This window comes from Eleutherodactylus coqui, chromosome 4 (assembly GCF_035609145.1).
Source record: "Eleutherodactylus coqui strain aEleCoq1 chromosome 4, aEleCoq1.hap1, whole genome shotgun sequence".
Taxonomy (NCBI): Eukaryota; Metazoa; Chordata; class Amphibia; order Anura; family Eleutherodactylidae; genus Eleutherodactylus; species Eleutherodactylus coqui.
Genome location: NC_089840.1, coordinates 174,476,936 through 174,549,024, shown reverse-complemented (window position 1 = coordinate 174,549,024; position 72,089 = coordinate 174,476,936). Strand labels below are relative to the sequence as shown.

Genomic DNA, 72,089 nt, shown 5'->3' with positions numbered 1-72,089 from the left:
CGCTCTCTAGTGACACAGAACTTGGAGACGGCTCCAGAAAACCTAAAAACAAACAGCCCTTTTATATTGGCAGATATTCTATCAGGAACCAGCGTCATTTTTTCAAGTCAATTGGTGCTTGTTCAGCTCCATTTGCATGGAGCAATCAGCAGTACTGTATGTGCCTGAATGATTGTTAGTGCAGATACAGTAGATACAGGCAGATACAGTTCTATTATTATCGGCAGCACCTCTCATTTTATATTGGATGATGTGCCGCTGACAGCTGATAATTGTTGGCACCCAACAGTTTGCTTGTGTGTTGACTCATTGCCAGTACCTTCAACATGCAGTGATCAGATGAATGAACATTCAGATAAACGCTTGTTCCCAATTGTCAGTCCATGTAAAAGGGTCTTAACAAAAAAATGTGTCAAAAGTAGAGTGCAGCATAGTTTCTTAATGGACAAGATATAAAGAGATATACAGAAAAAAGCACTAAAAACATCATTCTCAGCATTACTTGTATGTAAGTAAATGTTCTAAGTCAAAGTTTCTATCTCTTCTAACTGAAACACAATATGTGCAGTCATTTACCTGGGGGTCCGATAGCCCCCTGCTCTCCCTTTATCCCTTGTACACCTGGTGCTCCTGCTGGTCCATTAAGTCCATCTCTACCGGGTGGTCCCGGTTGTCCTCCTGGTGGACCCATTGGCCCTGCAATAGAATAGCCGATTCTTTAGTATTTCCTTCTAAAAGGTTTCTAAAAATATATGGTAAGATGACCTGCAGCTTCTACAATGTATTCATGAGGTGTCTGAGAATGTACTGTAAAGGCCAGAAGGTTTATTCTGGGCAGCATTTTAAAGTTTACATAAGGAACTAATCAACATAAAAAGTTGAGTGCCTTTGTAAATGCATTACTTTTTGTACTGTAGGGAATTATCCTGACGTACAGTCTGCATTGCATGAATTACACACAAGATCATCAATGGGAAGGGGTTTAAAAAGAAATTCATTATGAAACTCTGTCCTCGGAGTACAATCTGCTGTACGGTACAGCCTGCACTGCCTGTTCTTGCGCCTCTGTACTGGGAAAGAACACTTGGCAGCAAACCATATGTAGTAAGACAGCAGCACTTTACACTTCCCCAACTTCAATGATAGGGAAGTTGGTGGGGGAAACACTTGCTTAGGGCTTAAATGCACACTCCCAATAGGATGTGGACTCTTCATCCATGTAACAACAGACCAACCTTTCAAGATGGAGCAGCATAAGGGGTGCAAACAGAAGTCCTTAAGGCATTTTCTTTACTAGCACATATCTCTTTATTTCCATCCATATATGAGACAACGTTTTGACCATTGTCAGCGGTTGAAACGTTGTGTCATATATGGATTGAAATAAAGAAATATGTGCTGGTAAAGAAAATGCCTTAAGGACTTCTGTTTGCACCCAGTATTATGCTCCATCTTGAAACAGAAAGAACACTTAGAGCTCTTTTACACAGACGAGAAACTGGTCAGATTCCTGCATTCACCGTAAATCTGAATTGTTGAACTGAGCAACAGATGATACATCCGTTCTTCATGCAGTTTCTGCATGTATAAAAACTGAATGACAGAACAGGGTCAGCAGAATTATCTCACCCTTATAAGGGAAAGTGGGTACAATGACCTGACATATTTATTAGGATGTTATAGGATAGCACTAAACGACAAGGTAAGGCTTTTTATTTATACTGCCCCTCCACTACACTCTTGTCCCTTAGAGGAGGGCTGTCCTCATTCGAGCAAGCACTTTGCAGATGAGTCAACGAGACATGCTGGGAGACTTTAGCGTCAAGGCTTGTATACAGTAATTAGTGGTCTATGACCAATTCAGGTAGGATAAAATGGAGGAAATAGGCAGCCAGGCCAATGACTAACACAGGGCAGCAGTGTCAATGTAGTGATTTGATTTAAAGGGGTTCTGACATAAAAAAATTTTTTATGCTTTAACAGCCGTTGTTCCCTGGTCTGCCTAATGGACACAGGGAACCCACGATTTTTGGCTGTTAAAACATAAAAACCTCATACTTACCTAATACTTACCTTGTGTTCTGTTGTTGTTGTCATCAGGGAGGTCATCTCCCAGCAGGCACTCTTCTTCCTGCACCAAGGTCCTGCAAAAATGCTGCCATGCTAGCACTGTAACATGGCAGCATTACAATGGGATAGTGTAATACAACTAAGTGATGTAAGGCTTTCCGTGAGGTCCCCCGCTCACAGATGCCGCCCGAACTCTCAGCTCCCTGTTGGCCGCTGCCCCGCTCAGCTCCGCGCTTGTGCTCCTCCGCCGGCACTGTCAGATTCCTGGCGGCTGGTCCTCCAGTCAGAGCTTGACTGCGCTTCTCCTCCGCCGCCGGGAAATTCGGCAGAGGTGGAGGGGGGAAGGCCGCCGGCGTGTTCTTCTGCACTCTGCGGCCGGCCCATAACAGTGTCTGTCACCCCAGCCCCTCTGTCTATAATACTGGGATTGCGCGCATGCGCAGTGGAGAGGTGCCCTCTGACAGGAGTCAAGACGGGCCGAGTCACCAGTGCGCACGCGCGGAATCTCCGAGTTCAGCCAGGACGGACGGGCCGCCCTCAGCAAGCACTGCTTGTGACGTGCTTGCTGTGGGCAGCCCGTCCGTTCACCTCGGAAGTGGCTGACGGACGGAGCAGAGACGGAAGCGGTCATTTTGACTGCTCCTGCTCTGCTTCTACAAGCCGCAGATGAAGATGCCAGATGGAGGGGACATGCCTGGCGATCGGTCCTGGCCAGGCAAGGTGAGTAAATTTTTTTTTTTCATGTCAGAACCCCTTTAAAGATCAGTTTGGCTATTGCATTTAGGATGAATTGAAGAGAATTTAGTGAGAGGAAAAATAGGTAGTAACAATTAAAAGATTCAATATTTCTTCAAAGTACATGCATAGGTTACACCCAGACAACACCAAGTAACTGATATAAACACTACTAAACCATACAACCGTACAACTGGATGAAAATAATAATGCTAATCCTTCTTACCAGGTATTCCTGTATCTCCTTTCATGCCATCCCTGCCATCTCTTCCTGGAAGACCGTTCTCTCCCGGTGTACCTGGGATCCCTGGTGCTCCGGAACAAATATCAGATGACTGAGCATGGCGTGTCACTAGGATAACTGTGACAAGTAGTGAGAGCGATGACTGGAGACACATTTTCCTGGGCAACCTGCAATAGGAATATCAATTTCAGTTGGATTTCTGCATTGATTACTAATAACATATGGTCTGATCTAAGTCACAATCATAGACAAACATAATGTAACGAAACGTATGACTAAAACTAATAACACACAGACAGTTCTGTTTATGTCTTTCATTTATCACATTGAGTAAATATTCACAATGCAGGCAGAAAAAGTAAGTGAACCCTTGAATATGATAACCTGTAGACCCCCCTCTAGCAGGAATCGCCTCCACTAAATGTTTCCTACACAACTTTGAGGAGGAATTCTGGACGATTCCTACCTGCAAATATGTTTAATTCCATTAACATTTATGGGATGCCATGCACACAGCATTCTTCAGGTCAGCCGCAGTATGTCAGTAGCGTTAAGGTCAGGACTTATATCATATATACACACACATACTATTTATAATATTTTTATTATTTATTTTTCTAAACATTAATGCTTTAAAAATATTTACATAAAGAATGCAAATAATTACTTTGTATAGAAGGAAAACAGTGTATTAAATTTGTCCTAATTCAAAATGTGTAAATATCCTCTAATATAAGCCCTTAGTAATCGGCCTATTCGTTGCCATAAGGACCAAGCAATTTTTATTGTTGCATTGCAAGAGCCATAACTCGCTGACATAGCCATTTGAAGGCTGTCATTTAAGTGGGACCAGTTGTATATTTTAATGGCCGCACTCTGGGGTACATATAATGTGTTGTAGAATTTTTATTACATTTTTTTTTTTTGGAAGGAGATGGAAAAACATCCAGAAATTCCACCACAGTTTTTAGTTTTTTTTCTGTAGCAGCATTATTATTGCGACACCAAGTTTATACAGATTTATTTTATTTTTAACTGCTTTTGCATAATAAAAACACATTTTTAAAGTAAAACAATTGAGTTAACATTGCTGCATTCTAAAACCCCTAATTACCGTATATACTCGTGTAAGTATATAAGCTGACCTTTTCAGCACGGGACAAGTGTTAGGTTGCTTGACAGCCAGGTGGTGCCCCAAGTGCCCGATTCGCTGCACTCACCCCTCCGCTGCTGTGCCTTGTGCTGGGCTGCTGTAAATTGTCCCTGGCAGCTGCGGTGAGTGACCCAGCCGGTGTGGCTTGTCCCTGGGTCCTGCTCTCTCTTCCCTCGCGCGTGCAGTCATGTTCAGCCTCTGGCCCTCCCGTCAGTAACACTGTATCATTTGGCCTCCCAAGTGCTGCCACTCACCCCCCCCTGTTTCCATTCTTTGCTCACGGCTCATGCGCTGTCAGTCTGCACGGTCATAGTGCCATGGGCAGAGTGATTAGTGCTGCCGTCGTCCTCCAGCACTGCTTAAGGCATACCTGCTCCTCTCCTCCTCCTGCGTCGCTGAAGCGTGTTGTCCATGCCATACTGTGCAAGAACCTGCCCGCTTCTGTGTGCCGGTACCTGGGGTGCACTGCAGCGTTGTCACCCTAGGCTTATACTTGAGTCAATAAGTTTTCCCAGTTTTTTTGTGGTAAAATTATGTGCTTCGGCTTATATTCGGGTCGGCTTATATTTGAGTATATACGGTATTTAATTTTTCCAGTAGCGGAGCTCTGTGGGCTCTTGTTTTTTGCAGAAAGAGTTATAGCTTTTATCGGTACCAATTGGAGGTTTATGTAACTTTTCAATTGGTTTTAATTGCGTTTTTTTTGGAGGTGAACAAAAGAAAAATAACAATTCTAGTGTTAGGTCCAATGATCACGGGTGAGTTTGATTTGCGGAATCCACAAATCAAGCTGCCCATAAGGATATATGGGTGTCCACAACGAAATTAAGAATGTGGATTTGATTTGCGGACCTTTTGGTCTGGAAAAAAAGTCGCAGCATGCTCCATTTTAGTGCGGATCTCACATAGACGGCTTCCATTAAAGTCAATGGAAGTCGTCCGGTCCTCCGATCTGCGGTCCATTCTGCGTGAAAGCACCTTAAAAAAAAACCTCCACTGCGCATGTGTGGTGCGACTTAATGCCTATGTATAAATATATGAGGGGTCAGAACAGAGATCTCTCCCATCATCTGTTTATACCCAGGACTGTAACAAGGGGGTACTCTAATAACTATGTATAATATATGAGGGGACAGTACAGAGATCTCTCACATCATCTATTTATACCCAGGACTGTAACAAGGGGGCGCTCCAATAACTATGTATAGATATATCAGGGGACAATACAAGATCTCTCACATCATCTATTATACCCAGAACTGTGACAAAGGGGCGCTCCAATAACTATGTATAGATATATCAGGGGACAGTACAGAGATCTCTCCCATCATCTATTATACCCAGGACTGTAACAAGGGAGCGCTTTAATAACTATGTATAGATATATCAGGGGACAGTACAGAGATCTCTCACATCATCTATTATACCTAGGACTGTAACAAGGGGGCGCTCCAATAACTATGTATAGATATATCAGGGGACAGTACAGAAATCTCTCACATCATCTGTTTATACCTAGGACTATAACAAGGAGGCGCTGTAATAACCATGTATAGATATATCAGGGGACAGTACAGAGATCTCTCCCATCATCTATTTATACCCAGGACTGTAACAAAGGGGCGATGTAATAATTATGTATAGATAGTATACATGCATAGGTAAAGAATTTGTTTCCCTTAAATGAGAAAAATTGGCTTCTACCTCACTGGGGTTTTTGCCTTCCTCTGGATCAACATTCGGGGCTAATAGGCTGAACTGGATGGACCTATGTCTTTTTTCAGCCTGATATACTATTTTACTTTGTTACTATATTTTATCCATTTAAAAAGTGTGTTTGTGGGGAAAAATTTGTATTTTGTTTTAAACTTGATTTTCTTTAAATGTAAACTTTTTTGCACTTTTTTGTCACTATTTTATAGCCCCTTAAGAGGACTTGAAGATGCGATAGTTTGATAGCTAAGATGGTACACTGCATTACTTATGTAGTGCATTAAGCATTACTAAGCCTATGAATGCAACCTATTAGACTCGAATAGGCTGTTACATAGCAAACATAGAGGCCTTTATCAGGCTTTTGGCTGCCATGGGAACTCATTGGTACCTTTCAGTCACACTGCAAGGTGCCAGTGGGTGCCTCCTTCTCCTGTCATTTGCTAACATGCTGCAATTACTATTAATTGTGGCATGTAAAAGGTAAAACTGCCAGGATTTCAGGTTTCTCTGTTCCTGGCAGGTAGAGCAGGAACCTGGCTGTTAGTAGTCAGCCAAGCTACTGCCTTAAAAAGACATATGTGCAGGTTTAAAGCCTATTAGTGGGGTCAGTAAAAAGGTATATTGGCCATTACTAAGGGGATATGAAACATTTGTACAGCATTTTATAAATTACATGGAATAAAGGAAGTACCATACCTTGTTAGAATGAAGGATGAATAAGATGGTAATGGCTGTCACCTTGAATGATGAATAGCATGGAGAAGACTGTCCGTTTTATATAGGGAATAAGTGCCTCATTGTGGACAAGTGGACACTCTACCGCTGCGTTATCAGTGAATTCCATGGTTACACTCAGATATGAGTGTCTCGTGTATTATGGAATAGTTTACATAAGGAGGGCTTACTGACATACAGGGGTGAGTGGAATTCAGTGTTATTCACTCATATTATAATAATCTTTATATTTCACAGCACTTTATAGGAGAGATGAACAGACAAAATCAGACATTATGTACAACAGTAAAGTAATAAACAACTTGAACATTAGGGATGCAGACCCTGACCGCCAGGGCTGGCAATCCACAGGAAATAGGGGTGACATGAAAGGCAAAAAGTCTTGTTTTCTACAATGGTCCAGCAATTTTAAAAGGGTTTTCTGGTTACACAAAGTTGCTGTCATATGAATGCTAATCAAATGTTAAAGTTTGCAGTGCGGTTGTGCTCTGGATTTTGTATCTGTAGCTCTATAAACCATTCCCTTCTTCTGCACTTCAGAAGTGTTTACCCACAGGTTGCCGTGGATACGTCCTGTAGACATTCCAGCACTACAGTTCAGGCTTGTCTGGTAGGAGCAACCAGGAATAGGTTTTTTTCTCTTCACCTCTTGGGATCAAATTGCTGAACAATAGCAAAATGAGAGAGAGGATTGTGAGAAATTATAGTTTCAAGGTGCACATTGGCAGGGATGCGGTGGCTATCTTGAATAATAGTGATGTGGGGAAACATCAGAAACAGGGGACACGATAAGATGCTAATGACTGCACAATTTATACTCATAGCCAGCTGTGCAAAAACACCTTTCATATCTGGAATTTTTGAAAATTTGCTGCACAATGGAATACCCCTTTAAGTAAACAGGAGAATACCCATAAAACTGCATGAGCCAGTCACCAGCCAGTACATGTATAAGAAGGCCCTTTCACACAGGCCAATGATCAGGGTGGAAGGTATTTTTTCTCGAACATCTGCCTATATAAATATAGACACGATCACTTGGTGAATGAGCAAACACTTGTTTATTGAAAGCGCTGCGGAATAAGTTGGTGCTATGCAAATAAAGATTATTCTTATTCTTATTATTATTGGCTCATTGGTGCTTGTGTACTATTTAAAATACAACAGTTTTCTGTTTCAAGTTACGCCAGAAAACTGTCTTACATACTTTACACCACATACACTACGTGTTTTTAGACAGTTTAGAACAATTTTTCCAAACTGTCCAAAATGGGACCTGGCCTAAATTGTGCCACTAATAGGTGGTCTAAACTTAAAACTAGACAGTCTTAAAATTTGCTGATATGTTATTCAGCAGAAAATAAGCCCCACTGTGTCTTTTGTGCGGGCGTGTAAACTGGGTGATGTAGTAACAATCATTTATATATGAATTAGTGATGTTCTGACCGTGTATACATTATTAATGAGTATCAACCAACATGCTTGTGCTCACTCGGCACTCATTAACACAAGCAGACTGTCTGCTTGTGTAAAACCATCCTTAATGATGGACAAAAGGGGCAGGTTCTGAGGGACAATCCAGAAGAGTTAGAATAACAAATATGATAATTTTGCCCAAAAATGTGTTTGTAGGACACACTTGAAAGGGTTTTTTTCGGGAGACAAAAAAAAGTTATAAGAACTTAAATTGGAGAAAAAATTAATACTCACCTACCCCTGTGGCTCCCTGACGAGTGCTCCAGCCTTGGGTTCCACTGCATGGAACCCTGAAGAAGCGTTAGGCAGTCATGCACCGTTCGTTGTGCACGTGACCAGTCAGCTACTCACAGTCTTGAGTAGTGATTCTTGAACACTGAGCACTTGGCTCTAGTACCCTGCTGAGATGCCTCTATCTTGGAAGCAAGATATCATATGGATAGGCATGGAGACATGCAGGTTCTGTATGGTATCCTGCAGCATATCGGTCCACATTTGCTCTAACTGAACCACTAGATCGTGCACACTCATAGTCTGTCAGATGGTTCCATACATGTTCTATTGGCGATTAATCTGGCGACTGGGTAGGCCATGGAAGTGTGGCAATGTTGTGTAGGCATTCCTGTGACATCCTTGCTGTGTGTGACTGAGTATAATCCTGCTGAAAAATTCCCTTGGAAGCCCTGCCAAGAGAGGCTATAAGATTTGGCTCTACGATGTCCTGAGCATGTTGCTGAGCGGTCATTGTCCCTCGTACCACTGCTAAGTGTGAGCGACTGTCAAATGTGATGGCCACCCAGACCATAACAACAGCAATTGGGGAAGTATATCACTCCACAGCAAAGGCAGGAGTGAGGCACTCACCCCGAGGTCTCCAGACACAAACACAGCTGTCATCAGTGTCCAAGCTAAACTTAGATTCGTTACTGAAGACAACTCAGTTCCACTCTGTAGTAGTCCAATTTTGTTGTTCACAACACCCCTGCAAACAAAGGAAATGATGAGAGGGTGTCAAATGGACATCGTGAGACCAAATGTCCTTCAGTCAGGAGGCTGAAAATGGTTTAGACAGACACATTGGCTTGTAACAATGATGCCCACTGTTTCTGAATGGCGGACAACAAAACAGTTGAAGTTGCTCATGCTTGTCGGATGATCAGATGATCATCTCTACTGGTGGTCTCACCAGGGCGTCCTGAAGCCAGTCGCCTTGTGTGCATGCTCTCATGCATCCACTGGTACCAACACCTCCTAACATTCTGATCAGAACGGCCCAGGTGGCCAGCAATTCTTGATATGGCCATCCAGCTTCTCTCAATCCAATAATGCGCCCCCTTACTGGGTGAGATCTCTTCACAGGCATAACTAATAACATAGTAACATAGTAACATAGTATGTAAGGCCGAATGAAGACATTGTCCATCTAGTCCAGCCTGTCTATCCTACTGTGTTGATCCAGAGGAAGGCAAAAAACCCCAAGGCCAGAAGCCAATTAGCCCTTTTGGGGGAAAAATTCCTTCCCGACTCCCTAATGGCAATCAGACTGTTCCCTGGATCAACCCCTAATAGTTCCTACCTGCCTGTATACCAGGATTGCCACTTAACCTAATATTTATATCCTGTAATATCCTTCTCCAGAAAGACATCAAGTCCCCTTTTAAACTCCTCTATCGATTTTGCCATCACCACTTCCTCCGGTAGAGAGTTCCACAGTCTAACTGCTCTTACAGTAAAGAACCCCTTTCTGTGTTGGTGATGAAACCTACTTTCCTCTAATCGTAGCGGATGTCCTCTTGTTACCTTTGTGGTCCTGGGTGTAAACAGATCACGGGAGAGATCCATGTGTTGTCCCCTCATGTACTTATACATGGTTATTTGGTCGCCTCTTAACCTTCTTTTTTCTAGAGTAAATAGTCCCAATTTGGATAGCCTCTCCGGGTATTCCAGTCCCGTCATTCCATGTATTAGTTTAGTTGCCCTTCTTTGAACCCCTTCAAGCACTGTGACATCTTTCCTGAGCACCGGTGTCCAGAATTGTACGCAGTATTCCATGTGAGGCCTGACAAGTGCCTTATATAGTGGAAGGATAATGTTCTCGTCCTTCGCCCCTATACCTCTTTTAATGCACCCCAAGACTTTATTTGCCTTTGCAGCAGCTGACTGGCATTGGTTACTCCAGTTTAGTCTATTATCCACTAATACCCCTAGATCCTTTTCCATATCACTTTTCCCCAGCGGTACCCCATTAAGTGAATATTTGTGATATCCGTTCCTCCTGCCCATGTGCATAGTCTTACATTTTTCAACATTGAACTTCATTTGCCATTTTTCTGCCCAAGCCCCCATCTTATCCAGGTCCGTTTGTAGCCGCACATTGTCTTCCGTTGCATTAATTATATTGTATAATTTTGTGTCATCTGCAAATATTGATATTTTGCTATGCAGCCCCTCTATCAGGTCATTAATAAATATGTTGAACAGAGTGGGGCCTAATACTGAACCCTGTGGCACCCCGCTAGCGACTGTGGTCCAATCAGAGTACGAACCATTTATTACCACCCTCTGCTTTCTTTCGTTGAGCCAATTTTTTACCCACTTACACACGTTTTCGCCCAGTCCGAGCTGCCTCATTTTGTATATTAGCCTATTATGTGGCACGGTGTCAAAGGCTTTAGAGAAGTCCAGATATACAAGATCAATAGATTCTCCCTGGTCCAGCTTAGAGCTTACTTCATCGTAGAAACTGATCAGATTTGTCTGACATGAGCGACCCTTCATGAATCCATGCTGGTGAGGAGTTATTCCCTCAATCTCCTTGAGGTACTCATCGATGGCGTCTCTCAGAATCCCCTCGAAAATTTTTCCCGTTACTGAAGTGAGACTTACTGGCCTGTAGTTACCAGGCTCACTTTTGCTCCCTTTTTTGTAAATTGGTACCACGTTGGCAATGCGCCAGTCCAATGGTACTACTCCGGTCTTGATAGTGTCTAGAAATATTAGGTATAGCGGCCTAGCTATCTCGTCACTTAGTTCCTTTAGTATCCTTGGGTGTAATCCATCTGGGCCCGGTGATTTATCAATTTTAGTTTTCTTTAGACGCTTCCGCACCTCCTCCTGCGTTAGGTATGAGATATTTTGTGAGGGGTTCGTTTTATTCCCCTGCATCTCGTGTGGCATTTCCTTTTCTTTGGTGAACACACTTGAGAAGAAGCTGTTTAGTAGATTTGCTTTCCCTTCGTCATCATCAATGATTTCTCCTGCATTGTTTTTTAAAGGGCCAGCGCTCTCCCTGCAAATCCTTTTGCTGTTTATGTAGTTGAAAAATAGCTTCGGGTTGTTTCTGCTCTCTTTTGCGATCCGTCTTTCTGCTTCCTCCTTGGCAGCTTTGATCGTATCTTTGCATATTTTGTTTTTTTCCCTGTATGATTTTAGCACTTCTTCGCTGCCTTGTTGCTTTAGTAGTTTGAACGCTTTCTTCTTTTCGTTTATTGCCCCTCGTACCGTCTTGTCGAGCCACATTGGTTTACTTTTAGCTGAGTTTCTTTTATTTTTAAAGGGAATGAACTGCTCACATGAGGTGATTAGGATCCATTTGAACTTTTCCCATTTTTCCTCCGTACTGATATTTTTGAGGATGTTGTCCCAATTAATGTTACCGATAGTAGTTCTAAGCTCATCAAATTTTGCTTTACTAAAGTTTAGTTTCTTTGTCTCTCCCCGATAAGGCTTCCTATTGATTGACAGCTGGAAGTTGATTATATTGTGGTCGCTGTTCCCCAAGTGCCCCTCAACCTGCACCCCCCTTATACGTTCCGGTTTGTTAGTAAGTACTAGGTCCAGAATGGCTCTCCCTCTTGTTGGTTCCTGCACAAGTTGGTTCAGGTAATTGTCTTTAATTACTCTCAAGAACTTATCACCCCTGTGAGATTTGCAGGTTTCGTTCTCCCATGTTATATCTGGGTAATTAAAGTCCCCCATGATAATTACTTCGTTGCGGTTTGACACCTCATCTATCTGCCTTAGTAGTAAGTCTTCAGTTTCTTCTGTTGCTTTTGGTGGTCGATAGAAGACCCCTATCAGGATTTTGTTATTTTTTCCTCCCTGTATTTCTACCCACAGAGATTCCACCTGTTCGTCTCCTACCCCTATATCCTCCCGTAGCCTCGGCTTCAAGTTCGATTTGACGTACAGACATACCCCTCCCCCTTTCTGGTTCCTTCGGTCTCTTCTGAAGAGATTGTACCCCTGCAAATTCACCGCCCAATCGCACTTATCATCAAGCCATGTTTCAGTAATTCCGACTATATCATAACTTTCATCAGTCATTCTTGCTTCAAGCTCACCCACTTTACCGATCAGACTTCGTGCATTCGTAATCATACAATTTATATCATTTTTTTTGTTTTTTAAATTTGTTTTGTTGCTATTCGTACTTATGGCTGATCTATCAGTTCTAACTGTACTAACCCCACCCCCTGCTCGTCCCCCATTCCCTTTGCTTGGACCCAGATCGCTAATTACACTGGCTACCCCACTATTTCTCATTTTGCCCTCCCCCCCAGTCCCTAGTTTAAACACTCCTCCAGCCTTCTAGCCATCTTTTCCCCCAGCACAGCTGCACCCTCCCCATTTAGATGCAGCCCGTCCCTACGGTAGAGCCTGTAGCCGACCGCAAAGTCAGCCCAGTTCTCCAGGAACCCAAATCCCTCCTTCTTACACCAACTCCGGAGCCACTTGTTTACCTCCCTAAGGTCCTGCTGCCTTTCTAGTGTGGCTTTAGGTACAGGTAGTATTTCCGAGAAAACTACCCTGGAGGTCCTTGCCCTGAGCTTGGACCCTAAGTCCCTGAAATCATTTTTGAGGGCCCTCCATTGACCTCTAACTTGTTCATTGGTGCCAATGTGCACCATGACTGCTGGATCCTCACCAGCCCCTCCCAGTAATCTGTCAATCCGATCCGCGATGTGTCGAACTCGAGCGCCAGGAAGACAACACACCGTTCGACGATCCCGGTCTTTATGGCAGATTGCCCTCTCTGTCCCCCTAATAATTGAGTCCCCCACCACTAGAACCTGTCTAGCCTGCCCTGCGCTCCCCGTCCCCGTCTCACTGGAGCAGTCATCCCCCTGGCGTTCAGAGGGCGTGTCGTGCTGCAGCGGTGCTGGCTCTGTAATGGCATCCCCCTCATCTGCCAATCTTGCAAATTTGTTGGGTTGTGCCAGTTCAGGACTAGCCTCCCTGGTTCTCTTCCCTCTATCCCTCCTTCTTTCTGTCACTCAGCTGACTGCCTGCTCCCCCTGCTCTTCCGTACTACCGTCCGCCCCCGCCTCTACCCCAGCGAGTGCCTGCTCAGTGAGCACCAAACTCCTTTCCATGATGTCAATGGCTCTCAGTGTTGCCAGTTGCCCATTTAGATCCAGAATTTGGGCTTCTAAATGTGCGACGTGCATGCATCTTGCGCAACAGTATGCGCCCTCGATCGGCTGATCAAGGACCGCATACATTGCACAAGTAGCACACTGGATGACATTGCCAGGCATGGAGCTCATCCTAATGGGGATCTACAATTTACTTGTGGAAGTAGTGAAGATAGACTTGTTCACACTCCGCTCACGCGCTGCTGCAGCCGCTCAACCGCTGACCCGCTGCTGCAACCGCTGACCCGCTGCTGCAACCTCTCACACCCTGCTATAACCGCTGACCCGCTGCTGCAACCGCTGCTGCAACCACTGACCCGCTGCTGCAACCGCTCACACCCTGCTATAACCGCTCACCCGCTGCTTCAACCGCTGTTGCAACCGCTGACCCGCTGCTGCAACCGCTGACCCGCTGCTGCAACCGCTCACCCGCTGCTGCGACCCCTCACCCGCTGCTGCGACCCCTCACCCGCTGCTGCGACCCCTCACCCGCTGCTGCGACCACTCAACTGCTCACACGCTGCTGCAACCGCTCACTCGCTGCCGCTCTCGCGCAAACGCTTACCCGCTGACACGCGCTCACCAAATTTTTTATTTTTTTTTCCCCCCTCACAAACACTTAGACCCCCAGACAAACACACACACAGAAGACACAATTAACCAGATACACAGAAGACACACAGCTCACAAACACACACAGAGGTAGAGGTAGATACTTATCAGCTCACTCTGCCCTCCTGTCTCAGCTGCTCCGTTCTGGTCCCCTCTGCTGGTCCCCTCCACTACTGCCGGTCTCTGTTTGCTGCCCCCGCACCTGCTTCTGCTCCGGCGGCCGCTCACTCCACCTGTCACTCTGCCCTCCTGCTGCTGCTCCGAGACCCGCTCCGCTTCTGCACTCCTCCTGCCGGCTCCTGTCACCTTCGGGCGCCGGTATCGGCTCCTCCGCTGGTCCGATGTCTCCCTCAGACCCCCCGCTCGTGCCTTTGCCTCGGCGCGCTGCTACTGGCGTCATCAAGCTCACCAAAAGCAGAAAAAGAGGTCCACTATGCATAAGTAGCCTCTGAGAGCCTTCTATAGGCCAAGGATAGAACCACTTTAGGGCCAATATCAGCTTATTGATTGATCGCTGAGCTCTGTTATTGGCTGCAGCCCCTGTGATGTCCCGTAAACCAGGCGGGACTGAAGCTATAAACACAGAACAGAGTGGGGTACCGAGTATTGGCACAGGATGCAGCAGGAGTGAGGAGATTTGAGTATATCACTATTTCTTATGTTATTGCATTGGGAAATGGTTGTACTGAGATCTTACATCTTGGACAATCCTTTTAAGCTATATAATAAACTTATCATTAAGGCCATGTTCCCACGCAGTGGAAAATTAACGCTATAGAGATTCCCTAAAATCCCCTATTAAAATCTGTAGATTCTGATTATAGTGCCTAAATCTGAGTCAAGCCAATGATTCATAATGGCCTAGTTATTTCATTGTATGTCAGTATGTGTAGCACTTAAACCACATGTCAAGAGAAGCCTTTGTCTAGAGCTCAAGCATTGGCTAAAAGCAGCACTCAGTCTTTGCACTTCATTTTACCAGGTATCTGCAGGTGGATATAGCCCTTTTTAGTAGTCAAATGCACGGGTGAATTTCCGGGTACAAAATCTGAGTCAAGAGGTGACACTTCACTCATGGCAAAACCTGCTTGCTTGTCTGCAGTAGAACCATTGTAAATTGCTTAATAGATGGTACAAAACTCCAGGCTGGTTATATGCATACAAACTCGTGGAGACAGACAAATGTTGAACATGCCAAGAGCACACAGGATCATATCTTCGTATATGGTGGAAATGTACTAAGATTAAGATATTTTGGGCAGAGGGAGAAAGGGAAATGGGCACTATATTCAGGAAAAACATACAGTTATCACCTGACACAATCATTCTTAGTAGACCTCATGCATCCTACAACCTGCTAAAAGACAGGCTAGTCTCTTATATGACCATGGCGGCTAAAGCATTAATCCCCCTCTTCTGGGGAAAAACAAACTCTCCATCTACAGATATGTGGAAGGATAAGTTAAATCAAATTTATGTATTTGAAGAGTTGCTTAGTTGGTCTAATTTATCACATCATTTCTTAAAATATGGACACCATGGAAAAAATACTCATCACACACCCCATGTGATACCCAGGACTACCAACAAAGTTAACTCAACGTACTTTATAATGCTTTATTCCTAATTTAAGGTTGATCTGTGATGAACAGGATAAGGGAAACGCTATCTACTTAATAATGCGCTATACACAGGTGATTAAACAAATAAAATATATATATTTTTTTTTATTTTGGGACACCCCCACCCTCCCTCAACCCCTCCTCCCCCGATTCTTCTTTCCTCCCCCTCTCCACTCCCCCTCCTATCCCTTGTTTAGTATGTATTAATGTCCCCCCCCCCTCCCCATTTCTCCTTTTTTTGTCCTGCCAGGTATGCTGTGGCTCTGCAGCCTTTCTGGCTGAGCAGGGCCCACTCTCAGGTTGGAAGGTATGAGTGGGAGTCGGAAAGTTAGCCTGGTAGGCAGATTAGAGTGACTCACGAGATTACTGAGAGGAGCGGGAAATTGCATTTTCAATTCTTTTGCAAAGATTCCTTATTTTGCTTTTATTTAAATACAACAACCCCCTATGTACACAATGGGACCGTATTTATACCAAGCATTGTAACTAGAGATGAGCGAACGTGTCCGTAACGGACACATCCGCACCCGGACACCGGCTTTAGCGAACACTGGAGTGTTCGCGCGTAAGTGTCCGGGTGCCGCCGGGGGGCGGGGAGATGCGCGGCGGCGCGGGCGGCAGTAGCGGGGAACAGGGGGGAGCCCTCTCTCTCTCCCTCTCCCCCCCACTCCCTGCCGCACCCCCCCGCGCTGCCACGGCGGCCCCCGAACTTTTTCGCCCGAACACCGAGGTGTTCGCAAAGTTCGGTGTTCGGGCGAAAAAGGGGCGGGGCCGAACGTGTTCGCTCATCTCTAATTGTAACCAAAGCAGGAATTACTATAACTCAGAACATTGTAAAATCTGGTAAAGCTAAGTTGATGTCGATATTTTATTATTTTAACTAAAAACCCAAGATTTTGTATATTTTGTTATATAAAAATGAAAATGTAAGAATATGTTTTTACTTGCTTTGTCAAATGAAAATCTTTTGAATAAAAAGTGATTTAACAAAAAACCTACAGCAAAACCACTGTGTGAACATGTCCTTATAATAATAATAATAATAAATCTTTATTTGTATAGCGCCAACTTATTCCGCAGCGCTTGTAAGTCAAGCACATCAGGCACACAATTTGCATGGTGAAGAAACAAAGCCTTTTTTTCTTAATAAGCTCGTAGGGTAATGGGAGAGCCTTCCCCTATCTTTTTCAAATTAGATCCAAAAAAGAAAAATCAAGAAAGACTTTCCTCATATTTCAAAAATCCCCTGATGGCAAGGGGGTGTTCATACTTCTGCTATATCTCTGAATGGTTCTAATTGGTATATCTAGTATATTTCCAGGACTCACAAGATATCTGTTTTCCACCTAATATCTGATTTCCTAATAATTCTCAGAATTCTGCCTCCTTATAAGTACACCTCGTATCAGTCAGATGAGAACAGATCAAAGCTCTTTGCCAGGAATGTGTTTGTTTTTAATATGTTTGTGAAATTGCAAAACCATGTGGGAGTTTATTCAAACAGCTTCAAGAACACTTATGCTTTGAGGAAACTGTTATCTTAAGTGTACCTGAGTCTTCAACAAGTTTTGTGAAATACACCAGGTTCTCCTTACCCTCATCTGCTGCTGTTTGCATCCTGTTTCATGTTTTTAAGTTCTGATTTCAGGTGGTCCTCCCCATTTTTCTGCTGCCCTGCTTTTTGCAATCCACTTTCCTGCAAGGGAGGGGGTTGTGTGGTGTTGGTGGGGAGCTTTTGCAAGCCTATCATTCTGCATCTTGATGGTTTGGGGGTGCACGTAATTACATTGCAAGCCACATATAGCACATCCCTGATCTATGAGCCCACTCACATGGGCATATTTTCTGCCCATGTACTGTCTATGTTTTACTGTCCTTGTTATAGCTTATTAGACAATATTTATTAAGCTATTCTGATGGTTGTTTTTTCACATGGGCCAACGCTTTAAGGAAAAGGGCTACCCAGATGAGTTCATTGAGTCTGCATATATGAGGGTATTGAATCAAAACCATACAAATTGTACAAGTCGAGCACCAGACAGGTAGCCTCTGAACTCAAAGGCCCTTTTTATCACTCAAGAATGGCGTCCAGGCCCCTCTTTTTTTTTTTTTTTTCCATTAAGTTTTTTATTGAATTTCACAATCAGGAATACAAATATGCATTAGTAAGAAAGCAATTTTTCCAGGATAAATACAATAGAAAATCAAAAGCAGTCAAATTTTCAATGTGAAATCATGTTTAGTCATTTAAGATACACATTGTAGAGTTTGTTAGGTAAATCAGGATACAGGGGGGGACTGATAGGTGAGGGGGGGGGGAGAGAAAACAAAGGGATTATGGGATAACGGGGATAGGTAAACATAGAATATAACAGTTTTAGACATCCAGCTGAAATTTGTCAAATAGAGATGAGCGAGCACCAAAATGCTCGGGTGCTAGTTACTCGAGACGAATTTTTCGCGATGCTCGAGGGTTCGTTTCGCATAACGAACCCCATTGAAGTCAATGGGCGACTCGAGCATTTTTGTATATCGCCGATGCTCGCTAAGGTTTCCATTTGTGAAAATCTGGGCAATTCAAGAAAGTGATGGGAACGACACAGCAACGGATAGGGCAGGCGAGGGGCTACATGTTGGGCTGCATCTCAAGTTCCCCGGTCCCACTATTAAGCCACAATAGCAGCAAGAGTGGCCCCCCCCCCAACAACTTTAACATCTGAAAAGCCCTTATTAGCAATGCATACCTTAGCTAAGCACCACACTACCTCCAACAAAGCACAATCACTGCCTGCATGACACTCCGCTGCCACTTCTCCTGGGTTACATGCTGCCCAACCCCCCCCCCTCCCCCACGACCCAGTGTCCACAGCGCACACCAAACTGTCCCTGCCCAGCCTTCAGCTGCCCTCATGCCACGCCACCCTCATGTCTATTTATAAGTGCGTCTGCCACAGGAAAAGCAGGCACACACTGCAGAGGGTTGGCACGGCTAGGCAGCGACCCTCTTTAAAAGGGGCGGGGCGATAACCCACAATGCTGTACAGAAGCAATGAGAAATCCAATCCTGTGCCACCTCCATCTGGAGCTGCACACGTGGGCATAGCAATGGGGAACCTATGTGCCACACACTATTCATTCTGTCAAGGTGTCTGCATGCCCCAGTCAGACCGCGGTTTTTTATATATAGTCACAGGCAGGTACAACTCCGCAATGGGAATTCCGTGTGCACCCACAGCATGGGTGGCTCCCTGGAACCCACCGGCGGTACATAAAAATATCCCATTGCATTGCCCAACACAGCTGAGGTAGTAATGTCATGTTTAATGCAGGTGGGCTTCGGCCCACACTGCATGCCCCAGTCAGACTGGGGTTCTTTAGAAGTGGAAACAGATGCATTTACAACTCCCTGTGGACCCACAGCATGGGTGGGTGCCACGAAGCCACCGGCGGTACATAAATATATCCCATTGCATTGCCCAACACAGCTGAGGTAGTAATGTCATGTTTAATGCAGGTGGGCTTCGGCCCACATTGCATGCCCCAGTCAGACTGGGGTTCTTTAGAAGTGGAAACAGATGCATTTACAACTCCCTGTGGACCCACAGCATGGGTGGCGCCCTGGAACCCACCGGCGGTACATAAAAATATCCCATTGCATTGCCCAACACAGCGGATGTAACATCAGCTGTAGTGCAGGTGGGCTAAAAATTCATTTGATTACACTGTAGGCGAGGGCCCACAAAAATTGCTGTATCAACAGTACTAATGTACATCAGAAAAATTGGCTATGGCCAACCAAGAGGGCAGGTGAAACCCATTAATCGCTTTGGTTAATGTGGCTTAATTGGTAACTAGGCCAGGAGGCAGCCCAGTTAAAATAAAAATTGGTGGAGGTGAAAGTTTCAACGCTTTAATGAGCATTGAAACGTATAAAAATTGTTTAGAAAAATTATATGACTGAGCCTTGTGGGCCTAAGAAAAATTGCCCGTTCAGCGTGATTATGTGAGGTTTCAGGAGGAGGAGCAGGAGGAGGAGGAGGAATATTATACACAGATTGATGAAGCGAAAAGGTCCCCGTTTTTGATGGGGATACAGAACGATGCTTCCATCCGCGGGTGCAGCCTACCTATTGCTTAGGTATCGCTGCTGTCCGCTGGTGGAGAAGAGAAGTCTGGGGAAATCCAGGCTTTGTTCATCTTGAGAGTTAGAGCGGAGAACACTGGACAATTAATTAAGTTTGCTTGACTAGAATAGAACCCAAAATGAATCCAGTGAATCTGTTTTTGCTGTTCTTTGTGTAAATGTCAGTTCTGTAATTGGTTGGACGTGTGCATAATTGCTAAATGTGTGTTCCTTTTATGGGGAATATTAGTGTTGTGGAATCTGTTGTACATCTCTAGTATTACAGATAGTTAAAGTTTGACTGATTTCAGAGAGGGGTGGTAGTGATTGAATGCATTTGTTTGCAAGATGAGGACAGTTGCATCATACGCGTTACGTCCTGTGTGAACTCTTACTAACATTTGAATGAGAGAGACAGACTTGACCGCATGGATGGATGAGAGTTAATGACCCGTGTTCAGACTATGATAAATGTAAGATGTGTGATGCAGATATTGACTGGGGATACAAGTTTTTCTCCCCCCCTTCTGCATATGCAGACTGTAAAATTTTCAATGTGGATAGATGTTTGTAGAATATTCATGTCTCTATTATTGGCACTGATATCTTACAGGCCTTATCTGCATCCACCAAATTCCCACCGGATGGATCAGTACGGGTTGAGACCTCAGGTGCCGGTTCAGAAGAGTTTTGTAAACTAACTGCTCCAACAAACACCCCTCTTTTTCCAGTCCAGAAAAGATGCTGAAGGGTCAGCCAGGCACCTACCGCATGTAGGTGCTGTGTGCTGTCGGCGCTGTGTGATGTAGGTGCTGCGTGCTGATGATCTGGAAGCCTGCCAACAGGCCACAATTTCACTGTTAATTTTTCTTGCAGAAAATGTCTGTAAAACCTCTAAAGACAAACTCCAGTTCTGCAAAACTAAGGTTGTTCTCCTGGGTCACTGTTTAGGCCAAGGAACTGGACATCTGACATAGGAACAAAAGGCTGCTGTCCCGGCCATACCTGTACCTATATGCGTTGCCAAACCCCGCACCTTTCTGGGCCTTGTTTCATACTGCCGACCATGAATGCACTCGGTTTCCCTACTTATGCAACCACTCTATGACTGTCTTTCAATTATTCTTTTCTCTCTCACCTCTGAAGCAGCTCCCTCGTGTGTTTGTGCGGTGGCAGCAGTACAGACAATGGTTAACAAATCTTCGGAGTTGGTATTGAACTAACTCCCCCTAGTGGTCCTCACCCCCCCCCCCCCCCCCATGACATCCGGAGCATATACACGCAAGTGCAACCCAAGCACTTATTTCTGGCCCGTCAAATCCAGCTACAATGTGCTCTTGTCATTCTTCTCACTGTTGCTACTACCTTGAACTCGGTTACTCTCCCAATTAAGTACCCTAGTTCAAAGGGGGGGAGAGAAGATATAGGTGATCTAGGTATTGCAGGTCAGCTATTTTTAAATTTAAAATTTTTTTCTTTTTCCTTTTTACAATAAGGTTATGATCTATTTGAAATAGAATACCAGCCTGATTGTCTAGCGGTAATCGGTGCAAGGGGTTCAGAAGTGCCAATTCAGCTGGCAGAAACTGAACCGCTTGAGGTAATGTTTAAAGGGTCACGATACCTCACTCGCTTCCTTATGCTGGAAGGTCCTGAAAGCGTATTGAGAATTGCGTGATGGGACCCTTGGGAGGTTGTATCAAACTTCACCCGTCTGGTGAAGCTCGTATACACCCCGGGTCTGAAAAGTCACCCGACCTTATGTCGGATGGCAGCAGACCAAGCGACACCTCTACCCGTCCTCACTCTTACGTACGCAGAGGAACAAGCTCTTAGCCCCCTTTGGTCCGTCAGTACCCCCTGGCACATGTCCAGGAAGATGCAATTGCAGACACTGTCTCTTCTTTATGTTAACTGAAAGCCCTTGTTAATAAGGCATATTCTGAGTTGTTTTTGTAGATGGTACCAGGGTGATTGACGACTCCACGCTGGATATGCAGTGGTCACGCAACAAGATGTCCTAAAAGCAGAATGTCTCCGCATGTCCCAGGACAGGAAGCGGAATTCCAGGCCCTCACTGAGGCGTGTAGAGTGGTAGAAGGTAAGACGGCAAACATTTACACTGACTCCCGGTATGCATTTGGCATAGCTCATGATTACGGCCTAACATGGAAGGCCAGACAGCTTGTTACCTCAGCAGCACAGCCAATTAAGAATGGTGCAGCGGTGACAAAGTGGAAAGCTCACACCAATTCCTACACCGGAGAAGCAAGAGGCAACGCCATCAAAAACCACACAGCGAAGGCAGTGGCCCTGAAGCCGTGGAAGAAAAGAAGAATTTGATATAAACCTTGGACTTTGACTACTTTGATATGAACTTGGACTTTGATACAAACTTTGGACTTTGCTAAAAATTTTGGACATTGATATGCTAAGGACTTTACAGTTACAAGCCAGCAATGAAGAAAAAAGACAAATGGACTAAATATGGGAGCAGCAGAAATGGGACGGTCAACAGAACTTGCCTACCACGGTCCCTGTGCCCCATGATGGCCCAGCTGATGCACGGAAAGACACACCTACCGGGGGTCCAGATGTCCACCTTGAGGTCGTGTCCTCTGGCCTGCTCCGTCACCTCCGGTGCCGTCCGGCATAGCGTGCCCACAAGGGTCTTTCTGACTTTATTCCTGATGATGTCGCCTCCTGTGGCTAGAAACGCGCTGACGCCAAAATCTGCGATCTGCACTGAGCCGTCTTCACCCAGGGGGATGTTTCCAGCCTTAACATCCCTGAGGATTTGGCCGTTCTTATGCAGGTACTCCAGGCCTTCTAGCACCTCCTTCAGCATGGTGGCGATGCTTGCCTCATCCAGCACCCCGTTCAAAGCAGCAATGATGTCGACGCTTGAACAAGGACGGGTGACTCCTGGGTTTCCTGTAGTTGCTGCATTATCACTTGTCCAATTTTGCATGATCTTTGCCGTAAGCAACAGGGCAGAAGTAAATTTGCCACATAACACTTGCCTAGGCCACTCTACCCATTTCAGGGATTGCAAATTGGCTACACTCAGCTCCCACTTGTTGGGAAGCATGAATATGTGCTTGTTGTTGATTTCTTTTCAGGTTGGAGACCTACTCTGTTACCAAAGTAAATAAGCAGGTAATCGCACAGAAGCTCATGAATGAGGTAATCCGCAGATACGGGGTACCGGAAGTGATTGAGTCAAACAAAGGTACAAATGTCACAGGTGAAATAATGCAACACATCATGTCTGCTTTGGGTATATTCCAGGCTTTTCACACACCCTACCGTCCATGGAGTAGGGGGAAAGTAGATCCATGGGCAATGAAGGAAACGGGTAAATCTTGAATTGAGTGTCTTCCATTAGTTTTTCTTTTTCTCCGGAGGATACATGCCACAGTAGCCAAGTTTGGGAAATGATTCTCTTGTTAATTTTGTCATAGGCCTCTCCAAGGAATTGTCAATAACGCATTCTGTGGTCTCTGCTTCTCTCTCAGGTCCTACAGACGAGCGTCACAATCTGAAACCAGGTGGCAGGTTTGATCCACATGTGTATATATATATATATATATAGATGCAATCAGAGTGCCAAGGGGGGGGGGGGGTGCCAGATGAGTTTAAAGCCAGGGATCAAGTTAAGGCCGGATTTGAGTCCCTGTTTGGAATAGTAACCATCAATAAGAATGTTTGTATATATATTACAACTAACAAAGGTTCGTGAGCTATACAAGAGATGCACTTTAGGGGCTTGCTGATCAGTTGGGCCCCACGGCCACCATGGCTTTCCGGAACCGAGTGGCTCTGGATATGATGCTAGCCGAGAACGGTGGTGTTTGTAAAATGATTGGTGAAAACTTGCTGTACATATATTCCAGATAACACAGGCCCCACAGGTAAAGTGACTATCGCAATAAAGAAATTGGCCACATTGTCAGAAGAGCTGAAGCGTAATTCTGGGATAACTAACCCCTGGGATGAGTGGTTTGTATGGACCGGACAATGGAAACAATTCTTAATGCAGATAGGAATAGGGATTCTGGTTACTCTTATCATACTCCTGCTACTTTCTGTCTGTATTGTGCCCTGCATAAGACGCTCCTGTGCTAAGCTTACAGATCAGATGGTACCTGTCGCCCCCGTATACGTAGATATAGAGACCCCAGGCGATAGCTATATGCCTATAATACAACAGAGCGATTTGTCCCCTTATGGATCTGTCCCAGCAGAAGCAGGGGTGACCACTCTAGTCTCCCAGCCATTAGAATAGAGTAGCATGTGTGTTGTAGATCCCTTCTGTGTCCATCAGGTCTTCTCGTTTAGTTAGTTAGGATTAGTTGTCGGGGAAGCGATTAGCCCTTGGACAGCTGACCAACAATGATAGGTAGGGCATAGATCATAAACTAGAGATAGGGAAAGCAAACCTTACCCCGTCCAGTAGAAGTTATAAAGTATCGTTTATTTTGAGACAGTTTCTAGGGGGAATTGAGAAGGTACAGGTCCATAAAATGGAAGAATCTGTCTCAAAATGGCCGCTAGATACAAAATGGAGCATTATAAGATGTAAATAAGCTTGTGTGTAGTGAAACAATTATTCAAGCAGAAATAGCTTTAGAGCAGTAGATTCAGTACAATGTGTAAGGATGTGTCTCTCTCTGTTCTTTTTCATGAGAACCAAGTCTGGACAACAGTTCTTATCAGGAAAAAGTCCTCCCACACTTTCAGAAAAACTTGGACAAGGGAATTGACTGTACTACAGCGAGCTGAATAACAAAGTGAATACAAGGGAGGACGAGATAACGCTGAAATGAAACAGACGCTTGAGAACAAATATATTCTCACTAAACAGTGCATGATTCTAATGTTTTTTCTAACCCAATGAGATTAACCCCCGTGACTAATGACGTATTCATTTTCTGTATTAGAACTATAGTCAGTCAATAAACTTTTCAGTGTACGCGCCTTAAGCAGAGTGGGCTGTATATACTTGCCGCGGCCCATCTCTACATATCTGTGAGAGCTAATTACTATAAATCATAGTTTTTGGCCTCTCTGATGCATCCAGGTATGAACTGATTTGGAACCCAAGGCTTGAAAGGTTAATGTGACCGGTCATGTGTAACGGTCCTTAACAAGTGTTAGCCTGTCGGCACTGTCCGTTGACAGGCGGGTACGCTTATCTGTGATGATTCCCCCAGCCGCACTAAACACCCTCTCTGACAAGACGCTAGCCGCAGGACAAGCAAGCACCTCCAGGGCATAGAGCGCGAGTTCAGGCCACGTGTCCAGCTTCGACACCCAGTAGTTGTAGAGGGCAGAGGCGTCACGGAGGACGGGCGTGCGATCGGCTACGTACTCCCTCACCATCCTTTTACAGTGCTCCCGCCGACTCAGCCGTGACTGGGGAGCGGTGACACAGTCTTGCTGGGGAGCCATAAAGCTGTCAAGGGCCTTAAAGAGTGTTGGCCTGCCTGTGCTGTACATGCTGCCTGATCTCCGCGCCTCCCCTGATACCTGGCCCTCGGAACTGCGCCTTCGGCCACTAGCGCTGTCGTATGGGAATTTTACCATCAGTTTGTCCGCCAGGGTCCTGTGGTATAGCAACACTCTCGAACCCCTTTCCTCTTCGGGTATGAGAGTGGAAAGGTTCTCCTTATACCGTGGGTCGAGCAGTGTGTACACCCAGTAATCCGTAGTGGCCAGAATGCGTGTAACGCGAGGGTCACGAGAAAGGCATCCTAACATGAAGTCAGCCATGTGTGCCAGGGTACCTGTACGCAACACATGGCTGTCCTCACTAGGAAGATCACTTTCAGGATCCTCCTCCTCCTCCTCCTCAGGCCATACACGCTGAAAGGATGACAGGCCAGCAGCATGTGTACCCTCACCAGTGGGCCAAGCTTTGTCTTCCCCCTCCTTCTCATCTTCCTCCTCCTCCTGAGATATAGACAGGAGGGTGCTCTGACTATTCAGCGACATACTGTCTTCCCCCGACTCTGTTTCCGAGCGCAAAGCGTCTGCCTTTATGCTTTGCAGGGAACTTCTCAAGAGGCATAGCAGAGGAATGGTGAGGCTAATGATTGCAGCAACGCCGATCACCATCTGGGTAGACTCCTCAAAGTTTCGAAGGACCTGGCAGATGTCTGCCAACCAGGCCCACTCTTCTGAAAATAATTGAGGAGGCTGACTCCCACTGCGCCGCCCATGTTGGAGTTGGTATTCCACTATAGCTCTACGCTGCTCATAGAGCCTGGCCAACATATGGAGCGTAGAGTTCCACCGTGTGGGCACGTCGCACAGCAGTCGGTGCACTGGCAGATTAAACGGATGTTGCAGGGTGCGCAGGGTGGCAGCGTCCGTGTGGGACTTGTGGAAATGTGCGCAGAGCCGGCGCACCTTTCCGAGCAGGTCTGACAAGCGTGGGTAGCTTTTCAGAAAGCCCTGAACCACCAAATTAAAGACGTGGCCCAGGCATGGCACGTGCGTGAGGCTGCCGAGCTGCAGAGCCGCCACCAGGTTACGGCCGTTGTCACACACGACCATGCCCGGTTGGAGGCTCAGCGGCGCAAGCCAGCGGTCGGTCTGCTCTGTCAGACCCTGCAGCAGTTCGTGGGCCGTGTGCCTCCTATCTCCTAAGCTGAGTAGTTTCAGCACGGCCTGCTGACGCTTGCCCACCGCTGTGTGCTGCTGCTGACACATCTTGATTGCGAGACAGAGGTTGCGTTGGAGGAGGAGGAGGAGGGTGGTTTAGTGGAGGAAGCATACACCGCCGCAGATACCACCACCGAGCTGTGGCCCGCAATTCTGGGGGTGGGTAGGACGTGAGCGGTCCCAGGGTCTGACTCTGTCCCAGCCTCCACTAAATTCACCCAATGTGCCGTCAGGGAGATATAGTGGCCCTGCCCGCCTGTGCTTGTCCACGTGTCCGTTGTTAAGTGGACCTTGGCAGTAACCGCGTTGGTGAGGGCGCGTACAATGTTGCGGGAGACGTGGTCGTGCAGGGCTGGGACGGCACATCGGGAAAAGTAGTGGCAACTGGGAACCGAGTAGCGCGGGGCCGCCGCCGCCATCATACTTTTGAAGGACTCCGTTTCCACAACCCTATACGGCAGCATCTCCATGCTGATAAATTTGGCTACGTGCACGTTTAACGCTTGAGCGTGCGGGTGTGTGGCGGCGTACTTGCGCTTCCGCTCAAACACTTGCGCTAGCGACGGCTGGACGCTGCGCTGACAGACATTGGTGGATGGGGCCGAGGACAGCGGAGGTGAGGGTGTGGGTGCAGGCCAGGAGACGGTAGTGCCTGTGTCCTCAGAGGGGGGTTGGATCTCAGTGGCAGGTTGGGGCACAGGGGGAGAGGCAGCGGTGCAAACCGGAGGCGGTGAACGGCCTTCGTCCCACCTTGTGGGGTGCTTGGCCATCATATGACTGCGCATGCTGGTGGTGGTGAGGCTGGTGGTGGTGGCTCCCCGGCTGATCTTGGCGCGACAAAGGTTGCACACCACTGTTCGTTGGTCGTCTGCACTCTCAGTGAAAAACTGCCAGACCTTTGAGCACCTCGGCCTCTGCAGGGTGGCATGGCGCGAGGGGGCGTTTGGGAAACAGTTGGTGGATTATTCGGTCTGGCCCTGCCTCTACCCTTGGCCACCGCACTGCCTCTTCCAACCTGCCCTGCTGCTGCCCTTGCCTCCCCCTCTGAAGACCTGTCCTCAGTAGGCGTAGCAAACCAGGTGGGGTCAGTCACCTCATCGTCCTGCTGCTCTTCCTCCGAATCCTCTGTGCGCTCCTCCCTCGGACTTACTGCCCTTACTACTACCTCACTGATAGACAACTGTGTCTCATCGTCATCGTCCTCCTCACCCACTGAAAGCTCTTGAGACAGTTGCCGGAAGTCCCCAGCCTCATCCCCCTGGCCCTGGGAACTTTCAAAAGGTTGGGCATCGGTCACGACAAACTCCTCCGGTGGGAGAGGATTTGGAACCCTTGCTGCCCATTCTGGGCAGGGGCCCGAGAACTGTTCCTGTGAGTCTGCCTGCTCCTCAGAATGTGTCATTGTAATGGAGTGAGGAGGCTGGGAGGAAGGAGGAGCAGCAGCCAGAGGATTCTGAGTTGCAGCAGTGGACGGCGCAGAACTGTGGGTGGACGATAGGTTGCTGGAAGCACTTTCTGCCATCCACGACAGGACCTGCTCACACTGCTCATTTTCTAATAAAGGTCTACCGCGTGAACCCATTAATTGTGCGATGAATGTGGGGACGCCAGAAACGTGCCTCTCTCCTAATCCCACAGTAGTCGGCTGCGATACACCTGGATCAGGAGCTCGGCCTGTGCCCACACCCGGACTAGGGCCTCCGCGTCCTCGGCCGCGCCCACGTCCTCTAGGCCTACCCCTACCCCTCAGCATGCTGTATTACCAGGAATGCAGAAACACAACACTGTAATTAAATGTGCCGCTTATTGGCCTGTGGTTGGAGGCTGAGTTCGCTTACGGAACGCCAGGAAATAATTTGGCGCAAGCCTGCTGTAACACTTAGCTGGCTGCGTATTTATTTGGAGAAATACTACCCCCAGCAGACACGGACCCAGAACACTGAGTAGAGTGACAGGCAGGCCAAATAGATTTTTTCCAAATATTTTTTTCAAAAGGACCACTGCGTATATTCAATCTATAATATGTCTTCTGGCCCTGCCTACACAATTCTGTCCCTGATGTGTGTGTCACGGAACTGCAGTGTTGCACTGTTATTAACTGCAACAGACCGGTGATTTCAGAGCCAGGAAATAATTTGGCGCACGCCTGCTATAACACTTAGCTGGCTGCATATTTATTTGGAGAAATACTACCCCCAGCAGACACGGACCCAGAACACTGAGCAGAGTGACAGGCAGGCCAAATAGATTTTTTTCAAATATTTTTTTCAAAAGGACCACTGCGTATATTCAATCTATAATATGTCTTCTGGCCCTGCCTACACAATTCTATCCCTGGAGTATTACTGCAGGGCGCAATGCTCTGCACGGCCGATATAGCAAAAAAAAAAAAAAGTGCAACACTGCTAAAAGCAGCCTCCACAGTACTGCACACGGTTAGATGTGGCCCTAAGAAGGACCGTTGGGGTTCTTGAAGCCTACACTAACTCCTAACGCTCTCCCTGCCTCCACACTTCTGTCCCTGGACTATTACTGCAGGGCGCAATGCTCTGCACGGCCGATATAGCAAAAAAAAAAAATGTGCAACACTGCTAAAAGCAGCCTCCACAGTACTGCACACGGTTAGATGTGGCCCTAAGAAGGACCATTGGGGTTCTTGAAGCCTACACTAACTCCTAACACTCTCCCTACAGCAGCTCCAGCACGGTAGCACTTTCCCTCAGCTAAGTCACAACGCATCTGAGGCGAGCCGCGGGAGGGGCCGATTTTTATACTCGGGTGACACCTGATCTCCCCAGCCACTCACTGCAGGGGGGTGGTATAGGGCTTGAACGTCGCAGGGGGAAGTTGTAATGCCTTCCCTGTCTTTCTATTGGCCAGAAAAGCGCGCTAACGTCTCAGACAGGAAAGTGAAAGTAACCCGAACATCGCGTGGTACTCGTTACGAATAACGAGATCTCGAACACGCTAATACTCGAATGAGTATCAAGCTCGGACGAGTACGTTCGCTCATCTCTATTGTCAAACCATTGTTTCCATACTGCCGCGTATTTTAGGTATGAGTTATTCCTAAGCGCAAGAGCTTTCTCAAAGGTTCCGTGTTCCGTTATAAGTTGGGTTAACTCGTTTATATGAGGGATTTCCGTAGTTTGCCATTTCCTAGTAATTAAGATTTTTGCTCCCATCAGTATGTGGCTTATTAACTGTCTTTTTTCAGGTTTGATTTCTCCGAGGTCGAGAAGCAGAAGTGCTATAGCAGGGAGTTTCGGGACATTAGTATTTGAGATTTCGTTAATTAGTGAATATACGTTAGACCAGTATACGGTGATTAGGGGGCATGCCCAAAGAATGTGGATTAGGGATCCCTCCTGTCCGCAGCCCCTCCAACAGTCAGCCCCGGCGATTATCCGTCTTTTCTTTAGTTGGTCCGGAGTGAGGTACCACCTTGTGAGAGTTTTTAAGTGGGTTTCTATTAAGTTGGCACTTTTTGTCGCTTGTTTGGTTCTTTTAAAAGACTCTAACCAGCTTTCAAGAGAGAACTTTGTTTTTAGGACTTTTTCCCAATTTAAAAGGTGGCATCTCTTACCCGACCGTAGGTTGCCAGTCATCTGGTCATAGAGGAGTCTGGTTGAACTCTTGTTCCCCTTTTGTAGTTTTGTTATGTTTGAAACCATTATGTGTGGGATCACTGTACTTTGAGGGTGGATGGATTTCAGTAGGTATCTTAATTGGAAATATCTATACATTTCTGTTGTTGGTAAGTTGAATTGATGGATCAATAGTGAGAAAGGTTTCAGTGAGTTTTGCTCATAAAGGTCTGCTATTTGTTTTATCCCCACCTCTAACCAATTGCTTAGTCTCATTCCCGGAATGAAATGTTCTAAGGTGTCTAACGGGATTGAGTTTTGGTTATGGGTTTTTGTATATTCTGTGCTTTAAGGGAGTTTGATCCATGCTTCCGCTGTCGCTGTGATTGTTGGTGAGGTGTTTGGGATCACAATTTTTGACCTCAGTTGTGGATGTTGAGTTGCCATAATAGTTGCATAAATTAGCGATTTGAGGACTTTAGGGTTAATTATTTCTCGTTCCAAGTTTACCCATCCTGTCGTTGTCGAGTGGGTTAGCCAGTCTCTTGACTGATTAATTAGAATCGCTGTATAATAAGTCTCTAAGTTGGGAAGATCCACTCCTCTTTGGGTTTTGTGTAAAGACAAGATAGAGCGTGCCACTCTTGGTGGTTTACCATTTCACACATAGTCTGACATCTGACTCTGGAATTTTTGTAATATTTTGGGGGGGATCGGAATAGGAAGTGTTCTGAAGTAATAGAGGATTTTTGGAAGAATTATCATTTTATACAATATAATCTTTCCCAGCCATGTAGAGTGATGTTTTTTAAAGTCGTTTAAATCTAGCTGTATAGTTTTAAGTAGTGGGAAATAGTTAGTTGAAATGGTGGCGGACAGGGGGAAGCATATTTGAATTCCAAGATAGGGAATATTTTGGGACTGCCACTGAAATGGGAATTCAGATTTTATATCTCTTTTTAAGTCATTTGGTATGAGGACTCCCAATATTTGTGACTTGGACACATTTAATTTTGTAGTATGAAATTTTTGAGAATAAGGATAAACTAGAGTATACATGTCTAAGGGAGGATATAGGGTTAGTTATCATAATTAGCGTATCATCTGCAAATAAGCTGATTTTGTGTTGTCTAGTTTTTGTAGGTATTCCCTGTATGTTAGTGTTCATTCTTATGGATTCAGCTAAGGGTTCCATAGCTAAAATAAATATTAGGGGGCAAAGTGGGCATCCCTGACGGGTCCCATTAGTGATAGAAAAGGTGTCACACAGTGTACCGTCTACCAGGATTTTAGCTGAGGGGTTGGAGTAGAGTGCTTTTATTGCGTTAATGATATTTCCAGTGAGTCTAAATTTTTCTAGAACAGCAAAAGTGTATTCCCAATGGAGGCGATCGAAAGCCTTTTCTGCATCTAAGGCAAGGAGTATGGCCGGGGTGTGGGAGGCTTCTAGTATAGAGAGAAGATCGATGACTCTTCTTGTAGCATCGGTCGCTTGTCGTCCCTTAATAAAGCCCACTTGATCCGAGTGTACTATGGACAGTAGGACTGTCTGTAGTCTCTGGGCAATAATTTTAGAAAATAGTTTAGTGTCGCAATTGAGCAACGATATAGGGCGAAAGTTTGTTACGGACGAGGGGTCTTTACCAGGCTTGGCTATTGTGACGATTGTAGCTTCGAGCATTTCTCTTGGAAATTTACTTTGTTGTATTGCCGAATTAAACATTTGGGTCAGGTGTGGAGCTAGGATGTCTTTAAAGGATTTATAATATTCGTTTGGATAGCCATCTGGGCCCGGGGATTTTTGAAGTTTTAGTGTTCTTATAGTGTCAATAGTTTTTTGGGTTGTTATGGGTTTGCTTAGGTTTTTTAGTTGCGACTCTGAAATTTTTGGGAGATTTAATGTTTGAAGAAAAGACGCAATTTCTTTTTCTTGTTCGGCTGGGGGGTGGAGGGGTCTTCTTTCAGATTATATAGTTTTTTGTAGAATTTGCGAAAGCATTCCGCAATCTGTTTAGGATGTGATATTTTTAGCTTTTTGTTTTTCTGGGTCCGATATGTACGGAATTTTTGTTTTTGTTCTAGTTTTTTTGACTAGGTTTGCAATTAGTTTGGAAGGTTTGTTCATTGAGGAGTAGTAGGCTATTTTTGAATTTTTGATAATTTTTGTCAAAATCAACTATAAGAAGGGAGCGTAACTTGTGTCTTAGTTCAAATAATTGTTTATGTAGTTCTTCTGACTGAACCATTTGCAGGCGAGTTTCGGTAGCTGTTATTTGGTTTAGAATGTCATTGAGTTGTTTTTCTTTGTCTCTTTTGTGTTTTGCGCTGATTTTAATGAGGATTCCCCTAGTGAACGCTTTGTGAGCGTTCCAGATTGTTGTTGGAGAAACCTCCAGAGTAACATTGATTTGGAAATATTCCGTGATGGCATCTTTTATTGTTTTTGTATGTTTAGGGATCCCCATTAGGAAAGTGTTATATTTCCATGTGCGTGTCACATTCCCTCCCTCCCCCCATGTAAAAGTGGCTGTGATAGGCGCATGATCTGACCATGTGGACTTTTCAATCGAGGCGCTTGAGATTAAAGGTAGGGACCATCTATCCACCAATATCAGGTCTATTCTCAAAAATGTTCTATGCGGGGGGAAGTAAAAAGTATACTCTCTCGCTGATGCGTTTAGGCAACGGAAGCTGTCATAGAGAGCTTCTTTTTGGATCCATGAGTTTAAGTTTGGGCGGATTCTGCGGGTTTGAGAAGTTGTGTCTATGGAATCGTCTGGGACGAGATTAAAGTCTCCACAAATCATCACTTTTCCATTTCCATGCCTCCGCAATTTCTTGATAGTCTTATTCAAAAAAATTACCGGGCTTTATTTGGTGCGTAAATGTTCAGTAAGGAGAAAGGGAGAGAGTTTAAAGTTCCTGTTACCAAGAGGAATCTCCCTCTAGGGTCCTGTATAATTGAGTTGGTTTGTACATTAATCGTATCTCTAAAAGCAATCAATACTCCTGCCTTTTTGTTTGGGGCGCAGGCCAGGAGAATCTTAGGGAATTTAGTATGGTGAATTTTTGGACATGCGGAAGCATCGAAATGTGTCTCCTGCACACAAAGAATGTCAGCTTTTTGGGTCAACGCTTCTCTCCATAGTGATGAGCGTTTAAATGGTGAGTTTAACCCATTCGCGTTTATGGAGAGAAGTTTAACCGACATTTTTAGAAGTAGACTATGTCATGAAGCAGCATGGAAAATAGCGATGTCTAAACATAACAAAGGGTAACATTGCAGAGTATAGTATCACAAGGTATATTATCATCAAAACAGTTGACGAAATGGGTGGAACTTCAAGTCCAGTTAAATTGTGGACTTGTAAAGTGGGGGGTAAAGTTCACCTGAGTAAGCAGGAGCCAGAGGCAGGCTGTGACGAGGAAGTTTTCGTAGGTCAAGATGTATGTGGATTTTCAACGGCCGTGTTCGGAGGCCATGAGGGTTTTTTCTGGTCTTGGTCTTCTTGTTGGACCCCTAGGGTTTTCATCCGGAGGTGGGATAGAAATGCCCCAGGATTTAATTTTTTCTGTGGCTTCTTCTGGATTTGAGAAAAGGTGGGTGGCTCCATCTTTGTGGATTAGGAGTTTCGGAGGGAAGCCCCATTTATAGGGAATTTTAGCTTGGCGAAGAGCGTTGGTGACTACTGAAAATTTTCTTCTTGCTTGTAAAGTCATCTGCGAGAGATCCATGTAGAGGCGAATTGCATTATATGGGGCCGGTAGCTGATTTAGTTTGCGCGTAGCTTGCATCATGGCCTCTTTGATATGGAAGAAGTGAAATCTAGCAATGATGTCTCTAGGCATAGAGTCGGGGACAAATTTTGGTTTTGGCAATCTGTGCGCTCTATCTATGGTTAAATCCATGGCTGTAACATCTGGGAGGACTGTTTTAATCAGTTGCTGGATATAGTTGGTGATTTCAGCTGTCTGGATCGCCTCTGGGATGCCTCTGAATTTGACGTTATTACGTTGGTTCCTATCTTCTATATCTGCAAGCTTTATTTTGGGAGCGTCAACCTCTTCTGACAGAGAGTAGTGTTCGTCAATTAGATTATTGTGAGATTGAGTAATTTCGCTCATTTTGTTTTCAGTATGGGATACTCTTTCCTCCATCTCCTCCATAGAGGATTTTAGGGTAGAGCTTAATGAGTCAAAGTTCACTTGTAAGGAATCTTTTAGGGCCAGTAACATTTCTTTCATAAATGCCTCTGTGGCTGGTTTATCTGAAGAGGGCATAGAAGTGATAAGGTCTTCCATCTGAGGGCTTTTTGGGTCTTCTATCTGCTCTTCTGCTATTTTAGCCCTTTGTTTTAATGGGCTAGCGGTCGGGGATGCGTGTGCTTTCTTGTTTTGGGCTGTGTTTGCAGCCATTTTGTTGGAATGTGACTTGCTTTTTTGGGGAGCTTTCCCCTTAATGGCCGACATGGAGTTAGTGGCGTGGGGCAGGGGGTTGTTAAGCGGGGCTGAAGTGTCACTCACCGCTGTGTCTCACCTCCGATCTGCTGCGGTCCTTGTCTGGAGGCTCTCACTGGTTCTAGGAGGCTGCAAGCTGGATTCCTCTGTTTGGATTGCAGGCTGTGTCACAGGATCAGGATCCGCTGTGTATGGGCTGCCACGCAGGGTGAAGAAGTCCTCTAGCCGTCTGTGCAGGGGCTGACAGGACTTACGGCGGCTCATCTGCTCTCCGCTGCTTTCATAGCTGGGTTGCCGCACACCATCTCGTCTCTCTCCTTTATGAGTAGAAGCCGTCGGGGACCGCTGGTTTTTAAACGATCCACCGGCTGTCTCTCACCACCAGGGAGACTACATGCGATGGGGAAGCTGCCACGTGTAGAGAGCGGGCTCTCCGGGTGTCCGTGCAGGGGATGATACTGCCGACAGCGGTTCCTCCGCTTACCGCTAATGTTAGCAGTGCAGGGTTTCTTTCTGCCGGGTGGGAACCACCTCGTCTCTCTCCGTTACGAGTGGAAGCCGTCGGGGACCGTCGTTTTTTGAACGATCCACCGGCTGTCTCTCACCACCAGGGAGATTACGTGCGATGTAGGTGTAGGGGCCGCTATGGGGAAGCTGCCACGTGCAGAGAGCGGGCTCTCCGGGTGTCCGTGCAGTGGATGGTAATGCCGACAGCGGTTCCTCCGCTCACCGCTAATGTTGGCAGTGCAGGGTGTCTTTCTGCTGGGTGGGAAACAACCTTTTCTGCTTTGAGGTTGCTTTTGAAAGCCTCTGCGCTCGGAGCACCTTAATTATGCAGCCATCTTGGTGCTCGGTCAGGCCACGCCCCCCCAGGCCCCTCTTATACTCTTTTATCAACATTGCCATCACCATGTCCTCAGGCAGAGAGTTCCACAGTCTCACAGCTCTTACAGTAAATAACCTCCTTCTATGTTGGTGATGAAACCATCCTCTAGACATAGAGGATGCCCTCTTGTTACCGTCGCAGTCCTGGGTATAAACAGATAATGGGAGAGATCCTTATATTGTCCCCTCATGTATTTATACATAGTTATTTGGTCACCCTTAGCCATCTTTTTCTCTGGGTGAATAATCCCAATTTTGTTAGCCTCTCTGGGTATTCCAGTCCTCTCATTCCATTTATTAATTTAGTTGCCAGTCTTTGAACTCCCTCAAGCACTGCAATGTCTTTCCTGAGCACCGGTGTCCAGAACTGTACACATTATTCATATGTAAGTGCCTTATATAGTGAAAGAATAATGTTTTCATCCTTCACTCCTATACCTCTTGTAATGCACTTTATTTGCCTTTGCAGCAGCTGACTGGCAATGATTACTCCAGTTAAATCTACAGTTAACTAGTACCCCCAGTTCTTTTTCCATATCACTTTTCCCTAGCAGTACCCCATTTAGGCCTTGTTCACATGAGCGCACATTTGCACGTACGTAGCTGCGCACAAATCCGCGCGTCCACACATGTGCCAAAACATGCATGAATTTAATGAATGGCAGAAAGTTGCCTGTAAATAGCTGAGCGCTATGATCAATCATAGGCAGCGCTCAGCTGTCATTCAATGAATGGCTGAGTGCTGCTTATGATTGGCTGAGCGGTCAGCCAATCAGACGCAGCCCTTTCAGCAGGTGGGGATTTTAAATCCCCGCCTGCTTAAAGAGCTTCAGTACAGTGCCAGGAGAACAAGCGGGTAGATGCGCTTCAGCTCCGTCAGCAGCAGACAGGTGAGTATATATATTATTTTATTTTTTACTACAGTTAGGGATGATTTTCAGGGAAGGGCTTATATTTAAAGCCCTTCCCTGAAAATCACTGCGGGGGGTGCTAGCATACTATTGCTGTCGATGGGGCCACGGACAGCAGCACCCCTATTGAAATCAATGGGAGAGCTGCACCATACTCTGCCACAGCTGTCACAGCTGTGGCAGGGGATTCCTTACTCCCTGCAAATAATCCCCTCGTCACTGTCACAGTGTTCAGTGATGAGGCGACTCCCTGCGAAGATGAAAAAAGATGTGGCAGGGGATTTTTTACTCCTCGCATGTAGTCCCCTTGTCACTGAACACTGTGACAGTGCTGTCACAGTGTTCAGTGACAAGGGGACCCCCCGCGGGGAATATTGACGTGCAGCACGGACCTATGGTGCACGCATGTCCTATGTTTTGCAGGTACGTGCGTCTGCATGCCTGTAAAACACAGACATGTGAACACACCATAGGGAGCCAATGGTTTTAATAGATGCAAAGTTTTGTGTGGACGTATGTACGCACATAAACACGCTCAGCTGAATGAGGCCTTAGTGTATATATAACCATGACATCCATTTCTCCTGCCTATGTGCATAACCTTACATTTATCAATGTTGAACTTCATTTGCTATCCTTCTACCCAAGCCCCCAGACTATCTAGGACCATTTGCAGCCCCACATTGTCCTCCGTTGTATTAATTATCTTGTATAATTTGGTATCATTGGCAAATATCAATATTTTAATGTACAGTTCTTCTATTAGGTCATTGATAAATATATTAAACAGAATGGGCACTACACTAGCAACGGTGGCCCAATTAGAGTATGAACTGTTTATCACCACCCTATGATTTCTATCTCCAAACCAGTTCTTTCCCAAATACACATGTTTTAGCCCAGACCAAGCTGTCTCATTTTATATATCAACCTATTATGCGAGACTGTGTCAAATGCTTTATAAAAATCCAGATATACAATATTAATAGTCTTTCCCAGGTCCAGCCTAGAGTTTACTTCATCGTAAAAGCAGATTAAATTGGTTTAACATGATCATCCCCTCATAAATCCATGCTGATGGAGTTATACAGTTGTTTTCCTTGAGGTATTCCAGGATGGCATCTCTCAGAAACTCCTTGAATATTTTTCCAATTATTGAAGTGAGACTTACCGACCTGTAGTTACCAGGCTCTCTTCTTGGCCCCTTTTTGTATATTGGAACCACACTGGCAATGCGACAATCCAACGGTACAATCCCGGTTTCAATAGAGTCTCTAAATATATGAAATAGTGACCTGTCTATCACGTCACTTAGTTACCCTGGAACACTTGGGTGTATTCCATCTGGGCCTGGCGATTTGTCGATTTTAATCTTTTTTAGCCGACTTTGCACTTCCTCCTGCATTAGGCATGTGATATTTAGTGGGGGGTACATTTTATCTACTTGCATCTCATGTGACTCTCATCACTATCTACATATTGAATAGACCCCTGAAGTGTCGGAGATTTTTTATCATTTTCCCATTGTCTTAATACATTCGCAGCTTGTAACTAGGCACAGAATGTACTTAGACGAGTGTATGAAATGCCAGTCTAAGTAAATACACCCCTGTGTACTGAAAAGAGTATCTGAAAAAAAAGTTTTTTCTACTTCTGACAACATCTGGATTAGCCTGGGGTTCCGACTGATACATTTTAAGTACATTGATATATTGTAGCAAACTGTTAAAGGGCCACTCTGTAATTTTTTTATGTTAATTTATTAGGTATCTAATAATGATTATTTTTCTATGTCTGAAACCTTCTCTTCAGATGGCTATGTGATCTCAATTCTGACCAGCTCAGTTCTACCTAAGTTTATGTACTCAGTTGCTAGTCAATTACTTGCTCTGTGTGGTGCTGTTGCATGAATCCTAGCACATAAACTGCCTATAGGAGGCCACAGACACTCCTATCACAGTTACTGGTGGTGATCACACAGCTCCTATCACACAGATATAATAGAGGAGATAACAGATCATCCTCCTGACTGGATACCAATGGTCTGTAGCTTATTAAGGAGAATATAAAAGGTAATAATTAAATCCCTCCACCCCGCACCCCAGGAGTGGTATAAATGGTAAGGCTCCATAGTTAATGCTAGGCTGATGCATCATGGGATTGATGGAAAGTTTGTGCCTGAAAAGCATCAGACAGGGGGCTAAGCTGCATGGAAGTGGCTGCAATACACTAATGAGATCTCAATAGTGTAACAGGCAATCAATAGAATGGGGAAGGGATGGAAAATGTGTTTTTACGTCAGAGTAGCCCTTTAAAATATGATAGAATTTTGTGCTGCTGCTGATTTATTTAACCCACAGTGGATTGCCTACACTGGAAACAACTGTACCCACTTCTCAGCTGAAAATATTTTCAGTCAGAAAAAAACAAACAGATCTTGAAAACGAAAAAGACCTATATTTTTCCTAATTAAAACTAAACAATGAAACTTTGATTTTTTTTTCTAAACTGTTTTTGCCTTCTGATTTTTCATTTTTTATTCTATTGTCTGTCTATAACTATGGGGGTGTCCATCATGTTTGAGCTGCAATTAATAGCATTTAGAGATGCTTTTCATCTGTCTGAGCAAGTTACACAGTGGACAGGAGGGGGCCCATTGACTTCTCCGGGAGAGGAATGATCTGTGACCTTTGCAGAGGTCATTTTATGAGGCTTATCCTGAACATAATGCTTGACTTTCTTTTCAATTAAGGAAAATGCCTCATCAGACACAATCATTTTAGGCTGAATTTCTACACTGTATTAGCAACATGCTTTGAAACACTGCCTGCCCATGGACGCACAATCTTGCCAGCATGATTGTGCAGTTATTGGCTGCTGCAAGTGGGCGCAGTTTCAAACACATGCGGGTAATGCAAAGTGGAAACCCAGCATAAGCTTGCAGCCACAAACAGCTGATTTTGCTGTGGAAAACCATAGCCAGCCACTTGTACTTGTGGACAAATGTTGTTTATGTAGCGCATAACAGCTTAAATCTGTGAGAGCCGGCTCATGGAGGGGACCCTGAGTGGGGATGATCATATGCCATAATTCACCAGACCATCTGAGTTTATGTCTTCATGACACAACCCATTTAAAAAACTAAAAGGATTCTTGAATTTGTTTTACATTTCTTTTTATTTAAATTTGTTTTCAATGAAGGAAATTGGAAAATTTAATCAGTAAGGGCTCATGTCCACGGGGAAAATATGATTTAGGATCCGCAGCGGATTACCTGCACGCGGATCCGCACCCCATAGGGATGCATTGACCACCCGCGGGTAGATAAATACCCGCGGATCGTCAATAAAAGTGATTTTAAAAAAAATGGAGCATGAAAAAATCTGGACCATGCTCCATTTTCATGCGGGTCTCCCGCGGGGACGGCTCCCGCAGGCTTCTATTGAAGCCTATGGAAGCCGTCCGGATCCGCGGGAGACCTAAAATAGGAATTTAAAGCATTTACTCACCCGCAGCGGTCCGGGAAGCTCTTCTCTTCCTCACGGCCGCATCTCCCTTGCTTCGGCTCGGCGGATGTGCCCGGCGCATGCGCGCGGCACGTCGACGACTTGCCGGCGACGTGCCGCCGGCGTCAGGAATTCATCCGCCGGCCGAAAATGAAGATCCGGCCGTGAGGAAGAGCAGAGCGTCCCCGCCCGCTACGGATAGGTAAATGCTTTTAAATTGCTATTTTCGGCGCTCATGTCCGCGGGGCAGGAGGGACCCGCTGCAGATTCTCCATTGAGAATCTGCAGCGGATCTGATTTTCCCCGTGGACATGAGGCCTAAAGCAGAACAATATGGCAATTAGTTTATTAACAAAAATATTCAAACTAACAAGGCCACAGACTATATTTTAAAGGATGTAAAAACATGCTTTCCCTTATGCCCAACAGCAGCACAGCCATGAGGTTAGTTCTGCCTCCGAGTGCTATCAGAAAAGTTAGAAGTTTTAGTGAATCAAATGAAACAATAATGTTGAGCCACCAGACCTCATAAGAAGGGTGTCAGCCATGTGTGGCCAGGACAGGTGGTTTGTTAAATCTGTTGCTTACTGTTGTTTTTCTATTTTAATTTACTATAATGGGCATCCTCGATTGTGCTGAGGCATGCACAAGAGTGTTTTATGAATCGTTTACTAGGTTCTCAGTTGGTTAGGTTGCCACTTGCAGTCTGCTACAGTGTATTGAGCTTGTTTGTACTAGTGCACCTTTATTTTTCCTCCCTCTAGGCAGTCCAACTTAGTGCCCTTCAAGACACCATACAGGGGCGAATGGGTTTTAGTCTTAGAGGCCTGAGTGAGAATAAGCCTAAAAGGGTCTGCAAGAATGAGACCTACTATTCACAGTCCTATACATAAATGGGTCTTAGCCACGTATAAGAGTTGCAGAGGTTGTGGTCCTAGGGGTGCTTATGAGAGCTGTAAGAAACGGGAAGAGGGAAGGAGTTTAACAGTGGCTTGCCTTACTAAAGTCGCTCCCTCTTCCCTTACCGGCAGCTCCCATAGGCGGGGAAAGAATTTAGTGTGACAAGCACTGCTAAAGTCCCTCTCCCTCCCCTTGCCAGCAGCTCCTATAGGCTTCTATCGTAGCTTTCTATTGCCGCGATCAGCCAGCAAGGAGAGGAGGAGTGAGACTTTAGTAACGCTAAGGTCTCTCCTCCTGGCCTACGGAATTCCGGGCTGCGGTGTATGAACAGATGAGAAAACGGAGATTTAGCCATGACTTGGTCACGGCTTTCTCTTGTTTATGCGATTTTTGGGTGCGATGCGGGCGGACGAAAATCAGTTTTAAAGAGCCCTTATAGCGTCAGGGGGATCTAGTTAATTCTTTACTTTGATTAATTAAAAATCCATCTTTCCTGATAGAACATAAGGGCGGAATTAACCCCATGGTTGTGCTGCTGTAAGGACTAAGGGAAAACAGATTATCAATCATAATCAACACTTATTTTTATGTTCATATAAAGTGAAAGAAAGGAAACTGAAATTCCATGAGTGCATTGAGCTCTGACTTTTACAACAAAGCAGTATACTTTGCTGTATATTATACTTTGTATAATGGGTAGCAATGTCCTTGGACAAGTTCTGATTTTGTTTAACTGATAAACGTAATAAAATTGAAACTAAAACAGTATTCTTTACTTTTTTATTTTTACTTCTTAACAACTATATCATAAATCCAACTAATATAAAAGGGTTGGCTGAGATTTAAAGAAAATGCCATAGAGCAGATACTGTAGCTACAAAAGAAAGGAGCAAACATTACTCAACCTTTAAATGGCCATCCACTCCTGTGATGCTGCCTGGAGCTTTTGCAGTGATGACATAGTGGTCAACATTCACATAACCACTGTAGTCAATCACTGGCTTCAGGGGTCACATATCATTCATGCACACATGAACGCCGAGGCTAGTGGGTGGCTGCAGTAGTCACATGAATGATGAATGGTGCAGAGAGTGGAGCAGCAGCACTGGAGCAGCAAGGCATCTAAAAGGTGAATAATGGCTTTTTTGTTCTGTTTTCTAACAATTCTCAAGAAAATTGTTAACAATTTTGAACAACCTGTTACTAATAATGTAATGATTACCTTTTTATGTACAGTTTAGGTTTATTAGATAACATGAAGAATGCCTCCTAGTTTATATACCGCACTATATATATCGGAAAGTAATATATTTAATTTTGCTCTATGAATGATGTTTAGAGCCACTTTAAGCGTTTTCCCTTATTCAAATACATTACTTCATCTATTTGCATGTAATTCATTCTAATGCACAGCAGGAGTCACTATCCACCTGCACTATTTACCTATCCAGTACTTCACTGAGTGTCTATAACTGTGTCAAAAAGTTAAAGAAGACCCTTATAGCTGGTAAGGGCTACTACTTATATTAACATGTTGCCAGTAGCAATAAAGTTCCACTTAACACCATCTAAATAAGGATATTAATAACTTTTATTATTAATGTCTATAAATGTGCTTTAACTTAAAAATCTAAAAACACAACATGTTTTGCTGACCAGCTCTATCTGCAGGTATATGGAGCAGAGTGTGGCCTCATACATAGCCAAAAACAATTATCACCTATCCACTGGCAAAGTGATAGCTGATATCAGTGGGATCCCCAGCAATCATCTGAATGGGGATCCCTTGTTCCCCTATTCTCACCCAGTCTGAAGGCTGCACCTAGGAGCAGTATTAATGAAGCGACAGTCAGGCGCTTGCCTTGCTGCTCCATTCAAAGTCTATAGCGCTGCTTTGGGGTGCAGCTAAACACTTATGAGCCCGGGTACAAAAGTTTATCTTGGGGCCCCCCAACTTCTCTTAACCCTTTAATGCAGGGACATAACTTGAAGCTTCTGGGCCCCAAAGCAAAACCTGTAACAGGGCCCCCACCTATAAAGCTTTATTTATAGTACTGGGCTCTCTATATGGAGAAGAAAGGGCCTTATGGGCCTCCTAAGGCTCCTGGGCCCGGGTGCAACCGCAACCCCTACATCCCCTCTAGTTACGCCTAGGGAATGCAAGTATTTACTAAAATAGATACAGCATTTCAGGAACACTAGTGGGGGCTATTTAATTTCATGTAGAAAGGGTCAATTACAAAAGCAACAGGCTTCTAATTATTTTAGTAGCCATTTTTTTGTTAGTAAAGAGTTCACTGCTTTGCACAACCCATACTGTTAGAAGAGTCTCTTGACAAACTGATCATAAACTGTTCCACTGCTGGGGTCCCCAACGATGAACTACAATCCATAGGGAAACCTTGTGTTAAGTGTTAACATTCTCACAACCACAAGCGAAACAAAGAATTGTACAATGCTCACAAGTAAACAAGTAAAAAAATTACATAATAAAATAAAAATATATACTCAAAAAAGAAAATGACCCGCCAACCAAAACAGTCACTGTATGCGCCCTGTAATCCAAAACTATACATATTATACATCTAAATGTTCAAAACAAAAAGAACCCATTCCCATGCTTTATTTTGGCATAAGTAAACTAATTAAAAAAACTATAGATTTTTAGAATATAATTTTTTTAGCCTTTTACCCTCAATAAAACTAAAAAACAGGGGGAAAAAGTCAGTGAAGAAAAGATTTTAAAAAATAACCCTAGAGGCCACGTAAAGAAAACGCAGCAAGAATAATTTTGATAGCTGGAGGAAAAAAATAGGGCAGTACAGCGGTAAAATCCCTAAAAAAACTCTGGTCCTTCAGGAGTAAAACAGCCTGGTCCTTAAGGGTTAAGTTGGCCTACATAAGTGCATGAGAATATAAAATCAAAGACCTGCAAAGTGGAGAGGTGGAGACCCAGTCATATAGCAGAAATACCTGAATGGCTTAGGCTATGTTTTTGCATATTGTTGAAAGGTACTGTTAATTTTTAAAGTCTAGTGAAAAGTAGTATTTAAGCGGGGTGCAAAAGAAGAGTTATCCTATGGCCATTGTCTTCTATTGTACAACATCTGTTGAGATCCTGATATTCAGTAAGACAGAGAACATTTCCTGCATCATTCTTCCATCACGTTTCATTCTGTCCTAAAAGGGTTTGACTCCCCCACAAAAAAAATACACAAAAGCGTGGTGTGACCTTTACCTTACGTGCTCTCTTATTACCTATTCCCTGTGCATTCAGTGACAAAAGGTTTAAAAGTAGCAGTAATATTGTTTCCAAAACTCTGAATCACTGATTAACTTTTCAAACAAATCTTCCTAAAATTCACACACAATCATATTTTTGTGATCACAGTTCTTGTCAATCCATTGTCCTTGTTCCAGTATTTCTGCACAATTTTCCTTTCGGCCCCCATTGGGCTCATTTGGACTCCAGTTCTTGTAAGTAATTTGGTTGCCATTCTCATATAAATATTTACCTTCTTCTTTTTGGTCATTTATGCCAAGAAATGTTCTTTTGCCCCTAGCCTTCACGATCTGTGATATGGCAGTATTTTCAGCACTACTGAGTGGCATGGGTATTGTGCCTTGGGCCCCCTGGCAGGCAGCTTTGGCTGTATTATAATCACCTTCATTTCCATTTGTGACATATATTTTATTTCCATATGTCACAACTCCACTTTGGAAATAGCACACTGTCAAAGAAAGGAAGTTTCAGTTTCCTGTATGTATTGTGCAGCATATGATGTAAGAACAATAAACAGAAAACCAGAAGTATATTTTGCAAGTAAATGAAATAACTGTTGATGAGGTTATAGATAAATGTATTTTCACTTCAAGGCCAAATTAATTCTTAGGTTGTTTTCTTACCACTTTTTGCGTAGTCCATTAGCTATAAAGCTCCTGGTGCTTACTTCACACATATCTATAGGCCCCCATTCACCTGACTGTATGCTATACAGTATCATTTGTTAGAGGCATTCATAGGGAAATCCTCCCAATGTATAACTCCAACACACACTGCGAATCAATGTCAAAGCAACTTTTATCCCTTAAAGTCAGCCATTTTTCATTTTTTGTTTTTTCCTTATTACTTTACAAAAAATTACGTTTTTTAATCTTTCCATTGACGGATGGGCTTGTTTTTTGTGGGATGAGTTGTATTTTCCAAAAAGCAGCATTTAAAATATCATATAATTAATTTAAAAACATTTAAAAAAATATCTAAGGCCGCCTGCACATGAACGAGTCGGATTCCGCATGAGGAATCCGGCTCTGACCACAACCGGCGACCCTGCGTACCCTTTTTTCCTGTACTGCGGATGACCCTGGATGCTCGCTGTGAGTTAGTTTTTTTTTTAAATATTTGTTTTTCCAGTGCCATCACTTGGCAATGATGCAGGTACCCGTGGCCTATCTGCACTGTCAATTGCGGATAGACTGAGGGTTGTATGGCTTCCATTGACTTCAATGAAAGCCGTCTATGCAGAGTTCGTGCAAAAATAGAACATGCCGCGATTCTAAATCCGCTTGCGGAAATTGCAGTCGCTATCCATTGATCTGAGCGGACATGCGAGTATTCTATTTTTTCAATGCGCGCGGAATACCGTGGATCGTCTGCACAGATGATTCGTGTGAAGCTAGCCTAACTCGGGGGAGAATGGAATGAAAACGCAATCGCACCATTTCGGTGTGGAGGGTTACTTTTAGGGCATATATGGTATAGCAAAAATATGTTACATTTATTCTGTGGGTCAGTACAATTATAGAGATACCAATTTGCAGTATAACAAAGTCAGAGAAAAGGGAGGTCATAAGTGTTATCTGTAGTATCATTCATACCTCTGCCGCCAAACAGAGGATGTCAGCACCCGTCAAACCATGCCATCTCACCAAATACTGTCCTATAACATAATGTTATCTCAGATTTCTTTCGTGAAGATTTAGGTGGCTCATGGATGTGGCCTGACAATGAAGTCTGTAATGTGTAGTCCTAATAAAAGTTATTCTTGACCCCCTCTGGATTCACTGATATAAGACAACAGCGCCGCCACTTCCATTTTTTTAACCTACATTTATTTTTTTGATATACTGCACCCGTTCCCGCTGCCCCGACTGGAGAAAGGCTGCAGCTGTCCCATTGAATTCTCTACCTAGCGATATTCCAATATTGGTGTAAGGGGAGCACATTTGCTTTAAATATTTAATCCTCTATTTTGGTGATGTCTGTGCTATTATTTGCAATTATTTTTAGATGACCCTCATATAGTTTTTTTTTCTTGACCTCCTTCATTTTTTTCTTTTTCCATTGATTGAGTTGAGTTGTGTCAGTTACTGACTGACCTGTGGTTTTCATTGTTACCATTTTTAGGTACAACATTTTTATTGCTTTTTATTAATGTTTTTCTTGGAGGTAGGGGTGCCCAAAAAAGCTCATGTCTGATGTTTATTTTTATCAAGTGGTGCTTACTGTGAAGGATAAGTAATGCTTTTTTAAAAACAGATCAGGCATTTATGGATGTGGTGCTACCAGAACTTTTTTTGCTTTGATTTTTTCTATGTTAAAAACGGGAAAAAAGTTTTTAAAACCTGTAATATTTTTTTATATTTAAAAAAATCTTTATTTAAAAGAAATCTCTGAGTACAAATATACTATTCATACTGCAGGTATCATGTTATAGAGCAGGAGGAGCTGAGCAGATTGATATATAGTTTTATAGGGAAAGATTCAGTAGAACTTGTATTTTCTTCATACATATCTCTGCACATTCTGAGTGGAACAGTCCAGTGGGCGGAGTTATCAATGATTGTCAGCTATCTGTGTTTGTCTGTACATACAGGGGTAGCTGTCAATCACTGGTAGCTCCGCCCACTGGACTGTTCAGCTCAGAATGAGCAGAGATACAAATGATTAAATACAAGTTCTACTGAATATTTCCCCATAAAACTATGTATCAATCAGTTCAGCTCCTCCTACTCTATAACATGATGTCTGCAAATTGGACCACATGTTTGAGCTGACAGACTCCCTTGAACTTATATTTACTTTTTTAGCCCACATAGGAGACTTGAACTTGGGATTGTCTGATCACTTTAGTATATGCAGTATAGTGTACCTTTGCAGGTATCCTATTAAGTCTTACCACAAGCAGGCCTAAATTGATAAAAATCCATGGCAGGTGTGGTCCAAAGCTGCATTGGCAAATAAAAAGCACCTCGTGATCTCGTAGCAAGGTGGAAGGGGGGGCATTTGGGAGGTAAGCCCACTGTCAGGGTCAGTGATAAGCAGGGCATCTAAAGGGTTAACTGCTGGGATCAGCATTACCTGGGTATGGAGCACATCAGACATACTGCAAATGTATGTTAGATGTTGGCAAAGTGTTAAAGGGGAGGAAAAGTTTCATGTAAATAATGTTTAAGTATCATGTAAATGGAAAGTTATTCAACTTTCTAATATACTATGTTTCAATACCTCATAGTCACAAAAATATTGGTTTGCTCTCAGTTATTGAGAACAGTATTATTTACATTAGGAGAATATTAATCATGTCTAGCTACAGCTGTCCTGCTCTTCCTGAGAAGTGGATACAGCACTCTGCACAGTGTAGACTACAAAAAAATATATGAAGGGGTACCCAAAAAAGAAATCTTCTTCTAGTGGGCGGGGCATTGTTAATAAGGCTTCTAGTAGATGAATGTCTGCAGAACCCTTCTGAGGCGGTAGACCAGCCAACGTTGGTGGGGAAGGTTGCGTTCAGCTCCAATGATTTTTTTTCAGTAAGTTGTTCCTATTTTGTGATGCCGGATTCACACGAACAATGAGCTGCTGTCAAATTTAGTTTCATTCTCCACTGCTAAAAGCACTCGTAAAACAAATTTGCATGTAGAGAGATCAGGTGAATACGGAATGTGAGGCAATGGATTTTTTAATCAAAAATCTCTTTATATTCAGTGTTGTGTGAGCCGGCGCATCGTCATGATGGAAGAACCAGTCACAGCGCTGAATGTTAACCAATTTTTCACAGAAAACACATATTGAAAATGGTAGGAAATTGAAACACAAAATATATTAGAAAGTTGTAGATCTTTTCATCGAAGTAGTACTTAAAGGTTTGCCCAAGTAATTTTTTCAGTACACATTTGGGCCCTCCTGCCCCAAACTATGCTTAATTAATATAGTTACTGTGGCGCTTCTGGCAGGTGATGTCACCGGGTCTTCTGGCAGGTGACATCCCATAAACATGTCACGTAGGCTTCTCCATTAGAAGCTCATGTGAAGTGCCAGCACTGTTTACTGGTTGTCACTGATGAAATCCCCTGTCTGGCCTCCTATTGGCTACAGCAATCACATGAGTAAACAACCACGTGACCTCTGCAGGCAAAATGTAAATAAACCACAGGAGGACGGGGCAACAGCAGAAAGCAATGCTGCAGCAAAGAGGCATTCATTTAATATCTATGTGATCCCCCACTACCACTGATGTCATTTTATGTAAAAAAAACTTTAAGTTTTATATAAAACCAAAAACCCTCTTTAAAATCTAAACTATTTTAATGCATTCTGCGTATTCTTCCAATATGTGTATAGAATTTATTCAGTGTGAAAATGTGCATGATATCTGGCATAACAGGAAGGTTTCAGCTAAACCAATCAATGTGACTAAACTCACATTTGGCTTGAAACAAAAAAAGATGTATTTTAGTTACATCATTTTGAGAGTTGAAATTATAAGTTTGCCATACACTTAGATTTTTTAGTTAGACCCTGTTGTATTCAATGACAATCTAAAGTCTATGGAAACTTCCAGAAATTATCTTAATATCTACAATGTAGCAAGAACACAACAGTTTTTTTACCAATAGCCTAATTTCAAACTGTGGAGATAAGTGGTATGATGAGAGTCTGCAAGCTGCTTATCTCCCATCCCTCTTCAAGCACTGTGTGTTCAGCTCACTTATATACTAATATTATCAAGTAAGTTGAAAATAGTGAAGCTAGGAAATAGATTTACCTTTTCTGAGAGACAGAAGGCTTTTCTCTAGAGCAGTTATTTTGTTTTCTAAGTTTACAATCTTCGTTGATAGAGTGGCATCTACAATAAAAAGGCACAAAAAAATCAATAGTTCTGAGTGTACAGAGTTTGGATTTAGATCTTTTTTCATCTGAGTATTTTATTCATGCTGAACATAGTTACAATTTTGTTACCCATTACGAGTTTGTGCAAGGCCACTTTCACTCTGAAGCCATCTGAAGGAAGGCTCCCAGCACATACACCAAACAGATCTATAGACCCCTGTGCATCAGACCAAGGCTTGTTTGGCTTTTGTTCAGTCAATCATTGGAAAACCATTTTTTTTCTGGATTGACTAGTGCAGCAGGCAGCAATATTTCATCAAGATGCAGCCTCAAAAAAAGTCTATCCATAGCAGATATAATTGTATATGGGAGACGGATGCTACCCTAGAGTGTCCATCATAGGAAGCAATTAGCTTTCCTTGACAAATTCGTTAAATGAATACCATTATAGCCTCTATGTGATGGACTTATCAAACAGATGCCTAGCAGTGGCATCCATCACCCATAAACTAGATGAGCATGTGTTTAAGTGATGCTTGATTTTTTTCTTACAAGCATCACTTTTTGATGCAGAATTGAAAATAGCTTGAAACCTGCTTACAATTCTGCATCAAAATCCACAGTTAGATCTACGGATTTTGGTGTAGAATTCCGCAGCTGTGGTTTTTGCTGTACCCTACGGCGTAATTCCATCTTGTGTGAAATGGCAAATTCCAGAATGCTCTGGCAGCCACAGGCTAGACGTTATTAATTGTGGTGAAGAGCTGCAGGTTGGAGAACAGTCTATGACATGGTTCCCAATAATCCTGATCACATTCTATCGAACAAAATCCATCAGACTCTCCAAGACTTTGGTCATACACTGTAGAGCCAATTAAAAGCACAGCAATGACACAGTACATGTAATCTGTAGAGACATGAATCCACTGGGGTACATACACCACAGACTGAGAACCTACAGGGTCTAGGCATTCTATAGGTGAATACACTTAGTTTTGGTAAGAATCATTCTATACTTCATAAGATCAAATGAAACATACCTGAATCTCCTTTGTCTCCTTTAGCGCCAGTTGCTCCTTTGGCACCTGCAGTACCTGGAGATCCAGTTGCTCCTTTAGCACCTGCTATACCAGGAGCACCAACTGCTCCTGTAGGACCTTGTGGGCCTATGAATGGAAATTATATATGAACCTGAATTAATATTTAGTACAACATATTTGATGTTCAATTGTTTGATAATCATTCAGACTAAATTCTCTGGTAATGTAAATGTTTTATATACCTGGACCTCCATTGTCTCCTTTGGCACCTGGGCTTCCCTTTAAACCTTGGCTGCCTGGAGGTCCTGTTGCACCAATAGAACCCTTTGCACCTGCAATCCCTGTCGCCCCAGCAGTACCAGCAAGTCCCTTCTCTCCCTTCGTTCCTTGAATACCTTCGAAAAACAGTATGCATATATTATTGATATGTTCTGTAAGCATGGTATTTACTGGCATCCTATATCTATATATATAAAGACGAAAGCCCTGACTGACTCACTGACTCACTGACTGACTCACTGACTGACTGACTGACTGACTCGCCAAAAGTTCTCCAACTTCCCGATGTCGTAGAAACATGAAATTTGGCACACGCATAGATTATCTCCAAAATAGGAAAAGTAATTGGGTCGCAACTCGATTATTCAATTCTAGCGCAAAAGAATTGGCGTCGAAATTTTACGTACGTAATCTAAATCTCTCAGTTCCCAATGTCATAGAAACTTAAAATTTGGCCCGAGCATTGATTATCTCATAAATGGGAAAAGCTAATGGGTCCCAACTCGATTATTAAATTCTATGCGCAAAAGAATTAGTGTCCAAATTTTACGTACGGAATCTAATTCTCTCACTTCCCGGTGTTATAGAAACTCGAAATTTGGCAGGAGCATTGATTATGTCATAAATAGGAAAAGTTAATAGGTCCCAATTCGATTATTCAATTCTATGCGCAAAAGAACTAGCGTCCAAATTTTACGTACGGAATCTAATTATCTCACTTTCCGGTGTCATAGAAACGTGAAATTTGGCACGAGCATTGATTATGTCATAAGTAGGAAAAGTTCGTAGGTCCCAACTCGATTATTCAATTCTAGCGCAAAAGAATTGGCGTCGAAATTTTACGTGCGGAATGTAATTTTTTCACTTTCCGGTGTCATAGAAACAGGAAATTTGGCACAAGCATTGATTATGTCATAAATAGGAAAAGCTAATGGGTCCCAACTCCATTATTCAATTCTATGCGCAAAAGAATTAGCGTCCAAATTTTACGTACATAATCTAAATCTCTCACTTCTCAATGTGATAGAAACATGAAGTTTGGCACGGGCATTGATTATGTCATAAATAGGAAAAGTTAATAGGTCCCAACTCGATTATTCAATTCTAGCACAAAAGAATTGGCGTTGAAATTTTACGTGCAGAATGTAATTTTTTCACTTTCCGGTGTCATAGAAATGGGAAATTTGGCAGGAGCATTGATTATGTCATAAGTAGGAAAAGCTAATGGGTCCCAACTCGATTATTCAATTCTATGCGCAAAAGAATTAGTGTCCAAATTTTATGTACGTAATCAAATTCTCTCACTTCCTGATGTCATTTTATATAAAGGAAACGTCGCATGGTTGCCTCCCCGTGGTGTTTCCTGGGTAACGCAGAGAACTATGCAAAATGGTGAACATATGTTTTTCCTCGGTATCTCTAAAGTAAGCACGACTTCATAAGATTTTCCGTGTGAACACCAGATAAATACCAGTACCAAATTAACTCGGGCGAAGTCGGGTATATCAGCTAGTTATCACATATAGCTTTAATTATACAGTAGAATGTTTTCATGCATTTAATTTAGTAAGATTTTTTGAAGATTTTATGGTGAGTATAGTAGATATAGTAGTGTATCTGAGATGGAAATACCATATGAGTCGTCCAGTAAATAAGGGACCCTCTACCGCTGTAAAAGCAGCTTTTTGTCTACTAGGAGCTAATACATTTTATGGCTCACAATTATAGATGCATAGTTAGCGAAAAAGGGGGACGGGTGCTTTATGATGGGCTCTTGGAGACAGGCGGTTTTTATACAAAGGTCCACACTGAACTGCATCAGAACGCACCAGTTATTGTTACTTTGTAAGGGTGCTTTCACACATGCCGACAGACACCATATTTTTGCCACAGTAGTTTTTCAAGTGTTCCAATTCAAAAAGGTTTTTTTTTACATTTTTCTTTTTTTTACACTTTTCTCTTCTTTTTTTTCCTGCTATTTGAGTCCCTCTGAGGGACTTGCAGCACTATGCCTATGATCGCTGTTATAAGGCATGGCAGAGCTACTGCTCTCCCATGCCTTATCACTTGTACAGCGATTATAGGCACAGGCAATACAGGACGCCAGTGTCTGGCGTCCTGTTGCCATGGTGACAGGCCGGGCTCTCGCGATGATATCGCGAGAGCCGGCCGGAGACACAGAGGGAGCGCGATCCCTCTGTGAACTCTTTCCCTGCCGCGATCTACTTAGATCGCAGCAGGGAAGGGGTTAACAGCGGGGGGGGGGGGGGGGGGCGCATCTCCGATGCCCCCCCGCTGTTGCAGCGGGACGCCGGCTGTGACTGACAGCCGGCTCCCGGTGCCGGATAGCGCGGGATCTTATGTGATCTTGCCCTATCCCCAGGACGTACCGGTACGTCCTGTTGCGGGAAGGGGTTAAAGGAGTTGTTCCAGCATCTTGCTTTATCACCTATCCACAGGATAGGTTACCCTGTTTTGCACTGTGCGCAAAAGCCACAAGTTACACCTCTGCCCGTCATTTTGTACACATAAGTGTGCACAGAGTAGCAGTATTTACAAAAAACAGTCAGTGAGGTCTACAAATGCATAATTTTCTTAGCTCCTGGTTTTTCCAAACCTTGACACAGGAATTGACATGATCCTACTGAAGAACTATAGCAAAAGATTCCATCACCAATAGGGAAGTATAACTTTGGTATTACAGTTGTTTGTGGACCCCTATGATATCACCCAGGAATTTCTATGGCAATGCCATTAAGGTGAAAATAACAAAACAAAAAAAATCTTAAAGGAAAAAGACTTAATATTGACGGAGCATTTAGAATAAACTATTTGTTTTTAGAGTAATTATTATGTTCAATCAGCCTCTCGGACATCAATTATCATATTTTTGTAAGTTGGTCAGTATAAGTTACCTGGATCTCCTTTGTCTCCTTTAACACCATCAGATCCCTTCGTCCCTACAGTTCCAGGGACTCCAGTTAACCCTTTGTCACCCTTTGCACCTGCAGCTCCTGGAGCACCAGTTGAACCTTTAGCCCCAGTTGAACCATCATTGCCCTTCAGTCCTTGTGCTCCTAGAATAAGAATTTTAAACTCTGAAACTAATGTCATAACCCAATTTCAAAACAATTATCTATCTGTCTGTCTATCCTCAATTAGGGTATATAAACCTGCTCTAAGAGTTAATATACAAAGCTGCTCCATAAGAGTAAGGGCTCTTTAACATGGGCTTGATTTTAGCGCACTATAGGCGTGTCAAAAAAATCACGTGAATGGGCAATTTTTCACACGCACAAGACCCAAACTTCATGCGCGTGAAAATTGTGCATTCACTGGAGCAGCGCGTTGCTTAAAAAAGAGAGGTGAAGCCCCGCAGGGCTTTGGGATTTCCCCATAGCAGGCATAGAGAAAGAACAGGGCTAAGGGGGACCCCAAGGGATATCCCCATAGTGCAGAGAGAGGGGTGGAGGGCTACAAGGGATTTCTAAGAAAAATCCACATAGTGCAGAGAGGGTGGATCCCTCTAGCCCCGCCCTCTCCCCCATGCTCTTGGGGAAGGCCTTTAACCCCGTCCCCTCTCTTTCTGCTATGGGGAAATCCCTTGGGGCATCTGCTGCTTGGGAGAGAGGTGGAGGGAGTCCCTTACTGCCCCCCGCTGCTGAGGAATTGCCCAGAAATTAATATTAAATTCATTATTGCAGTATAACATACCTGGATCTCCTTTATCTCCTTTGGAACCAGCAGCTCCTTTAACCCCTTGAATACCTTGTGGTCCTGCTGCCCCCATAGTACCTTTAGCACCTACAGCTCCAGGAGTGCCTGGTGCCCCTGTGGCTCCTATGGATCCCTTTTCCCCCTTTATTCCTTGCATGCCTTAAACAAAGACAGATATAACATACATATTACAGGATTTTGGAATCATTTGCTCAAAGTATCCTGAAACAGAACCGTATGCAGTGGAAGAAACTATTTCATAGATAAAAGCTGGTAGTGATTCTGTGATACTGGAGAGACTACAGTTTAGCATGCTCTACTATACAGTGTATATAAAGCTAAAGGAAGGTTGTTCTGACAAGCTATACAATTTTATTGCAGTGGCATGCTTTTTAGTAGTAAAGCCTATTAATATCATAAAATGTATTGGACTGTTTAAAAAAGTGGGACGAAATGGTAAGAAACAGCAATGGCACCATTTACGATGAATGTGAGGGATGGGGCAGTAAATATTTATTCTATGGATCATGATGATTACAGTGATTCCAAATGTATATAGTTTTCAATTAAAAAATTACCATTTTTCTAAAGAAAATTGCTGTTGACATCTTTTGACCCCTATAACTTTATTTTTCAGTCGATGGGGTTGTGTGAGGGCTTATTTTTTGTGTGGCAACCTGTAGTTTTAACTTGTACCAATTTGGGGTACTTACGACATTCTTATCGCATTTGATTCAATTTTTTTCCTTGAAGAATGGGTGACCAGAAAAAAGCCAAGTTCTGGCGTGGTTTCTCTTTCTGACAGTGTTTTCCATGTAGGATTAATAATGTGTTCATTTAATAAATTGGATTTATTCCACTGCACTGATGCACTATTACCTATTTTTTCGCTTCTTTACCCATTTTTTTTTTAAATTTTTAATATGCTGACTGAAAAAAGGATTTTTTTATTTTAATTTTTTTTTCTAATAATTAAAAAGTATATTAATAATTTTTACTTTTTTTATTAATCTGTATACAGGACTTAAACAGCAAAATGCAATACTACAGTATTACATTATACTATATTTTAACGAGCTACATATTAAAGTCATTCCAAAAGCATGTCCTAAATAGTCAAACATTCATGGCAACCATGTGGGTCTTCACAAAACTCCAGGCTGCCATGACACCCAAATGTTAACCCCGCGATCTTATTGTGGCAGGGTTGTTTGGGACATTTAAATCCTGATTGCGTGTGACATTTAAATGGCACTGTCAGAAGTGACAGCATCATGTAAAGGGTTAGCACTTGCAATCAGACTCACCCCCGACTGCGGCTGCTGCGGGTGCGTTTCAGCTGTCATAGACAGCCAATACCATCCGTGTATGGAGCGGGCTTGGCTCCTGAACGAGCTCTGTACATAGCATTTGCAGTGGATATCTATATACATCCTAATACATTTTAACTGCAATATGCATGTGCACTCAGGACGTACATAGTCATATGGCTGACAAGAAGGGGTTAATTCCAATACTCAGGACAAAAAGTAAGATGAATGCATTAAAAAGATTTTGAAACACAAAAATGGCAGTCCTTATTCACATTAGAAATGCAGTTTTTAATGGAATGTTTATTGCTGTATTAAAAATAAAGGTTCATGCACAAGGTATTAAGTCTTTCTTTGTAGAGAACTGTAACACGGCATCATAAAGGAGCGTGAGTCCTCTACTGTACCTCCAACTTCATGTGGGGGCATTAAGTAGCTCAACACCGTATTCACACCTAGAAGCAATATCTCTATTATACGGCGTCTCACTGAGTTGGGCTCAATTAGTTTTCAGTAGGGGCCCACAGATGTTTTGTTTGTACTCACAGTGTTGGTTTAGACAAGTGTGGCCCTGGACAGAACTAAGATTGTGGCCCTAAATGGGAAAATATTGTGCCAATAACACAGCCACACTGTCGCGGCTTGTCAGACGCGACAGCGTTGTGGCATAGCGGCCACGACGCAGGGTCAGACCTGTCGCCCTATTGCTATGCAGGACAAAAATTATTGCATGTTTGTGCAGAGATTGCTTTGCTGTCTCTCTGTATGCTTCTTAATTGCTTGCTGAATATTAGTCATCACTGGGAGAGGGTTGGGGGCGTGATTCTCTAGTTGCTCTTCCTATCGGTTGGTGTGGAGAGCTTTAGATTCATACCCTGCCCTTGCTGGTTATTCAGTTGTCTGGAGGAGAGGTTGGAGCTGGTGAGATTCTCTAGCCTGGGTGATAGTTCCCTATTGTTCTTGGTTGCCTTTATTGTTTGCATTGCCGTGTCAGTCCATCTCTTATAGGGTTTCCTGTAGTGATAGTCAGGCCTCAGAGAAAGACAGCGTGGCTGTCCTTATCAGGACAATAACTCTGCTTGCAGGCAGGGAGTCCTCACTTCCCTGTTTGGTAGGGACACGTTCTTTCCATCTACCTGGAGTGGTGCTCACTCTCCTGCAGTGTGTGGTGTATTATACTTATGTTCAGTGTGAATGTCACCCTGCGCCCGTGCTGAGTGTGGGGCTCTTGTGCCGCACGGACATAACGCACAATTAATTCAGAAAGCAGCGTGAAGAGAGTTACAGAAAATCTCTTGCACTTTCAGGAGTGTCGTTAGGGTCTTAAAAGATCAGGGGCACAAGAACCGAGACTCATATCAAATCGGCTCTTGCAGACATGGAGAAATGATTTATATACATATAGTTATCAAAACCCCAGCATACATTACCATGTAAAACTCATCACTTCTTCCAGCCCTTTCCAACATACAGTCTCACGTAGAACCCTTCCAGCATACGTGTGGAAACAAATTCTTTGCACTGCTTTCTGAGGAGAATCCTGTAATCTGGGTGCCCCTTCCCCTCAGAATCCCTGCAGTCCCATGATGTCACCCCTACATATCAGGAGCAGCTTCATTCTAGACATATCCGTTTGGACATAGTACAGGCCAGGAGGGAAAGTTTACAGATGCAGCACCCCTGGAGTTTTGGGCTTACAGGCTGTCACTTCTTTTCAGCTGCCTGCCCGCCTGCTTGCCCGCCAACTTGCCTGCCGACCCCCATGGGTTCTCACCTTTCTGCACACCCACTTGCATACATGGACAGGGAATTAAACAGCAGTGCTGAAGAAGGGGGCCCCATTAGAAATAAGGGCTCTGGGCAGTTGCCTATTCCCCTCCCCCAATGCTGGCCTTGTATGCACAAATGTTCTACAATTATGTTAAACTTATTTAGGTTAAATTCAATCTTTCAGCTTTTTCATTAGAGAGGTATAGATACATTTAGCAGATTAAGAATGTTATCCATACCTCCATCTCCTTTGTCCCCTTTTGCACCAGCTGCTCCTGTTCCAGGAGGTCCAATAGCACCTTTGGTACCTGGTATTCCTGGGGCACCTTTTTCACCAGCTGCACCCCTTTCTCCTTTTAATCCTTGAGGACCTAAAAAGGAGATTAAATACAGTCAAAGAAAATCCTAGCTGAGGGGCAAAAACCCTGAAACAGCTGTCAGTGTATAGTTTTCTGACTTGGTTTTTAATTCCTTATCATTGTTTTAAAGACCTTTATAAAGGGTCAGACATTGATTTGCAGGAATGCTGCCATCCAATAGGTGGCGCTGCAGAGGTATTGTTCCATCTTCCTTATTTACAAGAAATCCCAGCACTTGCTTCCTTCTGCTTCATTGATTTTATTACATACTAGCAATATAGAGGGCGCGTTTCCAGCCCAACCAACCTTTTTTAACTACCGAAACTCGTCTTCTATATTGCTAGTATGCAATGAAATTAATGAAGCAGAAAGAAGCCTCTGCTGGGATTTTCCTTGACTGTTATGTACTTCTTCACTTGCATCACTGAAAAGGCCAGAGTGCTGTTCAAGCTAATTACTAGAAAGGAAATTGATATGTAGAGTTTTTGTGTATCTAACTTTTTGTCACACAGGAAAACACGTTTATATGTTTTCCTGTGTGACAAGTTTGCCAGATATAGTAAAATATAGTAGAGACATATTTGGCTATCATCTGTGATTTACTGTAGGTAAACGCATTACGTTATCATAGCTGAGAGAACTCTAATAATGTAGAACCACAGACCTCTGAAGACTAATAACATTCAACTCTGCTATAAATGTACATACACAATAGAAAAATGTATCATATCAGAAGAGCTGTATAATGTATACATGTGGTAAATTACCTAGGCCACCCATGTCTCCTTTGGCACCAATTTCTCCTTTAATGCCTGGACTCCCAGAGGCTCCTGTTGAACCAGTAGCCCCTTTAGCTCCAGGACCTCCAACAGCACCTGTTGCCCCTGAAGGTCCCAAGGAACCCTTTTCTCCTTTAACACCCTGTGGACCTTGAAATAAAAAGGAGCAAATATATAGTTATAATTCCTAGAATCCAAAACAATTTTAACATCTATTTTCATAAAATCCAGGGACAATTAATACCAAAAGTGAATGCATCACCTACATTTTATAATAAACATATTGAATTTTTCTAATGTTTTTTTCCTGACTGTAGTTTTTTTTATTGCATTGTCTATACATGACTATTAGGGCTGCTATATTGCCTTTGCTGCAGTTAACAGCATATAAAGATGCTTTACAGTAGAATTTATGGGCCATAGAGTCAATAGGCAGACGGTGACTCATTTACTTTAATAGGAGACTGTTTTAAGCGTGTTCTGTGACTCGTGCAGATGTCACTCTACAGGAAGGAGGATTAATAGGCTGTGATATCATATTGTGAATGGTGGTGTCAGGTTGTGCTCCTGGGACCTGTAGTTCTATGGGTTTCCAGGAGCACACTTCTAGGGGCGTGGGATGATTGAGCTGGCTGGGTGTGTATTGCTCCAGCCAGCCAATCACCACCTGTCTGCTGCACATATATACCAGCCCCTCTAGCTAGAGGGTGCTGGTTTCCTCATTTCCCTCCCAGTACCCTTGTGTTAGCATTCATGCATGCTTTACTATAGGTGTGAACAGCGACGTGTTCTGTGTGTCTGTGCAGGTGGCCAGACATGCTTGGATCGTTTTCCATCTAGGGTGAGCCAGATCTTTCAGTTCCAGAGTGGGGCCATCCCTATTGGGACGATTGCCTGTTTGCATTCAGGACTCATGGGGTAAGTTGTCTTGTTCGAGTAGGGACCCACAAGACAGTGAGGTCCTTTGTCGCTGGCTAGTGGGCTCAAGTAAATTGGTCAAAATATGTTCCAATATGTCATACATACTGTAGCCATTCCAATATTTTGGGAGTTTTGTCAGTCGCTGTGTCATGTCTGCTCATGAGTCTTGTTCGCAGCTCTCTTTGTTGTAGTGTTCAGCATGTGTGCACGTTTTCCTATCCTAACCCTTCTTTCCAGCCCATATTTTGGTTTGTAGTTAGTTCACATGGAAGGAGAAGGAGACGTGACAGATGGATCCTGTGATATCTCTATATAAGTGTCCTCTTTCATTGTGATCCTGCCTATAATGAAAATGAGATGATTGCTGAAAAGTTTTCTCTACAGAACAGGAAGTGTCAGACTACTATTAGGCTTAGTGGTCAGTGTGAGACCAGCAGGAGTTTAGTATTTTTTATATAGATTGTGACATCGAAAACAAAAAAAACAATCACAAAAAATTATTTAAAACATGTTTAACATAAAAATGTCATGCATACAATGGGTTATTTTTCGATGACTAATTCCCTTTAAATAATTACGCCAGACCAGTGTCATAACTGAGAGTCCATAGGCCAAGGCAAGAGGACCTGGCAATTTTTTCTTAACTATGCTCTTTCCATGATCCTCGAGCTAATTCACTAACTCTTTGTTTCCTAAAATACTGTAGTTTCTCAGTCCCCAATAACAAAGTGGATGGGACCAACGTGGGTTGGGATCTCTCTCTGAGATAATCTACTGAATAATATAATGCAAATATTTCACTACCTATGATGTAACTTTACATTGTAAGTGACGCAGAAGAGGTTTAGAGAAGGATTGGGAGTCAAGCCTGCTCCATATCCCATAGCTGTTTCTGATAGCTGGCCACAGTGGCCATGATGGGAGCTAGCTTTACTATGCTGACCACAATGTTTACACAGCAGGCTGGAGGGGGTTCCCCACAATACAATCAGTTCACATGACAGCTTGTATTTGAGCCTATTAAGCTCTGCTTGTGGCAGGCTTTTATAGGCTAGCAGTAAAAGTACAATATACTGCAATACAGAAGTATTGCAATTTATTGTATAAGTAATCAGAAGATTGCAAATGCAAGTATGCAATGGGGACTAAAACTAAAAATACGCTTATTAAACATATTGAAATATTGAAAAAAACATTTTTTTCATTCAAACATGCACTGGACCATAAACCCTTCCACTTTTTAGGAAGGAAAACAATATTTTCATACTACCGGTAGTACTGCCTGAACACTAATACAATGTTACTCCTATTATTTATGTGTTTACTGTGCACTTAGTACCTATCCTGGCCACTGTCCACAAAGTAAATTTACTTTTTTGCAAACAGCATAGCAAAATTCTGTAATTGAGACTTCTATTACCTGATATTCCATTCATGCCTTTATCACCACGATCTCCTTTTAGACCTTGTGGACCTGCTTTACCTGTGGATCCTTGATCTCCTTTTAAACCTGGGCTTCCTGCTTCCCCAGGCAATCCTGTTTTAAAAAAAGATCCAACAATGTTTAAGGTTTATGTGTAGCAGTATTGCAATAGAAAATGTACATTATGCTTAGAACTTCGTACTTATTTTCAATATGATTCTTAAGTGACAGAATAACCATAAACTTGATATACAATTTAGGTGATGAGAATTCTACCCCACAACCTACAACCTCGGGTATTCATCTATTCCTAAACTAATTAGACCTCCCCAATTTTTCTTCTTCCCAACTTAATGATCTATCCAAACCCTTCACTATTGCTAAAGTTATTAAACCTATTGTGATACTTAAATCCAATAAATCTGCTGGCCTAGTGGCCTTACAAATGAGTACTATAAATCTCATAAGCAGATTTTGGCTCCTTATGTCCCCAGGACATTTAAAGAGATAGCTGAGGAAGGTACAACCCCACATGAAATGCTAAGAGCCTTTATTATCACTTTGCCCAAATCTGGTAACCCCCCTGATCACTCTTGTAACATTTGCCCTCATCTCATTACTGAATACAGATATAAAGCTGTATGCCAAACTCTTAGTCGCTCGACTAAGTTCTGAATCTAACTAAGATGAAGTTGGGTTAATTAGGGGCCGACAAACAATTGATGGTACTATTGCTTCATTTCTAAGGGGGGTATCTTGGTGAATGCCTTCTCTACTGCTTATGTTGGATGCTGAGAAGGCATTTGACCGAGTTAATTTGGGTATCTTAGAGAAGTCGTATTGAAAGGTGTCTTTAATGATTTCTTACACTCTTAGATTATGGCTTCTCACTGCTTCCTGTCACCACAGGTTTATACAAGAAAGATGTGACAACATTCAAGGTGCAAAAAGTCTTTCCTCCAAGGACTTAATAGCAGCAATTTTTGACCAGATGGTCTTTGTCAAGCATATACATGCATAAAGGGTCCCATATGTATATAGTACGTCAAGCAAGAATTAGTCATATAGGCCCCTCCTAAAAAAATATATACAACACACTTACATCATCACTGATCAGCCTTCACCATAGTATGCAAATCCAACATGGCACCATCTATATCATTCACCATCAAGGCAATTTGACTGCGCAACCGCGGGAACATAGACACCGAATCCCACGATGAACAATGTTCATAGAATGTTGTATATGTGTGTCAAACTATCACAATCAGATGTAACTGTAGTACATAAGAATCCTCAGAATCTAATCACGTAAGCAAAAAAAAAAAGATGCTACAAGCGCACGTTATTCCGTCATACCTAATGTGAAAATATAGAAGTCTATCATCAAAACTTTAATAAAAGCATTGTAAAGGGGACATCACAACAAATACCTACCAGCTCCAATATAACATGTGAAAAGATCAATATTTCCACTACTGTACTCCTCCCACTCCCACTCAACTGTCTAACGAATCTCATCAATGTTTGCACTAGCACGGGAATAATCAACCGCAAATAGGAACACCCCAATAATAGTAGTGCAGATTTTGGGGCTGAATATTTCATAGGAAGGCAAATTTTGCGATGCTGTTGTGGAATATTTTATCCCATGCAAAAGGACCCTAAGGATACTTTTACACTGGGTGGCTGTCCAGCACTCACTCAGAAACGACATTCATACACTGATTGGAGATGAAGTGCCAGAGATCTTCTAACTCCATTGTAAAAGATAACAAAATGTGACAACAATACATTTGCTTTGATACTGGGATAATTACACCCTACTGTATATCTGATATAGTTGGTCATATTATGAGCAAATTTACCTGGTTCACCTTTGGTACCTGGAAGACCATCTCTCCCGTCTCTCCCATCTCTGGCAATAATACCTGGAAATCCTTGGATAACTGAACATACCACTGGTTTCTCTGGAGCTTCACATGTTGCCAGGAGGAATAATGTCAGTGTGACAATGGTAACTTTTATGTAGAACCTCATATTCGTATAGAGAAGTTCACACATCTACAAAGGCATATTTAGGTAATGTCAGCAGAATGTACAGGAAATTCTAATTCTATTCATATGGCTGTCAGCTACTACAGTATTTTTGCTCAGATGGACCTTCTATCTTTTTCCCCATAGTATTCGCCCTATTACAAAATCTGTAACAGCCCTTCCACCAAGTGCTATTTATAATAGATGTTCGGGGGTGTAACTGCAACTTCTGCACCCACGAACATCTATGCCCCTGGGCCTTTGTACAGTAGTTCTGCTGCTTATTAATCACTTTAACAGAATACTCACATTTTAGATATTACTTTATTGGTCTAAAACAGCCAAAATAGAAAATGAAGCAACTTTGCAAGTAATCCTGATCAACAAAATATGTGAAGACGCCCTCAGGCTGCCACTGAAAGTATATGTCTCCATGGTGGAAGATTAAAACAAATCCTGTGTAATCTGGTCCTACCATCATGCTTTCTTCTATTTGTGTACCAAAGCCCAAAGGTTTGATAAGTCTTTCCATATGGTAAAATAGGGACAGAAGAGGTGATGTGTCTTGTACTACCACTTCATCAGGAGTTCACTACCCACTAGAATTTCAGTTCTATTTTACTACCTACAGTGGCTTGCCAATAAACTTATAGATTTGATCTTGTATTAATCTTTTATATTATTCCCTTTCAATTTTTTGTCATTTTTCTCCTTTCTCCGATTTGCATTTTGCATGGTTTGGAATATACTTGGCCATAAATATAATGTACACCCTTTTATGCAGCACAACACATTGATGAAGAAAATCTGCTTTTATCTTATGTTGTGCTTTAATGTAGATATTAAAGTTTTATAATTTGTTAAAATTAAGTTTTATATTTCCTTTCATCTCAGCTGTGATATATATTTTAAACTAGGGAAGAGGAATTTTACATGTTCATTTACTATTATCTCTTCTATCTGTCCCCTACTTATTTCTAACATTCGTATAGTGGGTTTACAAATAGTATGGACAAATGGAGGAGAGAATGAGTGTAGGAGCTGCACCCCGGCCAATAGGCACTAAAGTAGATGCTATTTAATAAAGACTATTTGCAAAGTTGTGTATTTTTGTGTTTGATACATTGGTAAACATATTCTTAAGTTACCATGCCTCCGATATAAGGCCCCATATTACTAATTCATTACAATGCAACCTCGTTATGTTACCTAATAATTCACAGCACATTTTAGAAAAGTAAACTTAAACCAGCACTAGGGAATGTTTTGTCTCAGGAGTACAGATTTGTATCTATTTTTTATACCTACATAATAAAATAATGGTCTACTTTGCACATAAATGCTAGAAGTGCGATATATCTTACCTGAGTGACGATATGATGTACTCGATGCACCTAATGTAATATTATTGCCTTGTGTGTTCAGTATGGCCAAGGCAAAATATGCACCAGAACCCTTTTTATATCATTTATTGGGACACAAAATATACCTTCATGAGCTTTTTGTGGGAAATTTAGTTGTGAAACATCCTTAGAATTATGTTATCTGCAATAACTGGACTTTCTCAGATGTTACAAGAGTGTTGCAATCATTCCTCTCATAGTTTAGGAAACAAGCAAAAGTTCACAAAGTCAGCAGGTATTTTGATAGTCGCAGCAATAATATTTTACACTTTTTTTAATAAGGGAAAGCACCAGGAAATTAAAACAATGGTTTTTGACAAGGGTCAAATTTTGAATGGCTGGAAGATGGCCAGTCATGCTTCAGTGACATGAAGCTATGACACTACACCCTTATGGGTAAGCATTTGTATGTGTGTGTCAATACCGCTCCCAGCATTTAATCCCTTCTTGATCACATCATGCAAATACATGTCATGTAGAGATGAGCGAGCGTACTCGGAAAAGCACTACTCGCTCGAGTAATTTGCTTTATCCGAGTATCGCTGTGCTCGTCCCTGAAGATTCGGGTGTCGGCACGGAGCGGGGAGCTGCAGGGGAGAGCGGGGAGGAACGGAGGGGAGATCTTTCTCTCCCTCTCTCCCGCCCGCTCTCCCCTGCTCCCCGCTGCGACTCACCTGTCAGCCGCAGCGGCACCCGAATCTTCAGGGACGAGCAAAGCGATACTCGGATAAAGCAATACTCGGTAGTGCTTTTCCGAGTACGCTCGCTCATCTCTAATGTCATGTGGTTGCAAAAGATCTATTGAGCAGGCTTAGGAGCTCAGTCCATTCCAAAACTAGTGCCCATCAGTTGTTTTTGACAACCTCTGGAATCACAACAGTTAATTCTGATTGTAGCAGTTAACTATTTAGATAATGTGGTCAAAACTGACTGTGCATCTATATAACTAGCTGAAGAGGGGCCCTGGTGCTAATTGCTTCTCTTTCAGGATGCAATTGTGGGGTGCCAATTGATTAGCATGGCAACCTGAAGCCTAGGGAAGTCTTCCAGGCTGCCATACATGGATACCTATGAAGCCTGGCCTTATATTGTATGCTGCAATACTGAAGTAAAAACTACAGCTTACTGTGCAAAAAAGCCCTCACATAGCTCAATCAACTAAAAGAATATGCAGTAGTGCCTTGGGTTAAGGGTATAATTCATTCCGTGACAGAGCTCTTATCTCAAAACACTCGTAAGTCAAATCAATTTTCCCCATTGAAATGAATAGAAAAGCCATTAATCCGTTCTGGATCACAAAGTTCTCCACTAGGAAAACAATAGGACGTCGGCAAACTCTGCAGTGATTTTCAGGGAAGGTCTTTAAATATAAGCCCTTCCCTGAAAATCATCCCTAGCTGTAGTAAAAAAATGAAAAAAATATATATACTCACAATGTCTGCTGGTTCAGGCGCATTTAGCCGCCAACTGTTTTCTCAGCACTGCTCTGAAGCTTTTCAGCAGGCGGGGATTAGAAATGCAGGGAAAACAAGCGGAGGCTAGACATGCCTGAGCCCCAGCAGCAGCGAACAGGTGAGTATATATTTTTTACTACAGCTAGGGAAGATTTTCAGGGAAAGGCATATATTTAAAGCCCTTCCCCAAAAACCACTGCAGGGGTTGCCAGCAGGCCATTGCTTTCAATGGGGCCACCGACAGCAGCCGCAGCCCCATTGAGAGCAAGGCTCTTAACTCAAGTTTTTCCTCTTAAATCAGAGCAAAAATTCAGGAGAGAGCCTGTTCTAAAGTCAAAAAGCTTGTAGGCTGAGGCACTCTTAACTAGAGATGAGCGAGCGTACTCGGCCATGCCCCTTTTTCGCCCGAGCGCCGCGATTTTCGAGTACTTCCGTACTCGGGCAAAAAGATTCGGGGGGCGCCGTGGGTGAGTGGGGGGTTGCAGCGGGGGGTGGGGAGGGGAGAGGGAGAGAGAGAGGGCTCCTCCCTGTTCCCCGCTGCTACCCCCCGCTCCGCCACGCCTAACCCCACCCCCCGGCGCCCCCTGAATCTTTTCACCCGAGTACGGAAGTACTCGAAAATCGCAGTGCTCGATCGAGTAATTACTCGAAATGAGTAGGTTCGCTCATCTCTACTCTTAACCCCAGGTATCACTGTAGTGACAAAAACCTATTTTTGTTTAAAAATAAACATTTCTTTACTAGAGATGAGCGAACGTACTCGTCCGAGCTTGATACTCGTTCGAGTATTAGCGTGTTCGAGATGCTCGTTACTCGTGACGAGTACCACGCGATGTTCGAGTTACTTTCACTTTCATCTCTGAGACGTTAGCGCGCTTTTCTGGCCAATAAAAAGACAGGGAAGGCATTACAACTTCCCCCTGCGACGTTCAAGCCCTATACCACCCCCCTGCAGTGAGTGGCTGGCGAGATCAGGTGTCACCCGAGTATAAAAATCGGCCCCTCGCGAGGCTCGCCACAGATTTATTCTGACATAGAGGAGGGAAAGTGCTGTTGGTGCAGGAGCTGCTATAGGGAGAGTGTTAGGAGTATTTTAGGCTTCAAGAACCCCAACGGTCCTTCTTAGGGCCACATCTAACCGTGTGCAGTAGTGTGGAGGCTGCTTTTTGCAGTGTTGCACTTTTTTTTTTGTATATCGGCCGTGCAGAGCATTGCGCCCTGCAGTAATTATACATACTCCAGGGACAGTAGTGGTGGTGAGGCAGGGACAGAAGACATATATTTATTGAATATAGGCAGTGGGCCTTTCCAAAAACATTTGGGGAAAAAAATCTATTTGGGCTGCCTGTGACTGTCCTCAGTGTACTGGGTCTGTGCTGGGTGTAGTTGTCCTCCTAATTCATACGCAGCCAGCTAAGTGTTACAGCAGGCTTGCGCAAAATTTTTTCCTGGCTCTGTGTTGCCTCTTACATCACCGCTGTATTCCTGTCCACAGTGCAACAGTCTGCAGTTATTTTACATACTCCAGGGCCAGTAGTGGTGACGCAGGGACAGAAGACATATTTATTGAATATAGGCAGTGGGCCTTTCCAAAAACATTTGGGGAAAAAAATCTATTTGGGCTGCCTGTGACTGTCCTCAGTGTACTGGGTCTGTGCTGGGTGTAGTTGTCCTCCTAATTCATACGCAGCCAGCTAAGTGTTACAGCAGGCTTGCGCAAAATTATTTCCTGGCTCTGTGTTGCCTCTTACATCACCGCTGTATTCCTGTTCACAGTGCAACAGTCTGCAGTTATTTTACATACTCCAGGGCCAGTAGTGGTGACGCAGGGACAGAAGACATATTTATTGAATATAGGCAGTGGGCCTTTCCAAAAACATTTGGGAAAAAAAATCTATTTGGGCTGCCTGTGACTGTCCTCAGTGTACTGGGTCTGTGCTGGGTGTAGTTGTCCTCCTAATTCATACGCAGCCAGCTAAGTGTTACAGCAGGCTTGTGCAAAATTATTTCCTGGCTCTGCTGTGCGTTCCGTAAGCGAAGTCAGCCTCCAACCACAGGCCAATAAATGGCACATTTAATTACAGCGTTCTCTTTCTGCACTACTGGTAATACAGCATGCTGAGGGGTAGGTGTAGGCATAGAGGACGTGGACGCGGGCGAGGACGTGGAGGCCCAAGTCAGGGTGTGGGCACCGGCCGAGCCAGTGCGGTGGCCAGGGGTAGAGGCAGGGCCAGACCGAATAATTCACCAACTGTTTCCCAAAGCGCCCCCTCACGCCATGCCACCCTGCAGAGGTCAAGGTGCTCTACGGTGTGGCAGTTTTTCGCAGAGACGCCTGACGACCGACGAACAGTGGTGTGCAACCTTTGTCGCGCCAAGATCAGCTGGGGAGCCACCACCACCAGCATGCGCAGGCATATGATGGCCAAGCACCCCACAAGGTGGGACGAAGGCCGTTCACCGCCTCCGGTTTGCACCGCTACCTCTCCCCCTGTGCCCCAACCTGCCACTGAGATCCAACCCCCCTCTAAGGACACAGGCACTACCATCTCCTGGCCTGCACCCACACCCTCACCTCCGCTGTCCTCGGCCCTATCCAGCAATGTCTCTCAGCGCAGCGTCCAGACGTCGCTAGCGCCACAGTTTGAGCGCAAGCGCAAGTACGCCGCCACGCACCCGCACGCTCAAGCGTTAAACGTGCACATTGCCAAATTGATCAGCCTGGAGATGCTGCCGTATAGGCTTGTGGAAACGGAGGCTTTCAAAAGCATGATGGCGGCAGCGGCCCCGCGCTACTCGGTTCCCAGTTGCCACTACTTTTCCCGATGTGCCGTCCCAGCCCTGCATGACCACGTCTCCCGCAACATTGTACGCGGCCTCACCAACGCGGTTACTGCCAAGGTCCACTTAACAACGGACACGTGGACAAGCACAGGCGGGCAGGGCACATTGGGTGAATTTAGTGGAGGCTGGGATAGAGTCAGAGCCTGGGACCGCTCACGTCCTACCCACCCCAAAAATTGCGGGCCCCAGCTCGGTGCTGGTATCTGCGGCGGTGTATGCTTCCTCCACTAAACCACCCCCCTCCTCCAACGCAACCTCTGTCTCGCAATCAAGATGTGTCAGCAGCAGCACGTCGCCAACAGTTGGTGTCGCGCGGCGTGGCAGCACAGCGGTGGGCAAGCGTCAGCAGGCCGTGCTGAAACTACTCAGCTTAGGAGAGAAGAGGCACACGGCCCACGAACTGCTGCAGGGTCTGACAGAGCAGACTTGCGCCGCTGAGCCTCCAACCGGGCATGGTCGTGTGTGACAACGGCCGTAACCTGGTGGAGGCTCTGCAGCTCGGCAGCCTCACGCACATGCCATGCCTGGCCCATGTCTTTAATTTGGTGGTTCAGCACTTTCTGAAAAGCTACCCAAACTTGTCATACCTGCTCGGAAAGGTGCGCCAGGTCAGCGCACATTTCCGCAACTCCAAGACGGACGCTGCCACCCTGCGGACCCTGCAACATCGGTTTAATCTGCCAGGGTACCGACTGCTGTGCGACGTGCCCACACGGTGGAACTCCACGCTCCACATGTTGGCCAGGCTCTATGAGCAGCGTAGAGCTATAGTGGAATACCAACTCTAACATGGGCGGCGTAGTGGGAATCAGCCTCCTCAATTCTTTACAGAAGAGTGGGCCTGGTTGGCAGACATCTGCCAGGTCCTTGGAAACTTTGAGGAGTCTACCCAGATGGTGAGCGGGGATGCTGCAATCATTAGCGTCACCATTCCTCTGCTATGCCTCTTGAGAAGTTCCCTGCAAAGCATAAAGGCAGACGCTTTGCACTCGGAAACGGAGGCGTGGGAAGACAGTATGTCGCTGGATAGTCAGAGCACTCTCATGTCTATATCTCAGTGCGTTGAGGAGGAGGAGCATGAGGAGGAGGGGGAAGACACAGCTTGGCCCTCTGCTGAGGGTACACATGCTGCTTGCCTGTCATGCTTTCAGCGTGTATGGCCGGAGGAGGAGGAGGAGGATCCTGAAAGTGATCTTCCTAGTGTGGACAGCCATGTGTTGCGTACAGGTACCCTGGCACACATGACTGACTTCATGTTAGGATGCCTTTCTCATGACCCTCGCGTTACACGCATTCTGGCCACTACGGATTACTGGGTGTACACACTGCTCGACCCACGGTATAAGGAGAAGCTTTCCACTCTCATTCCCGAAGAGAAAAGGGGTTCGAGAATGATGCTATACCACAGGACCCTGGCGGACAAACTGATGGTAAACTTCCCATCCGACAGCGCTAGTGGCAGAAGGCGCAGTTCCGAGGGCCAGGTAGCAGGGGAGGCGCAGAGATCAGGCAGCATGTACAGCGCAGGCAGGGGAACATTCTCCAAGGCCTTTGCCAGCTTTATGGCTCCCCAGCAAGACTGTGTCACAGCTCCCCAGTCAAGGCTGAGTTGGCGGGAGCACTGTAAAAGGATGGTGAGGGAGTACGTAGCCGATCGCACGACCGTCCTCGGTGACGCCTCTGCCCCCTACAACTACTGGGTGTCGAAGCTGGACACGTGGCCTGAACTCGCGCTGTATGCCCTGGTGGTGCTTGCTTGTCCTTTGGCTATCGTCTTGTCAGAGAGGGTGTTTAGTGCGGCTGGGGGAATCATCACGTACAAGCGTACCCGCCTGTCAACCGACAGTGCCGACAGGCTTACACTCATCAAGATGAACAAAGCCTGGATTTCCCCAGACTTCTCTTCTTCACCAGCGGACAGCAGCGATACCTAAGCAATACGTAGGCTGCACCCGCGGATGGAAGCATCGTTCTCTATCACCATCAAAAACGGGGACATTTTTGCTTCATCAATCTGTGTATAATATTCCTCCTCCTCCTCCTGCTCCTCCTCCTGAAACCTCACATAATCACGCCGAACGGGCAATTTTTCTTAGGCCCACAAGGCTCAGTCATATAATTTTTGTAAACAATTTTTATACGTTTCAATGCTCATTAAAGCGTTGAAACTTTCACCTGAACCAATTTTTTTTTTAACTGGGCTGCCTCCAGGCCTAGTTACAAATTAAGCCACATTAACCAAAGCGATTAATGGGTTTCACCTGCCCTCTTGGTTGGGCATGAGCAATTTTTCTGAGGTACATTAGTACTGTTGGTACACCAATTTTTTGGGGCCCTCGCCTACAGTGTAATCCAATTAATTTTTTGCCCACCTGCATTAAAGCTGATGTTACATCAGCTGTGTTGGGCACTGCAATGGGATATATTTATGTACCGCCGGTGGGTTCCAGGGAGCCCCCCATGCCGTGGGTCCACACGGAGTTGTAACTGCATGTGTCCACTTCTAAAGAACCCCAGTCTGACTGGGGCATGCAGTGTGGGCCCAAGGCCACTTGCATTAAACATGACATTACCTCAGCTGTGTTGGGCAATGCAATGGGATATAATTATGTACCGCCGGTGGCTTCCTGGCACCCACCCATGCTGTGGGTTCACACGGGAGTTGTAACTGCATGTGTCCACTTCTAAAGAACCCCAGTCTGACTGGGGCATGCAGTGTGGGCCCAAGCCCACTTGCATTAAACATGACATTACCTCAGCTGTGTTGGGCAATGCAATGGGATATAATTATGTACCGCCGGTGGCTTCCTGGCACCCACCCATGCTGTGGGTTCACACGGGAGTTGTAACTGCATGTGTCCACTTCTAAAGAACCCCAGTCTGACTGGGGCATGCAGTGTGGGCCGAAGCCCACTTGCATTAAACATGACATTACCTCAGCTGTGATGCGCAATGCAATGGGATATATTTATGTACCGCCGGTGGTTTCCTGGCGCCCACCCGTGCTGTGGGTCCACACGGAGTTGTAACTGCATGTGTCCACTTCTAAAGAACCCCAGTCTGACTGGGGCATGCAGTGTGGGCCGAAGCCCACTTGCATTAAAGGGGTTGTCCCGCGGCAGCAAGTGGGTCTATACACTTCTGTATGGCCATATTAATGCACTTTGTAATGTACATTGTGCATTAATTATGAGCCATACAGAAGTTATAAGAAGTTTTTCACTTACCTGCTCCGTTGCTAGCGTCCTCGTTTCCATGGAGCCGACTAATTTTCGCCGTCTAATGGCCAAATTAGCCGCGCTTGCGCAGTCCCGGTCTTCTTCTTTTTTCAATGGGGCTGCTCGTGCTGGATGCCGGCTCCGTGTAGCTCCGCCCCGTCACGTGCTGATTCCAGCCAATCAGGAGGCTGGAATCGGCAATGGACCGCACAGAAGCCCTGCGGTCCACCGAGTGAGAAGATCCCCGCGGCCATCTTCATCAGGTAAGTAAGAAGTCACCGGAGCGCGGGGATTCAGGTAAGCGCTCTCCGGTGTTCTTTTTTAACCCCTGCATTGGGGTTGTCTCGCGGCGAACGGGGGGGGGGTTGAAAAAAAAAAAACGTTTCGCGCGGGACAACCCCTTTAAACATGACATTACCTCAGCTGTGATGGGCAATGCAATGGGATATAATTATGTACCGCTGGTGGCTTCCTGGCACCCACCCATGCTGTGGGTTCACACAGAGTTGTAACTGCATGTGTCCACTTCTAAAGAACCCCAGTCTGACTGGGGCATGCAGTGTGGGCCCAAGCCCACTTGCATTAAACATGACATTACCTCAG

At 44.2% G+C, this 72,089-nt stretch overlaps 2 protein-coding genes across 5 annotated transcripts in view; both read right to left on the bottom strand.

Moving 5' to 3' along the window:
- LOC136625855 (pulmonary surfactant-associated protein A-like) overlaps positions 1–6,644 on the bottom strand; it is an 11,379-nt gene extending 4,735 nt beyond the window's left edge. The window contains exons 1-3 of one of the 4 annotated variants that reach the window (XM_066600408.1): positions 6,615–6,644; positions 3,032–3,216; positions 577–696 (exon numbers count right to left, since the gene is read on the bottom strand). In XM_066600408.1, coding sequence (XP_066456505.1) covers positions 577–696; positions 3,032–3,203 — 292 coding nt within the window. In that variant the 5' untranslated portion in view covers positions 3,204–3,216; positions 6,615–6,644. Of the gene's footprint in view, positions 1–576; positions 697–3,031; positions 3,217–3,515; positions 3,570–4,194; positions 4,485–6,614 lie in introns of those variants that run through there. The other 3 variants (XM_066600405.1, XM_066600407.1, XM_066600406.1) reach the window with 3 other exon arrangements.
- Positions 6,645–41,642: 34,998 nt separating this feature from the next.
- LOC136624790 (collagen alpha-1(I) chain-like) lies at positions 41,643–63,991 on the bottom strand. Its single transcript, XM_066598726.1, has 11 exons — positions 63,932–63,991; positions 62,399–62,594; positions 60,528–60,644; positions 58,175–58,336; positions 57,288–57,419; positions 53,966–54,127; positions 53,167–53,328; positions 50,215–50,367; positions 49,973–50,098; positions 48,868–48,948; positions 41,643–44,550 (listed from the first exon to the last, which is right to left on the bottom strand). Exons 2-11 carry the CDS (start codon positions 62,592–62,594, stop codon positions 44,174–44,176), a joined length of 1,668 nt encoding a protein of 555 aa, XP_066454823.1. The 5' UTR covers positions 63,932–63,991; the 3' UTR covers positions 41,643–44,173.
- Positions 63,992–72,089: the final 8,098 nt, after the last annotated feature.

Bases quoted from the DNA above. Each gene is read 5' to 3' on its own strand.
- LOC136624790 (XM_066598726.1), bottom strand. From the start codon at position 62,594: ATGTGTGAACTTCTCTATACGAATATGAGGTTCTACATAAAAGTTACC. The intron at 60,645-62,398 runs GTAAATTTGCTC...TTTTTAAAACAG, and splicing joins AGGTACCAAAGGTGAACCAG to GATTGCCTGGGGAAGCAGGA. The intron at 50,368-53,166 runs GTAACTTATACT...TGTTTTTCGAAG, and splicing joins AGGAGACAAAGGAGATCCAG to GTATTCAAGGAACGAAGGGA.